Consider the following 72,089-nt stretch of genomic DNA (forward strand, 5'->3'; position numbering starts at 1 on the left):
TGCTCTCATTTACATCCTCAAAATAACATACCTTCTTTGCTGATTGGCCAGGAAGTGCAGTTAAATCAGACCCTCCCCAGAGGTGATTGCTGGTCATTACAGAATATTTGGAGCTTAATTCTAAATTGTTTACAACAACGAGTAATGCTGGATCCAGTCGTTTAGCAGCCTAAGGCATTCGGTGATGAATGAAAATGTGCTGATGCTGGAAGAAGAATTCCTGCCTTGCTGGATAATAATTATGTCACTTATGTTAATCTTGTAGTATTTATGCTTGAAGTGATTGCAGCTTTTTTGTGGCACTGCTCTGCTGTTGTCTTATAGGTGCTGCTTTTGAGCATCACAGCAATGCTTTTCCTGCCATTTTCTGCCAGGACGGGCCATGGTGGAGTGAGAGGGTGCTCATGGTTCCAGGCATTGTTTATATGCCGTATTTTGACTAGGCTCCAGCAGTGCACTTAAGTACATGCTTAACTTTAAACCTATGAGCAGTCCTGTTGAATCCTATTTTAGCCTCAGTGCTTAAGGAGTTTGCTGCTCCATTCCCTAAACTAGTCACTAACAGCACCAGATGAGATGCTGTACTCTGTGTCTGCTCAAGCCCAAGTTCCAGATGACTGAAGTCCTGCTCAGTTAGTGCATTTGACTGGGTTTGTAACTCACTGTCCTGATCCAGTTTGGCAAATGCTGTGTTCCTAACGCAGCATGCTGGTAGAGCGCACTTGTTACTTACTGGGTGTAATGCAAACTCTTTTTTCTTTCCATCTAGTCTCTTGAGATGAGCCAGGAAGCTTGGTCTGGGGAGGCAGTTTGCTCCACTGCAGCAGGTACTGTGACCTTGCGCAAATACACCTGATTTTATAAAACAAATGGCAGCCATGGAGGAGCAGACGTTTATTCCTGCAGAAATAGATCAATTTCCATGTTATCAATGAGTCAGGTCTAGGTCAAAGGTGCCTCTCCCATCCAAGCAAAAGGCTTCTTGCTCATTTCTATCACACTGATATCATCTTCACTTCTCTCCCCCTTCCTCACTCTTTGGCCAGGCAGGTAATAAAAACTTGTCTGTAAATATGAGACACACAACTCTGATTAAGGTGGCAGGCTAATATCACACAGGCCTTCAAAAGCTGCTGAGAATAGGTGCGTTTGAACACTATTTTATTGAGGCTTGCCTGACTGGAAGCAGCAAACTAACTTTTCAACTGAATGTTTCCCATTCTTACCTGAATTCTTGGTTGTTTGCTGTAGCATGTATTCCTTGTCATAAATGTAAAGGCCTTCTTCTAAGAGAGCTAAAGAAAGCTCCTTCCTCTAAGTTTGAGCATAATAAAGGCAGAGCAAACCCAGTGTAATTAAGCAACCAGAGTGAGATTGATATAAATTATTGGCCTGACTGATCCTTCACTGAGGATCTGACCCTGGAATAGGTGAAGCAGGATTAAGAGGACAAATGCCACCAACATCAAATTGAAGAGAAATGGGCAAACATTGAAAAACCTTCACTGCGGAAAGTGAATGCCATGAGGGGGTCCGTAACTGTCCCCAATAAGAAGGTCTTTCTGCTGCAGGTGAGTGTACCAGCAACAGCCTAGAGGTGCTGGTGAAATGACTGGTTCTTCATTAAATAGGAATGGGTAATCACAGGGACGTGGCAGAATGGTGAACAATATTGCAGTCAAACAGTGGCAGGGAATGGACAAGGAATCTACCGATCTCTTGATGCCTTCATGGGAGGTACGCTTTAGTCCAGCACAAGTTAGTAGACTCAATTCAGGGATAATCGTGTGATGATGCTACACATGGCCTACGATATATAGGAGTTGGGGTTAGATATCTCTGGGAGTTTACTTTACTTCTGAGAGATGGATGGAATCCAGAGGCAACTTGCAGGGCTGTATGTGACTGTTCTTCATTTCAGGACCAGGCCAATTGTGTTAAGTGAGAGGTCAAAGCAGCAGATGAGAGGAGAGGTCACAGGAGAGAGGGAAAATATGCTGTATTTTTGACCCTCCTTTACATCTCTGAGGTCCCAGTGCTCTGAGGAGCAAATAAAAAAAAAAAAACCCACAAGAGGTGGCACAGGTGAAATTATAGCCTGGAGGTGACTTAGGACTGCTGCCCACAGTCTCTGAATCCAGCCATTTTTCTTCTTTTCCAAAGGACGTGTTGCACACCAAAGATCTGAGGTTTGGTTGAGATAAATAGAGCTGGTCAGGAACTTTTCAACAAAATGTTTCTTGGACAAAGCATGGCCAGTTCATCTAAACACAGTGGGTGCAGGAAGAAGTGGGTTTTGGTGGATTTCCTTACTTGAAAAAATGTTGGCAAGCTAAGTTTAGACTTTGTCAAAAGTCCATTTCAACTTTTTTAAAAAGAAAAGCTTCATTGTTTTGTATCAACTCAACTTTTGGCTTTAAAATTTAACTTAATTTGCATGAAAAAGATCAAAACAAACAAAACGTATGAACATTATTGAAATAATAAAACATTTTGATTTGACCTAAACTGAAATTATTTGGTTTGTTGACTTGCAGAAATTTTCAGGATTTAAACTTTTATCTCAGTTTTGGAAGGGAGAATTTTTTCAAAATGTGAAATTCTCTTGCGACGGGGAAACTGCTTCCTGCCCAGCCCTAGTAAAAAGGAACTTGATTTTTTCCCCCGCAGCATCCTATAAACTGCACAACCCAGCATTTCCAATCAGTCGCTGCCAACCCCTTGCTTCAAAGAATGTTGGGAGGGAGCTAGACAAGGGAATTAGTCTTCAATCCCCTCCCATGGCTAGTTTCACATTTCCCAGTTGGCTCCTTCATGTGTCCCAAAGTTTTTGAAGATCCTCTTGTCTGTAGCTTTGGCAGCGTTGATAGTGGGCTGTGCCTGGCCCTTCTGAGAGAGTACCAGGGCTGCCAGACTCCACCTGACAGGATGTCGCTTCATAGTTTGCAGCACTGGGAGGGGCCACTATGCCCATGTAGTCTGAACCTCCCCCCCACATCCCGCGTACAGCATGGGCCAGAAAACTCTCTCCCCACCCGCCCCCCAAACGATTCCTGGAGCAGATCTGTTAGAAAAACATTCAAGCTTTATTTTAAAATTGTCCATGGTGGAGATTCACCATGACCCTTGGTAAATTGTTCCAATGGTTGATGAAACTCTGTGTTAAAATACATGATTTATTTCTACTCATTGTTTCCAATATAATGTTTAAAACCTCCTTCATATATCTGCAGCTCTGCTGGCCGTAGATTGCTCCTTGTCCCTTCAGCTTCCCTTATTGGTTTTCTGCAATTCCTAACTTCTGATTTACGTTTGTTACTATCAGTGTTCCCTGTTCTTCCATTGTGTGTACAGTTATATAGTGTGTGTATATTTGTTTAAACTTTTATGTTTATAGCTTCCTTTACTTGTTCTATAAAGCAGATGGTAATGGTGATGAAGATGGTGGTGGTTTTAACCTGTGCAGCCTTATTCCTCTAATGTGACATTGTGGCTGTTTGGATGTGTAGTGAGGTATTCTAAGACGATTCCCAATTATTATTCACACTTCTCCGATTAAATTGTTTCTCACAACTGACTTGGCTCAGAATTGTTTTCCACTCTGTGAAACTGTCCTATTAGAGCACTGAGAGCATGTGTGGATAAATGCAATGGAGTCAGGATCAGTTGTACCTAGTCTACCATTAATTTTTAGTTCTGTGATCAGTTCCTCTTTATGTGTTAGGACAAGACCTAATAAAGAATACTTTTTGAGATAGGAAAGTTGTCCTCTCTCAGGTTTAAAACATCACTGGAATTTCTAGTATTGTCATGTGAGACCTCCTACAGATGTCTCTCAAATTGAAATCCCTCTCCCCTCCATCCCCTGGGTAATATGATGTTTTTTTCTCTACATACTAGAAATAGTTCTAAAAGGTTATGGTCAGTAGCTGACATTCCCCCATCTCTTGGGACGTTGATCTGTAAGAGCTCTGGATCATTTTCTTCCAAGTTGCCATTGGAAACAGGCAATGACATTTTTGACTTTCCAGGCATGTGAATCATCTCACCAGGCTTCAGCAATACCAACAAGACTGAATTTGTGCTCCTCAATGAGCTATTCTAATTCTTCTTGTATGTTCCATGAGCTCCTCAAAGTGGTGTATAGGCAATTCTGAGGACACAAACAGGAGAAATACTTTGGTCCTTAATTCAGTTTGTTCTCCACATCTCAATTTTGATTTTGAATTGAGCGCTCATCTCGGCCCTCAATTTGCCCTCCCTTTCTGCTATGGGCTTAACACCTTCCACACTACTCTAGCCAATGCCGCTGCAAAGAGATGGTCCCGATGGTCCCTCTTCTACCGAGGTGGAAGCCGTCCAAGTTACACAGCTTTCTTCCCCTGCAGAAGGAGGGTGAATGTTCCACAAAACCAAGCCCTCGATATCTTCCCTAGCCAGGATCAGGTCTGTTATCATCAGTTCTTTTAGTATCCATATGTAAGGAATGTGGCAGCAGGAACACAACGCGGCTGAAGGCTGGGAGGAATGTGTCTCCCAGAGGTCATCTGCATGAGAATGCAAAGGGCTGCATGTGTGATACTGAGGCTGGGAGGAAAGTGTCTCCCAGAGATCATTTGCATGAGAATGCGAAGGTGTGCATGTGTGATACCTTTCAGGCAAAGCCTAATAGGTAGCACGTAAGCCATGAGATTCGGTCCATTGTAAACACGTTGTTGTAAAATCACAATTTAAGCTGACACTCAGTGTGGGAGTTGTGGGATCTCACCAATGCTGTGGGTTGTTGTGGGGGACAGGGCAGTCGCCATGGCTGCATGGGACATGGATTACACAGGGCTCCCTGGTTTGAAGCATTGAAGAGCAGGAGGGGTGCGGTGCGGTGCGGTGCGGTGCGGTGCGGTGCGGTGCGGTGCGGTGCGGGTTGAGCCAGCTTGCTGAGTGACTTGGCCCGGCCTATGCCTCAGCCATATAGCTATAAGCCTGGCTTGACTAGCCCTCCCCACCTGTTGAAAGGTAGAGCTGGATACTAGGGTGCTCATGAAGCCCCACACTGGAGATATTAAGAGCTGAAATCACAGAGTGGCAGCTGGGGCCCTGCAGAGCTGAAATCACAGGGTTCTTCCTCAGGGTGATCCCCAGCAGTGTGATTGGTAAGGGAGTGATGACGCCGACCGGCAGGCGGCCGGTAGGAGTAGCTGTGGGTGAGTGGCGGGCAGCCGGTAGGAAGAGCGGCAGACGACAGTGACAGGCGGGCAGCTGGTAGGAGGAGCCCCGGCGGGTGAGTGGCGGGCGGCCGGTAGGTGCAGTGGCAGCTGACAGTGACTGGCAGGTGGTCGGTAGGAGAAGCGGCGGATGATGGCAACTGGTGGGCAGCCGATAGGCTCAGCGGCAGACGACGGCGACCAGCAGGCGGCCGGTGGGAGGAGTAGCCAGCGGCCAGCAGGTGGCAGCAAGGGGATGCTGCAGACAAGTGGACAGCTAGTACTGCCCTGGTGATGTATCTGTGGGCACTGGGTTCGGGACTGTACCGTGGGAGGTACACCCTGTAGCTGTGTGTGGGGTAAAGGGCCAAGAGCCCCAGCAAGAGACTTGGTTCTATAACATATGGGGCTGGGATCTTGTTAAAGGGTTTTGTCTCTCCTTTGCTTAGATACACTGCATCTGTCACTATAAACTTGGGGTAGGTTATGGTCATTAAATAAGCTGTTTCTATCTTAGACTCTGTGCTTGCGAGGGGGGGAGAACTGCCTTACAGGCACCCAGCAAGTGGGGTGAAATTGTCGCACGCCACTGGGTGGGGGCTCGAGCTGGTTGGTTGTACCCTTGACAGGAACCCCCCCAGGGGTTGAACCCAGCCCTTCTGACAGGCACCTGGCATTAATAGAAGGGTTACACATACATAATTCCTTGTGCGGGGGTACAAGGCCACATGGTTACTGGCATCCACACTAAGTCTATTCTTAGACCATCTCCAGTAGTTTTGAATCCACTAGAAACCATAATAGGACGTGAGCTAAACACTACAGACCAGTAAGCGTTCAAAATGAAATCCCTTTTTACTTATGAGCAGATCTGCTTTAAGCAAGTGAGAACAGCTCTTCACCCCACTGCTAGCAGGAGTCAGCCTCTTTCACCTTGCTACTTGTGACTTCTGCTCCAGAAAAACAGACCATAATTGTTTTATTTCCATGGAAGTGCCGTCAGCCCAGAGCACACAGGATATGAACTCAGTCTGAACTGGGTACTTGGGCCTGGACTGATTTTTTTTTTTAAACAGCTGTGCTAGGCTAAGAACTGCTTTTCATCAACAGCATTTAAGCTAAACAAGTAAGCCGGCAGACTCACACGCCTGCTCTATCTGAGAGCAGCTTCAATGAGTTCAGATCAAAGGCAGTTATTAGATTTGCTTTTGGTGCTGCAAGCACCTTCACCAGCTCAGTTCAGGTGTGGCTAGTCCTGTCTGGCTTTCCAGCTAACTAGCCCAAGAGGAGCAAGTCCCTGAGCTACCATGCATTATTGATTTCATTATTTGGAAAGGAGATTGTTAAATGTAACATATCAAAGTCAGACCAGATGGAGAAGAGAGAGAGGAAAAGCAAAATGAGGGCGAACTAGCAGAAGAGAAGAAGGGGGCCATAGGAGAAGTGAGGGGGAAGAGAAGGAAGAAGAACTGACCTTTGCTGCCCTGTCCAGCTGTTCAGAAATCGTTTCCAAAGCATATCACTCTTTCCCATTAGTTTCCAAAGAGATTTCATCCTATAAAAATATTGACTGTGTAGGAGGAGCAGGGGTGGTTCCTGAATTCTGATGGCCCCCAAGCTCCTGAGAGAAACTGACAAAGTCCCCAAATGTGAAAATAAGTTGCTGTCTTTCAGGTCTAATCACATTGGAATGGCAGCCTGCTTAGCATCACAGAGCTCTTCTCACAGTAAGAACTGGCACGTTGTACGGAAGCTGAAAGTGAGCTGGTGCACCCCGGTGAGGTGTACTGGTACAAAAGTGGCCAGCGGGGCGGTGGGGCACTGATCCATCTGCCTTACCCTGTCCTTCCCCTCGCCCTGGCTGAGGCGGGTGGCTGAGCCCCTGGTGCACAGGGCCAGCGGCTGAGACTCCAGGCAATGGGCCAGGAGCCTGGGGTTGCTACACCACCTGCCGTGCTCCTTGTTCCCTTCCCGTGCCTCCGGGCCCCTTTCACCCCTGCGTTGCAATGAAACAAGGTTTGTAGCATCGTAGCTGATCTTTGTGTGCAGCTGTCACTACGTCGATCCGTAGCAAGTGGTGTAATCTCCATTGTGAATTCAGTGCCCGGAGGGAAGTGTTGACCATTACCAGGGCTTCCTGTGTACCCCACACTTCCATGGGCCTCGTTACCTTAGTGCCTGAGCACCCAGGGTTCCTGCGTGGTAGGGAGGTGCTGCTATCCCTCTTTGGGCTGGGAACTGAAGCACAGAGGGTTGGGTACATCTACACGGTGACTAGGGGCGCGTCGGCAGCAGGGCTGTGGACACACACACTAGCTTTACTCTCACCAAAACAGCCACAGCAATGTCGCAGCACAGATCCTGGCCTGACTGAGGAACACGTACCCAGGCAGGCCTGCCGACAAAGGGGAGAAAGGGAGCAATTGCCTTGGGGCCTGTGCTTTCAACAGTGCCCCTGGCTGCTGTCACTGCTACTGCAGCAGCCACAGCTTCGGGAGCCTCAGGCCCTTTAAATCACCACTACAGCACTGAGTGCTCCATGTGGCTCAGGCGGGGGTGGAGGGGAGCACGCGATTGCTTTGTCTTCACAGGTGGCCTATGTATCTCTGCTTCCCTTCTCTCTGTCTTTGCCCTTTAAACCTGGGCTTGATGGCTCCATTCCTTTTATAGGCACCAGCACCTGATCCTGGGCCCTCTCCCAATAGCTGGAATAAAACCTTTCCTCCATGGGAACGTCTAGAATAAGTTCCATGCTCTTCTGGCCTAGAACCTGGACGCAGCACAGAATAGGGGGTGATCCAAAGGCTAGATGTTGAAGCTAGGCAAAGTGAGACTGGAAATAAGGCACCATTTTTTAAAAGGGAGAGTGATAAGCTATTGAAACAATTTACCAGGGTCATGGTGGAGTTCACTTCACTGGTCATTTTAAATCACGATGAGATGTTCTTCTACAAGATCTGTGCAAGGAATCATTTCAGGACAAGTATCGGGGGTAGTCATGTTAGTCTGTATCCACAAAAACAACAAGGAGTCCTGTGGCACCTTACAGATTAACAGATATTTTGACACATCAGTGGGTCTTTGCCCATGAAAGCGTATGCTCCAAAATCTCTGTATGTCTGGAAGGTGCCACAGGACTGCTTGCTGTTATTTCAGGACAGTTCTCTGGCCTGTGCCATACAGGAGATCAGGCTACATGACCACCCTTGTTCCTTCTGGCTGTACAGCTGAGGAGTCTATTCTACATCTCTAATAGTTCATGGTAAGAACATCTTGCAAATTCCTCCATTTTGGCTGGGCTTGAAAAAGTAACAGGCTCAAGATTTCTCTAAATTGCCAACATTGTGGGCAGGACCTTCTTTGCTGTGATGCTCTTATCTTGGGTGATCTTCCTCTCTTCGCTGCCGTGTGTGATGGCTTATTCCCTGGAGCATCTTGCAACTTGGCTACCCCCAAAATGCATTCCCCTGTAAAATAAATCACAGTGGTTTAATCACTCAGATAAATTACCCACAGACAACTATTGTGTCACCTTAATAGCCTTTCCTCTGAAGAAGCAGTGCGTTAGAAGGATGCTTGAAACTCCCCTCCTATAAGTGATGGTGTTTCATGACTTAGCTATTAGGTTACAGAGGAGCGAGGGATGGAGCTGTAATATTTTCTTATTATGCTTGGCCCCTGATAATACCCCATTTCCCTGGAGGCTCCATTTTTTAACCCATTACAAGTGTTTGGAAGATGGTGTTAGTTGCCCTTCCCAGCCCATAGATTTGCCCACACTTTACTTCCTGTGCGCACCCCTTGTGTGGCATTGCACTGCCGGAAGTGCCCTGTCCTATGGGGCAAGGCCATTTACATAATTGAAGGCCCATATTTGGTTTGGTTTGGTTTCCAGAGGAGAAGTCAGGGCAGAGTGCAGCAAAAAGATGCCCTGGGAAGGGAGGAAAGTGGAGAGGCTGTGGGGGATTAGAAAGAAATAGGGCTGGAGCCAGAGCTTCAGAACCAGCGCACTAGAACTTCACCAGACAGGGAAAATTGAACTCCGGAAGATTGACGGCCAGCACGCTGATCTTGCAGTAAATACAGACAAGCCCTAAGGTCCTTACCCTTCACAGGATTATAGAAATGTAGGGCTGTAAGGGACCTCAGGAGGCTGTCAAATCCATCCTCTTGTGCTGAGACAGGACCAAGTAACCCTTGACCATACCTAACAGGGCTTTGTCCAACTTGTCCTTAAAAATGGCCAGTGATGGGATTCTAGAACCACCCAGTGTTCAATTATAGTTAACTATGGCCTGGTTCTGAGGTCCTCCTTCACCAACCTTCGTACCTTCAGCTCTCCTTTGGGTTGTTGGGAGTTGAACGCTCTTATAATTTCCTATCAGTTAAAAAAATAATGTGAAGTGTCTGTGTTAAAATGTACTTCCCGTACACCATGGGAAGATGGAGAATGAAGCCGCCTTAAAAGTTGCTGCAGGAAGCCAACAGTTAACCTAGCAGCCTGGATTTATTTATTTTTTATCCTGGATAAAACATGTTAATGTAGCTTAATTCTGCCACAGGCAGTCCAATGGCTTCCAAGAGAAGAGTCCTGTCATCTGAGCTTTTTGATACTTGTGTTCCTGAGACAGCTGTGTTCAAAATGTGACTTCAGATGGTGGTTTTGTTTGTTTGTTTGTTTGTTTGTGTCAATATAATCCACAGACATCTCAGTTCAGAACCTACAGGGGAAATTCCCTGGATGATTGTGCTGTAATTTGAGGAATTCAGATTCTTCCTAGTGATTTTATTGCCCTTTCAAAACTTCTGCTAAATAGTTTTTGAAGGTGACAGGCCTACAATGGCAAAGCCATCGTGGTATTCCAGGTCCATTGTGTGGAGGTGGGCGTCAGCCAGAAGCACTTCCTTTTACGCAGCTAACTATCCCAGAAGCAGCCATCAGCTCAAGACAAACCCAGCAGCCTCATTATAACTTTTATTATTGTTGTTGTTTATACCGACTGCTCAGGAGCCATGAGAGGTTGGGACCCTGCACCTTATTCTTAGATCTGCCACTGGTTTGCTGTGGAGCCTTGACTCGATGCCTCAGTTTCTCATGTGTTAAAGGAAGATAATGAGACTGAGCGCCTTTGCAAAGTGCTTTGAGATAGATTGATAAAATGTGCTATAGCAGAGTACTGTTAATAATATTTCCAAACCCGAGCATTCAGAAATCATGTGTCAGGTTCCCCCAAAGTCATGAGACTAGGATAAAAATCATGAGTTGTGTTTCAAAATATATTTTGGGTTCTTTTTGTTTACTTTCTGGTTTCCAAGCCTTTAGTGGGCACTCAGTCACGTTTTCAAGCTTTCTCCTGCAACCACAAAGGCTGGAAGCTTACTTTCACTATTGCAGGAAACCTGAGATTCTGACACCAGTTGCCAGGTATTTAAGAAAAGAGGCAAATGCGGTAAAATTCCACTTTGCCCTGGTCTACAATTGGACCTGTATCTGCAGATGTTTCTGCCTGCACAGAGAAATCATCAAGGTTTCAGTGACTGCTGTCAAGCTGCAGGCCCACATCTTAGCACAACACAAACACCGGCGGTGTAGCTGGTGCCTGAAAAGTAGAAATACATCTCAGGTGCAGAGATGACTAGAAAATGTGGGGATCCCACAGAAAATTTGTATCTGTTGTTGAAAAACTTTTTCGGGTGCACAATTTTGGAGTTTCAGGGTTTTGACCAAAAGGCCACATTTTCTCCAGAAAGCACAAATTCTGCCAAAACACTCATTTTGTCAAAACCCCAGTTTCTCTTCAAAACCTAGTTTTGATGGGCCATATTCCAGTCTTTGGGGCATGGGTATTTGGTCCACAAACCTGTCCATGAGAGGTGATATGACTGCAAGAGCCAGGAGGGCCACGTAGGTTATGATCCATAGCCCAGTGAAGTAACTTGCCTGATTTTTGGCCAGGCCCCTAATCCACTTCTCTGTGCTACAGCAAGGACTTCCTGTTTAGGAATGTATGCTGTCCAGGGTTCCCCTGATATGTGCAGGGTCTGAAGGTATTAGAGCCCTAAATCTTCTGTCTAGTCTACTTCTGACTCCATCGTCCCATTTCTCAGCTGTGTCTTTTCTGTTGCCTAGTTGTGACCAGCTCTGTAGCTGTCTCTGATGCTTGATGAGGGGCAAATGTGAGCTTGACTGGTCAGACCCCTCACCCTTCCCAGGGCACACTCTCTCAAGCTGTCAACATCTTTGTGAGTCAGTACAAGTTACCCTCCTCATCAACTGCATCAGGAATTGCAGACTAAACGCCTGGGCAGTATAGTCCAGCCTCCTGTCTCTGATAGCTGCTTGCACCAGATGCTTCAGAGGAAGGTATAAGAACCCGGGAGTAGGAAATGTGGGATAATCTTTCTCTCAAGGAGGAGTCATTCTGATTCCCTCAGTTGCTTGGACCTTGAGGCAAGAGGTTTAGTGTTACTTCCAAACGTTTGTTATCATTTATGACAATGATGAGTCCTCCTGATACTCATATGAACGTCTGAGCTCTTTCTGAATCTTGTTAAGATCTTGGTCTCCATATCTTCCTGTGGCAATGAGTTCCTACTTTAATCACCACATACGAAAAAGTATTTCCTGTGATTGGCTTTGAACTCTTGCTGAATTTCAAGAGGATCCAGTGCCTAAAACCCTGATCCCTTAAAGCAGAGATGAGCAAACTTTTTACACCAGGCCCCATTTTTCATACCTGCAATTAGTAGCCCCCCCACCCCCCTCAAGCTGTCTAATGTCATCCAAACCAATGGAAATTTCAGTTATGTTCATATGGGAAAAAACCCTTTCAGCACATGTAAGAAAATAAGTCTGTAGAATGTAAAAACTTTATTAATCGATATAGAAATGTGAACACACAGACATTAAAACGGTAACACGTTTCAAGACCTTTAATGAGATGAATGAGCTTGAGGCCCAGAAGCTGATCGCACTGCACACGCCCCTTATGAAATTCCACACCCTGCCCCCTAAAATATGGCACCCAGAACTGGATACAACATTCCAGCTGGGGCTAATCAGTTCAGAGTAGAGTAGAAATATTCCTTCTCATGCCTTTCTTACTGCACTCCAGCTAATACATCCCAAAATTATCTATTTTAATGGTTGCCACCAAAGCAAACAATATTGAAACTCACAGCAAAACAATGATTATCAAGAAATTGTATGCTATATTTTGCATGGCAGACATAACATTTTTACATAAAAATAATATCAATAGAAACAAGGGGCAACACAGAGAGAGAATATAGTTCCATCAGTAGTAAGGCTTTTGCAAAGTTCTGAACGATTTTTGAGGTTACCAAAAGAAGACACCTCTTTAGTAGAATTGGTGAGGTGTTTGGTTGTTGTTTTTTTTTTTGTTTTTGTTTTTTGGGGGATTTTTTGTTTGTTTTTTTTTTGTTTTATGACAAACCAGAAGCTGAAACTTTAAAGGCCCTGAGTGTGATCTCCTATCGCCAAAGGTTAAATTGTAGAGCTGATCAAAAATGCCAGTCAGCCCATCCTATGATGTGCTTTGTGGGCAGATACAACGTTATCTAGATTTCTAAATGAAAAGCCTAGTATCTGAACACTTCATAATCTTCAATACAGCATCTTTGTGATGTACAATTCAGAGAATTACAGTGCTGAGAGATTAGGGGCTTTGCTCAAGGTTACAAAGTGAAGCTGTATCAGAGACAGGAGATGAACACTTCCTGAATTCTAGTATAATGTCTTAATTGCATGACTATCCTTTGTTCTGGTTAGTTTGGCCTCTTGTATTCTGTACCTAAATGAGGTTCAGTTAATTTGTATCCTCACAAAAGTAGACTGAAGCCACCTACATGAAAACATCTAATTCTGTAACTCAGGTTAACAACACCAAAGTTGTTAACAACATGATCCTCTTGGTGTTTGTCATTTGCATGTATCAGTAGCTAAGCTCAAGAAGGATCCAAGGCAACCACAAGCTGGACTGTATGATTTTCAGAGGGAAAAGTTATGTGAATTTGTTGCATAAAATATTAGATTGCAAAAGGTGAGACTGACTCATAAGGACAAGAATAGTGAAAAACTCTGAAAAGTTGGAATGCCAACTGAAACAGAAATGGCAACGTCTACTTCACGTATTGAAATGATGCTAACACTTATTCACAGTGACATCTATGGCAAAAATGCAATAATTGGGAGTTTTCAAGCTCACTTTGGCTCATTGGAATCCACAGCACATGTTAAAAATCCATCATCTATTTTACAAAAAGCAGTGATTTAATAAGCAAGGAATTTCAGGACAAGAACATCACATCTTTCATTCTGCTGGAGCTTCTTTCCATTAATTAATTTTAGTCAGCTTTTGTGTAAAAATGCAGATGAATTGGTATTTTTGAGGGGGTGTTGCGGTGTGTTTAATTATGTGACATTCCTTCTTGCTCATTCACTACAATGGAAAAATGTGGAGAAAGTGAGGGGGTGTAAGGACCCACACAAGTTCAGTTGTATGAATTAGCAATGTTAATTCAAAATAGCCTGTTATTTTGTGCATTAGACCAATACTTGATAGGGAAAACAAATTATCAATAACAGAGAAGCCTACTGTAACCACAGTCATCAGTGGCCTAAATCACTTGCTAAAGTTCAGGGGAGTCAGTCAGGGCTAATATTTTTTTCACCCATGAGTGGAATAATTTTGTTATGTGCACTGAGGCATATGCAGACATGCACCAGCAGTAGACTCTCATGCTGCTGGCTGTGGGTGCTGGGATGCTCTGCTAATCAGCTGGGTGGCATTTAAATGTCTCCTGGGCAGCTACCCAAGCACTCAGCTTACAGGGAAGACTGGTCAGGGCCCCACTTGTACTAAAAATTTAGTGTGGCTGCTGAAGGCATCCCTGACTGAGAAAATGCAGAGCCGCACATGTGTCCTCATAGGATGCAAATGCTATCCCTGGGCAATGGTTCCATCCACTCCAGCTCACATATAGATGAAGAGCAATTGCAGCATGATCGAGATGACCATTTTTCTCAGCTAGAGGAACCAGCACATGCACTGACAATCCCAACAGCTGCCATAAGACCGATTCAGCAAAGAAAGCTGGGGGAGTTTTGATAGTAATAGGTTCCAAGCTTCCAGCTTTTTGCCCTATGGTTAAGACGAGATGGAGAAATTTGTACGTCTGACCTGTCCAACCCCAGAGAACAACTGGAGACTCCTATAAATCGTTGCTGAGAAAATGTCCATCTGGAAGTGCACTATACTGGTAAATCACTATTTACAGATTTCAGTATTGTTTCAGGTAACAGATGAGAAAGACAACAATTTCTAAGCTGTTAAAAATCAAGTTGATGCTATGAATATGTCCCCTTCACACAAACAAGAATATATCCCATTAAAATTCATTGTAACTCATTAAAATTCATTTAACACACCATAATTTTAATTTGCAGTAGAAAGGATTTCAGTTTAGAAGCATGTTCTCTTATGACTTTTCTGGATTTTCAGTCATTTTCAGAAGCAACATTCTTCAGCTGCGTTTTTCTTAGTCTGTGGAAAACTACAATGACATCTTGCTGCTTTATCACAGCCTCGTAATGACTCTCCAAGTTTTGAACACTAAAAGCAGGGCCATCTAGGAGCTGTTCTGATTTTCCACTGGAACTTTGGAAGAAGAAGCTGCCCCAAGAGATGAACGAAACGTTGGCCGTCTTGTTCCTTTTAAAATAACAAAACAAATATACCAAGAGGACAAATTAATAAGAGAGACCAGAGAGGGATACAAAACGAAATGTTAAATTTCAGGGAATGTGGGGTAATTAAAAACAGCAATGTACTGTAAAACCTAATCTTGCTGTGTTGTCATCTTTGAAAACCTCATCAAAGATTTCACTTGCTATTAGGAACTGGAGGAAATTACGCCTACTCAAAGCAACGTAGAAGCACTGGCAAGCTGTTCAATTAAAACCCGAACTCTCATGAACTTCTCGGTCTCAGGAGAAACCGAACTAAATATGAGCTCTAATAACAGCCTCTTCAACATGCAAGCTAGATGTCTTAATTATTAGGTCTATTTTGGCATAGAAGAGCACTGTGCAATACCTCTGATGTAGACAATTTAGTCTGATGTCGTAAACAACTTTTGCTGTGTCAATCATATAGAATAGTTTGTGCTTATAAAAATGACTCTACTAATATTTCTATATATAAAAGCATTGGGTTGGATTAACAGTCATTCCTGGGCTCATGTTGTTGTGCTAAGGAATGGGTGTTTGTAAAAATGTTTATTAATTGTGAAATTTTCAGAACTCAGTGTGAGTGATCTCTTTCACACCAGAAGCTCACTAGTCATCATTCACCTGCTTCACATGGTTCCATCATCCAGCCAGGTACCAGAAACACTACTATGTGACTGACGTAAGCCACCACACAACACAAGAAACACACAGGGAATGTCCAAAGTGATCAGTGCACAAACAACACATAGTCCAAAAACATTTTGCATAAACTCTTCTGTGACTATTCTGAGAAAGAGCAGTTTAAAAGGGCTTAGGCCTTTTCTACGTACATACTTTGTACTGTTTTGAATCTGCAAGTGGAATTAAAGTAGTAACCCGCTAGTGGAGATGTCATTAGTTGTTATAAAATGTGCTCATACCAGCATGGCTTATTCCCAGACAGGTAGCAAAATAAAATATGCTGGTATGAGGTACCTTCATACCAGTATAATGGTATCTGCCACAGCGTAATGGTAATAGTAAAAAAAAATCCACCCCCTTAACCAACATAATCATAGTGGTACAAAACCTTGTGTAGGCCAAGCATTCGCGTACACAAGAGACATGTCCCTAAAGAACAGTTCAATACAGATTTTTAGCTCTTCAAGTCATGGATCATCACCTGCTACTACGCTGTACAGCACCCAGCACATCAGGAACTCCATTAACCAAGGATTAAACAGAGACTGGGGGTGGCTCACCCCTTATAAAAGGAGCTTCTCTGCCCTGAGTGTTAATATCTCCCCCTTAGACTCTGACAATGGGTCATATCCCCTCTGTCTTATCGGACTTGTTTTTAACTCTTTTGATACATACTACTGATCATGAGCCTTTTCCACCCTGACGAAAGAGACCTTGTCAGCTTTGGCCCTCCCTTTTACTGGGACCCCACTCTTTAAATACCCCTCTGAAGCCAACCCCCCCACATTCATGCATCTGATGAAGTGAGTCTTTGCCCACGAAAGCTTATGTTCCAAAATATCTGTTAGTTTATAGGGTGCCACAGGACTTCTTGTTGTTCTTGAAGATACAGACTAACACGGCTACCTCTCTGATACATAATAAACATGGTTATTCATAAGAATAACATGTACAACTATGGGTGAATTTGCTTCTCATGGCATTGAGTTCCAAACGTTGTCTATAGCTTGGTGACTATGATGCAAGCTTCCACCAAACATATCTAGTTCAACCTCCAAATCTTCAGCTGTTATAACCCCTGTGCCCTTTTTGATACAGTCCTGCTAACCATGCAGTAGTTTTGTGCTACATGAAACACCTCCAACCGACCTGAGGCTTTGACTCCTACCAACGAGAAGCTAGTGCACTATATTGTGTGCCATCTATATTCTCTGTGCATCATGCAATTTCATGGAATCACAAAAGACCAGGGCTGGAAGAGACATCAGCAGGTCATCTAGTCCAACCTCCAGCTCAGAGCAGGACCAACCCCAACTAAATCATCCCAGCCAGGGCTTTGCCAAGCCTGGCTTAAAAACTCCTAAAAATGGAGATTTCTACCACCTCCCTATTCAATCTATTCCAGTGCTTTACCACCATCCTAGTCAAATAGCTATTCCTTATATATCCTGCCTAGACTGTCCAGTCCCCCACTGCAACTTGAGACAGTCGTCCCTTCATTTGTCATCTGTCAAAATGTCATTTTGGACCAAAGACCTAATGCAAACCTTAGGTTTGATTCTGATTCCAGCAGTGGAAACACACTTTCTTGGAGAGGTTCTTGCCTTTCATTCCTGATTTCCTTTGTGACCTTGGGCAAATCACTCAGTTTCTCAGTGCCTCAACTAGGCTTCCATGTAGCATTTTATTCTCTTACCCATACTCTCTCTTGTCTATTTAGACTGTAAGCTCTTGGCTTTTACAATGTGTATTTCTGCAGCTTGCACTGAGAGGCTATAATGTTGGAGAGGGCCTCCATGTGCCACTGCAAAGGATAATAATAAATAATTGACTTCAGGGAATTATCTCCTGGTTTACACTGGGATAAGAGTCATCAGAGTCAGATCCTTGGCTAGTAACAAAGAGATAGCCATGCTAGTCTATATACTATCAAAACAAAAAAGCAGTCCAGTAGCACTTAAAGACTAACAGAATAATTTATTAGGTGATGAGCTTTTGTGGGACAGACCCACTTCTTCAGACCATAGCCATACCAGAACAGACTCAATATTTAAGCCACAGAGAACCAAAAATAGTAATCAAGGTGGCCAAATCAGAAAAATATAATCAAGGTGAGCAAATCAGAGAGCAGAGGGGCAGAAGGGGGCACAAGGGCTGGGGAGTCAAGAATTAGATAAAGCCAAGTATGCAAAAGAGCCACTATAATGAGCTAGAAAATTCCCATCCCGGTTCAAACCATGTGTTAATGTGTCGAATTTGAATATAAAAGAGAGTTCAGCAGCCTCTTTTTCCAAATGGCTATGAAAATTCCTCTTCAGTAAAAAGCAAACTTTCAGAATGGCCCACTCCGTTAAAGTGCTGGCTGACTGGTTTGTGGATCAGGAGTGTTTTTATGTCTGTTTTATGCCCATTAATTCTTTGTCTAAGAGAGTTTGAAGTCTGTCCAATATACAAAGCATCTGGGCATTGTTGGCACATGATGGCACATATTGGCTACGTCTACACGTGCCCCAAACTTCGAAATGGCCATGCAAATGGCCATTTCGAAGTTTACTAATGAAGCGCTGAAATGCATATTCAGCGCTTCATTAGCATGCGGGCGGCAGCGGCGCTTCGAAATTGACGAGCCTTGCCGCCGCGCGGCGCGTCCAGACGGGGCTCCTTTTCGAAAGGACGCCACCTTCTTCGAAGTCCCCTTATTCCCATGAGCTCACGGGAATAAGGGGACTTCGAACTAGGTGGCGTGCTTTCGAAAAGGAGCCCCGTCTGGACGTGCCGCGCGGCGGCAAGGCTCGTCAATTTCGAAGCGCCGCTGCTGCCCGCATGCTAATGAAGCGCTGAATATGCATTTCAGCGCTTCATTAGTAAACTTCGAAATGGCCATTTGCATGGCCATTTCGAAGTTTGGGGCACGTGTAGACACAGCCATGATGTTAGTTGAGGAACATGAGAATGTGCCCGTGATTATGTGAATAACCTGGTTAGCTCCAGTGATGGTATCTCCAGAATAGATATGTGGACAAAGTTGGCAACGGGGCTTGTTGCAAGGAAAAGTTCCAGGATTGGCATTCCTGTGGTATAGACTGTGGTGAGAATCCTCATGAGGTTGGGATTCTCACCAACAACCATAGTGGGCTTCTGAACCAATAAGTCCATTATTCACTTAGCCTTGAACAGGAATGCCTCCTTTGGAGCCTGGATTTCAGACCCTGTCCTGTTTCCTGGGTAGGCAACTCTGGTATGATCTGGAATGAGTTGGAATGCTAGCTGGGAATGGAGCTTAAATCCACGCCTCTGAGAGGCATGCTCTTTGAAATACGAAACAGTCTGAACAAAGTTCAGGGTGTCTCATCAGATGGATATCAGGGCAAAAGTAACAGGAAAAGGTGGAGTTATTAGATAACTGCCACAGTGTGTCATTCTTCCAGGCCTGGAAGCAAAGACCTCAGCCACTAGTGGCAATGGAGACTGGTGCATTAAAACTGTTCCTGTGGAACTGGGCATAGATCTGAGCAGTTGCCTTTTGTGTACAAACAAAAAAAAAAAAAGAGCCAGTACTCAGCCAGGTCACAGCCCTCTCCCACACCTCCCACCTGCCAATCCCATGGCTGGGGCTGCCACGGTGCCAGTACCGGCACAAAAAAAGCACTGGCTCTGACTGACTTCCAAGCAGGCATGGACAGTGTGAGGTAGAATAAGTAGCTTCTTTCAGGCTCGTCTCTCTCCCCTCTTTCACCAGATGGTACACAAGAATGAAAGGAGCTTTGAACTACATCTAAATGGATGCAAATCAGCCAGCCTGCAGTTTTTTCGTGAGTTTGATTATTTGCTTTCGGCTATGTCCCCTTGTTTTGTGAATATGCACGAAATCAGCCCAGGACAAACGGAAATGAGAGCAAAACATCAATAATAGTAATAAGAATAAAAATAAGAAGGATCCTTGGCATTTATTTCACATAACAGTTGCCCGATCCTCTTCTTCCTGCTGCAGGTGTAGAGCAAGTGTAACTACTTGACTGTGTGGAGCTGCTATGACATTGTAAAACTGAAAGGTGAATTAAGGGCCATGTGTTAGACATACAGTTCACTCACTAACTAATTACCCACTGAGTCCTCCCGACCTGAAGGGTGAGTAAAGGTTTGCAGGCCTGGTTCTCTGTGGGTGAGGGATTATTACCCCCATTACAGAGGTAGGGAAACCAAGGAAGGGAGATGAAGTGATTTCTTCCAAGGTCATACACATTTATTATTGTTACATAGTAACAGAGAGAAAGCCGTGCTAGTCTATATACTATCAAAACAAAAAAGCAGCCAAGTAGCACTTTAAAGACTAGCAAAATAGTTTGTTAGGTGAGCTTTCGTGGGACAGACCCACTTCTTCAGACCATAGCCAGACCAGAACAGATTCACTATTTAAGGCACAGAGAACCAAAAATAGTAATCAAGTAGGACAAATCAGAAAAAAAAAATGATCAAGGTGAGCAAATCAGAGAGTAGATTCAAATTCAACACATTAACATGTGGTTTGAACCGAGATTGGAATTTTCTGGGTCACTACAGGGGCTCGTTTGCATACTTGGCTTAATCTAATTCTTGGCTTCTCCCCCTGCTTCTGCCCCTCTACTCTCTGATTTGCTCACCTTGATCATTTTTTTTTCTGATTTGTCCACCCTGATTACTGTTTTTGGTTCTCTGTGCCTTAAATATTGAGTCTGTTCTGGTCTGGCTATGGTCTGAAGAAGTAGGTCTGTCCCATGAAAGCTCACCTAATAGATTATTTTGTTAGCCTTTAAGGTGCTACTTGACTGCTTTTTTGTTTTGTTATTCTTGTTGGATGTGTTATGGTTAGAGGCCAGGGTCCCATTGTACTAAGCGTCATGCAAAAATGTAACAGAGACAGTCTCTAGCTGGAGAACAAAGATTAGAGCTCAGAAGTGCCTGAGGCCCAGCTTTCTACTCATTCCTTTAGGCCATGCTACTTCCAACAGCCCCCTCTGTCATGCTCTTTCGTGGCACCACAGAAACACTTGCTAAGAAGATGCTCCAGGAAGACACAGAGAAACTAGAAGATGTCAATGCCACATTAATTATTATGAAGGATACAGTTCTGTCATGGAGGTCATAGCTTCTGTGACTTTCTGGAACCTCCATGACTTCTGGGACAGGGCTGGAGTAGCTGTTTGCCCTTTAGCTGCCAGAGCAGCAGCTGCTGGAACAGCTGACTGGTGGCCAGCCCCAGAACCCCCAAACAGCTGACTGGCAAACAGCCCTGGGCTGCTGGAGCTGCGACTGGGGTTGAGTTAGTCCCCTGGGGCTGGAGCAGCAACAGGCCGGAGCAGCTGCAAGCCCCTGACAGAGCTCTGTTCATCCTCCCTCCGCAGGGTATTTTCAGTAAAAGTCAGGGACAGACTGCAAGTTAGTGTGGATTTCTGTTTATTGCCCATGACCTGTCCCTCATTTTTACCAAAAATGCTTGTGACAGACTTAATCTTAAATATTATTGACTGCATTTTTAAAGAAGCTTCAATTCAGTATCTAAATTTGCACTTGAAAATTTGCATGCATAAAATATGTGCACTTCGGCTTAGGATTTCTCTGCATGCATGAGGCTGTTGATTATCTCACTCTTATTTTCTCCCATAAATGGTGTTTAGGCAGATCCATTCTAGTTCCATGCACAAATGACTATGCCTGGAAAACATAGGGCACAGATTTAGAGGCTGCATTTGAAATTCAGCCTGCTTGAATTACAGCATTCTGGTGAGGGGAGGAGCTGGCAAGTAGGCAGGGATGTTACCTCTTGGTCCAAAGTGCTGCAGGTAGCAGTGATTGCAGTACGGTTTGTCATCATACTGTGAAAGAAGAACAACAGAAGGTTTAGGAACAACTAAGGGCTAGTCCCAGGAACTAGGTTCTTTCTTCCCACAGTGCACCTCTGAAGTACCCCTTGTGAAAGTGTAGCGTATAGTGCTCCGGGGGCTCGCTGAGCATGGAACATCAGTGTGGATTTGTACAGCCCTTCGTGGTTTGGCTCTATTCTGTGAAACCATCTGTCGTTCCTTGTTTCACTTCCTATCACAGATCTGGTCAGACTCTCCTCTTAGCCACCAACTAGTTTAAGAACATAGGAACAGGCTTAGTGGGGCAGACCAAGGGCTCATCTAGCCCAGTATCCTGTCTTCTGACAGTGGCCAGTGCCAGGTGCATGAGAAGGAATGAACAGAACAGGCAATCAGCAAGTGATCCGCACCTGTCACCCCTTCCCAGCTTCTGGCAAGCAGTCGGCTGTGAGGAATCCAGCTCGTGGAGCCCTAGATGTTTTATGGTTCCCTGGGCCTCCCTTGGTCTTCCTTGCAAATTTGTTGGAGGCTGACTGTCAGCCGCTTACCTCGTTATGGAAATGGCGACTCTCGGTCCACCTGCCCTAGGCCTCAAGATCCAGCATTGACCCCAAGGCATCCATGTAGCTTAATCACCTCCTCTCCCAGAACTGCACCCAAAGGCGTGAGCCAGCTGTGCTACCGGTTAACTCCCTCAGCCAGGAGGTATGAGGTAGGTGGTGCACACAGACGCCCTGTGTGGAATTCCACCACACTATTGCTCGTTAGTTAATCATATAAACTGACAGGTCCATGTAAAAATAATAAACCTGCTGTACATCCTTCCCCTGGGAGTCCTAGGTGGGAGGGGGTACCTGGGTTCTGGTAGGTGGGTAGTTGGCCAGCTTTCCCCATTCCACCTTGCCCACCTCATCTGAGTCCTGCTGCAGGTTCGCCCATCTCTAGCTAGTGACAAATGCCAGCCACAGCGTGAACAGAACAGCTTATCCCCTTTATACCGTCCTTTGTTTCCTCTATCAGGTGACTCCCTGACAGGCCCACCAACAGCAATTCTGGGCCCCAGGGCAGAAATCAATGGACCCCTTGCCCACTCCCCACCCCACCCACACCTGGCGAAGCCTCCTAGGGCAGGTCTGCATGGAGCTGTTCTCCTGACAGCTCCATGATAATAAGCAGTCTCACAATTGCAAATGGCTGCTCATTAGCATACTCATGCAGCTAATTAGCATAGCCACACAAGATCTCGCTGCCAACAGAGGCTGCTTCTGGCAGTAAACTAGCCGTGTGGGTGTACCTTTTGCTGGCAAAAACCCTCTCTGTCGCCAGCCCCTTATGCCTGAATCAGGTCGCTGGGCAATTACTCCCAGTTGCCCCATCCTCCCCCACCATCAGTGGGCCTACTCCTTGGTCACCCTCAACAGGTAACCCCAGAGTCCTGAAAGGCATTCTGTTTACAGAGCTATTCTATTTCAGTGGTTGTGCACTCAAGCCAACCACCATCTCCTGGTACCTCTTGGCCTCCAGCCTGTGGAATTCTAGTGCCACATGGAGGTAACAGGACAGCCGAGAAGATAAAGTCCCACATCCAACATAAAGCCGGCAACCTAGCAGAGAGAGTTCATACAGCGAGCTGGTGGTGTCAGATGTTGGTTGTGTATCCAGGTATTCTCTCTGTGTGCTGCCCCAGCTCTACACAGACAGCAGGCACAGCAGACCTCAGTTGAACTGCCCAGTAAAACCACAGGTCCTTTTCAGTAGCAAAGGCGCTCAGCCAGGTTTGTTGCTGGTGAAGCACAGTCCTAGCTCCCAGAATCAATGTCATGTGTGCCTGTGACAATGGACCAGCTCAGACAGTGCCAGGACTTTCCACTTCCCTTAGGCTGGCCAGAGACAGTTTCTCTGAGATCACTCTTTCTACAGCAGTACAAACAGGATATGCATTGTTCCTCAGCCATGGGTACTTACTGCCCCGATGTGGTTTGTTACTACACATTATCTTGTACGTGATGGTTTGATCAAAACATCTCTATCATATCGTCACCCTGACTTTATCACTAGGAGGGGGTCAGCATACCCTTCTATTCTTTGGGGAATGTGTTTGTATCATACGTAGGACTGGTGTGTTCTCATACCACCCTTCTGGAATGTGGCCATGTGAGTGCCCTGTACCTAGCATGTCTCAGGAATAATGTGGGTGTTTTTGCAATACCAGCCCTATTGCCAGATTCTGAGCTCCTGCTGACTCCAGACTTTGCTTTCTATTAGCAGGGATTGAACGCTTCTCTAGTTCAGGCCTCAGGCCCCATACCAGGACTGTGATACAAGGCTTCATGTCTCACTCGCTCTTCCTTGGGTCAGAGACCTTACAACCCTGCTGTTTATCTGGACCTTCTTAGCAGAGATAGACTGAGGGGGAAGGCATGATTATTTGTGTCTGAGGAAGGATCTCAATGGGGGGAGCATCTACTTGAGGTTCTTTATGACTTTATTGAAATGTAATAGTAAAATATACCTAGCGACTATGAAGGGAAAAGGAGCACGACCTGGTCCTTGCTAACAAATACTAGTTTGTTTTTTCCTTCCTTTCCAAGAGTGTTCAGGGGAGGATAAGGAGGCCAGGCTCAAGACTGCAGGCTACTCAGCTATTCTTGTAACATGGTAGGATGATCCACGTGGTGAGAATTGTAACATCACCAGAAACACCTTCTTTAGGTAGGACTGGGTGGGTGGCAAAGAATGGAGGTGGCATGCTACGTCAAAGATACCTGCTTTAGAGCTACCATCAGTTCAAAACACAGGACCTAGAGTGCTTATGGATCAATGTTCTCACTGATGAGCCACAAGGAGGGATGCAGGTCGGAGTTTGTTTCAGACACTGAAATATCTGTTTACAGTGTGTAGCAAGAATAATTATGTTGTCATTGAGGATTTCATTGGGAGTGGGGATATATGCCAGAGCTACCGCTTTGAAGGTAGCACTACTTAAATCTCCTAGAAAATTAGATGATAATTTTCTAACACTAGGGCTGAGTCTACACTAGCAAGTTCTTTTGAAAGATTTTTCAAAAGAAGGGGGCTCTCTCGAAAGATTCCATGGAGCATCTACACACAAAAAGCGTTCTTTTGAAAGTAAATCGAAAGAACGTGGCGCTCCGTTTGAACTCGCTTTTCCATTTCCATTTCAGGAAGAGCGCCCCCTTTTGAAAGCCTCTTGCAAAAGCAAACGTGTAGATGCTCCACAGGCCCTTTTTTTTGAAAGAGCAGTCCTCATGGGGCATGATTTTTCGATCCCTGGCCTGCTCTTTCAACAGGTTGTGTGGACGCTGTCTTTTGAAAGAGCAGATCACTATTTTGATCTGCCTTTTTTGTGTGTGGATGCAGTCCTTCGAAAGAAGTTTTTTCTGAAAAGATCTTCCAGAAGGGCTTCTTTTGAATGGTCTCTGTAGCGTAGACATAACCTAAGTATACAGCTTGGGATATTTCTGTCTCAGACGTTATTCCAATGGCTCAAGAAAAATGGCTCACTGAGCTAAAAATTAGCAGTTGCCTAAGATCAAGTACTCATGACCTAATTACTTTTCTTATGTTCAAAGAGAATGTGGCCCTGACCATTAATGTATATTCTTGGCATTTTAAAAGGGATGGTTTTGTGATGCTGGAAACAATGGCTAACAAAATTGATCAGAAGAAAAAAAATAAAATGGAAGAATACTGGGAGTGTTTAAGAAAGCTTTACTAAATATCTAAGTAAGCCACAATCTTGCAATCAGGGAAGAAATTTTCTTCACGTAATATACATGTCTTGGTTAAGGAAGGAAGGTAAATCAGCCATAAAAAATGAACTACAATATGTAACAAATTGAAAAAGAGGGAAGTTGATTGTAATGACAATAAACTAGCAGTTATGAAATTCAGATAATTGATAATGGAAGCAAAAACTATCAGTGAAAAATGTGTGGACCTACACCAAGAACAAAGGCATTCCTAGAAATATGAGCAGTTCTTTACTAGACAGATATGATAAACTTGTCAATAATTCCGCAGAAAAGGCCAAACTATTGAACAATTTTTTTTGTCATTGTGCATTTGGAAAGGAGTTGGATGATGTAGGAACATATTAGAGGGATAATAAAATATATTTTATTCCAACAGTAAGTAGGCAAATTGTTACAGATTAATTCCTAAAGTAAAACATTCTTAAAGCTGCAGCAACAGATAGCTCGTACCCCCGACTTCTTAAAAGAACTGGGTGACAAACTCTCTGACCCACTGATGTTGCTTTTAAAAATATCTTGGAATACTGGGGAAAAATAATGTTGAACCACTGTTTTAAAACAATAACGAGGATGAGCTGTGTAACTAAGGGCCAGGTAGCTTGACATTGATCCTGGACAAAAGCATGGAATTTGGACTCCTGGACTAGCTCAGACTGGAAATCAAATATAATTTTTAACAATGAGAGTAATTTGCTACTGATACAATTTACCACAGGTCATGGTGGATTCTTCATTGTTGATTTAAAATCAAGAGTGACTTTTTTTTCTTAGAAGACCTGCTCTAGGAACTATCTTGGGGAAGTTCTATGACCTGTGTCACGAAGGAAGTCAAGTTAGATGATAGCACTGGTTCCTTCTGGCCTTGGAATCTATGAATGCATGCAAAGGCTGATATGAGATGCAATTGGTAAAGAAATAGAAGATAGTAGCGTAATTAACGCTAGCAAACTTGGCTTTTGAGACTATAAATCTTCTCAAACAATGCTATTTTTATGAGATTACAAATTGACAAAAGCTACTACTACTACTACTACTAACTTGACATAATATACTTAAACCTCTCTGAAACATTTGACTTACTAGCACACAACATTCTGATTAGAAGATTACTATTTTCTACTACTCCTTAACCCTTGTACGCCGAGGGGAGCATAGGTCATCTACAAGTCTCCTCCACTTCACTCTGTCTCGGGACAAAACTTCTAGCTGGCTCCAGCAGTGCCCCAGTTGTTGTTAGAATATTAGCACAATACAAAATGAATGCCGCACACAGAGTTTAGGGATTAAAAGATAACTCACTGATGTATCTCAAAAATATTTATAAAAAACCTATATTAACGATCCAGTTTCTATTGGCGTCTCACAGGGATTTGTTCTTTCACTAGTTTTCTGGAAGCAAATATTAAGTCATTGCTTATAGAATTTGTAGATGACATATAATTAGACCTGCCTCTGGAAACTCCACTACCTGCATCTGACGAAGTGGGTCTTTGCCCATGAAACCTTATGCTCATACATTTCTGTTAGTCTATAAGGTGCCACAGGCCCCATTGTTGCTTTTATCAAAATTGTAGAGCATTAAGTAATAATCAGTCAGAGTGATCTCTGTCTCATGACTTTCATATTCACTCTGATGATAAGCAGGGTACAAAAGTCTATATAGAATAGAATAAGCTTTAATACGCCTAAATCCAAGAACATAGGTCGCATAAATACAATGGGGAACTGCATGTTGGAAATGTGTGACTCAGAAGTATGAGCTAGCAATTTAATAGGATGGCTACAAGAACAAACCCAGCCTTTGCATGCTTAGGCACAGGAAGATTAAGTAATAAGGGAGGATATATTTCCACTGTTTGTGGAATTAATGAAGCCATTATCAGATTCTGGGCCAAGTTCTGGTGTCCACTCTAAAAACCTGGGAACACTAAGGACATTCCAGAAGACTGGAAGAAAGCTGATGTTGTACCTAGTTTTAAAAATGGTAAATAGGATGACCCAAGATTTGACTAATAAAGAATTCAAGTAATTTAATTCATGCCAATCAACATGTGTTAGTGGAAAGGAGACCTTGTTAAATTATCATATCTTTTTGATGAGATTCCAAATTTGATTACAGACAAGAGTGTTGGTATAATAGACTTTTGCGAGGTGTTCAATTTGGCAGAACATGGCATTTTGATTAAGAACAGAAGAACAGCCATACTGGGCCAGACCAAAGGTTCATCCAGCCCAGTATTCTGTGTCCCAACTGCAACCAATGCCAGATGCTTCACAGGAAATAAATAGAACAGGGCAGTTATCAAGTGATCATCCTGTCAGCCAGTCCCAGCATCTGACAGTCAGGGACTGGGGACACCCAGAACATAGAGTTACATTGCTGACCCTCTTGGCTAGTAGCCATTGACGGACTTGTCCTCCATGCTAGTTCTTTAAAATCCAGCTTTAGTTTTGTCTTTCACCACATCTTTGAGCAGTATATTCCACAGACTGAGTATTATGTGAGAAAATATTTCCCTTTGTTTCCTGGGAGCTTGTTACCTATTAATTTCATTGGATGGTCCCTGCTTCTTCTGTTATGTGAAGGCATAAATAACTCTTCCTTACTCACTTCTTTTACACCAGTGATGATTTTATAAACTATTATATCCTCTGTGATGGGATATATTGGACCCATTGTGGCCCCCTACTAGAATTCTTCTGATTCCACTACCTGCTCCAAAAAAAAAAAAAAAAAAAAAAGCAGTGAAGCTGGGTCCGCTAGGCTTGCCTAAAAAGGCTGCAGAGAAGCAGCCAATCAGAGCCCAGTATGTTCAGTAAAAGAGAGTTGCGAGGCCTGAGCAGATCAGTTTCTGGCTTGGACCAGAGGGATGGAGCCCAGGCGAGAAGCAGAAGATGGATTTTGGTGGCATTGGCGTGTGGTGAGAACTTCATCCCTGAAATAAGAGTGAAGAGGAAGGGAAAATGTGACATGCAGCAGCAGCAACTATTCAAGAAGGCAGCTATAAGTAGGGCCGCTGGGTTCTGCTCTTGGGTGCAGGCTGAGTATTTAATCATTTGAACAACTTACCAAGGATTATGATGGAGCTTTCCTCACAGGCAATTTTAAAATCAAGACTGGATATTTGTCTACAAGATCTGCTCTTGGAGTTATTTTGGGGTGGTTCTATGATTCTAGATTTGATTAGAGGATCACAATGGTCCTTTCTTGATTTGAAATTTGTGACTCTATGGAAAAGAAGGCATCCACAAATTGGAAAGGGTTTAGAGAAGAACTACAAGAAAGATTTGATGTCTGGGAAACCTCTCATACATTGAGTAACCAAGGAAGCTCAGTCTATTCAATTTATCCTAGATAAGTATAAGATCTACAAATATCTAAATGGGAAAGACATTTCTAACTACATGTGTCTCTTTAATTTAGGGGGAAAAGTTAATATCATGAGTAGAAGCTCAAGCTAGAAATAAGATACAGATTTTAAACAGTGAATAGATTAACCATTGAAACAGCACTCCTAAGGATGTAGTGGATTCTCTATCACTTTGTTAAATCAAAATGGGATGTCCTTTTGAACTTGAAGTTGTGCAACCAGCAATCGAGCCTTGCAGGAGATCAGACTTGATTATTACTAATGGACCCATTTGTTCATAAAAGTTCCAAATTTTGGAAAGACTGCTATTTCTCCCTCTCTGACTGCCTGCTCAAACTTTCTGCCTGCTTACAGAGAGAGTTAACTCAATATAAACATGCAATTATCCGTGTCTTCCAGCTTTCGTTCATGTTTTCCATACAAGTCATATGAAAGTAAGTTTCACTTTATCCATGGAGAAATTGCAGGCACCTTGCAGTGTGCTGTGTCAAGTCTCAGAGAAAACAGTATCAGTCAGAACCATTCAGGACAGAAAATGAAAACTAGCTTATCCAACCAAAACTGCAGAGGGAATCTGAGTAGCTGGAATGTAATTTCCCATCTTTAAATTTGGGTTTAACATCAGAATTAATTTTTCTACTCCTGTTTTAAAGTCCTATGGCAACCTTAGATCAGTGGGTCACATATCCCTACCACTGGGGTAGGCAGAGCTTTTCCAGAGGGTACATTAACTCAGTGTTTCTCACCCTTTTTCATTAATTAAAAAAGGACTTATTTTACGATAATCTAATTTTTTATTTATCCTTTTTGCACAGTCATAAGTATGATGGCAAGTTTATTGCCTATAAATAATTTCTTCCAGACAGCCAGGTATGAGGAAGTTGTTTAAAAAAATGTGTTGCACTGGTAGAAAAAAATATTTGTGCGGCTGAAAATTGTACGTACTGAGGGGACTTACCATTTTTAAAGGGCCACTTTAAGAAAGTTGAGAAACACTGACTTAGATTACCGGAATTGGTGCCAATCCTGTTCTTAAATCTCATTGGAAAGACAGCACCTCCACTGGGGCAATAGTTCAGTGTTCCCACTGATAACACTTCTGACAACACCTAGCTGGTCGAACCAAGGCTTGCACTGGCCCCAATCTACTTAGCTGTTGGATGTGAGAGGTTTACAGCACCAGGTTGTCTACGAGCAAGTATTTCTCCACTGGCTGAGCAATATACAGCAGGCCAGCTGGGGCAGGTTAGTACTAATGGGGACAAAGCAGTACTTTGCATGATTGTATTGAAACTTGGACTGAGAGCCAGCATCACTTAGAGCAGGGAAGACATTAAGAATCACACAAGTTGCACTTTAACAGCTAGACACAAAGGCTGTATATGTGTTACCAAAGTTTATGTTATTCAAAGGACGTTCTCACTGTGAATCTATTTACATTTCTCTGCAGTCTGTGAAACTCATCTCTTCTCTAAAGAGAGACAAAGTGGGTGAGGTGATACCTTCGACTCGACCAACTTCACAGCTTTTTCTTCAGGTCTGGGAAAGGTACTCAGCATCCCAGCTCAATACAAGGTGGAACAGATTGTTAAGGACAAGGAGTTAACACGTTGCAAAAAACTATTCTAAATGAAATGGGCAAATGCTGCAGTCAGAGGATAATAGGGCAACTTTTCATGGACCACTTCAAGAATTTCTAACAGAACAGCCTTTTTATCATTTTCCATCAGAACCTAACTATTGGGCCTAAACCTCCTGCTCATAGAACATTTAATGTATGAGCTGAGCATGCACAACTAATTCATGCTAACGCCATAGGAGAGACACCGATCATTTCCTTATATTAAAGATTTTTCAGTTTAAATCCGCCTCCCAAAAGCTGCACTGCGTCCAATACAGTTCAGTGGGGGCTAAAAGCATGTCATTATTCCTCCCCCAAACGTTCCCACTAAAGGTATTTAAGTGCAGGTTTGGATGTGGGTGTACTCAGAGTAAAATACAGCGTTGCTACAGGCAAGCTTGGGGTGAAAGAAGATAGACTGAAGTACTGGGAAGGGGAGTGTCATTGAGGGTGCTCAGCAAGAGGCTATGACCTGTCTTTTTAAAGGAAGGCAAGCAAAGTTTAACATTTAATAACAAGTATCATGGACATTGCTTGGGGTCTCATTTCAGCTCAATATTAGCTCCTTTGTGACAGAGCTGATCATAGTGGTGTTAGCTGACATCCTGACTTCTGCAAAGCCAGCCTAACTTTCCTTGATCAATGTGGCTTTCTACTTTGGGAGAGGCAAAAAACTCACCAACCCCCATGGAATTGCAGTGGTGAGGGTCTGATCCAAAGGGGATGGAAAGATTGAGTTTGAATCAGTCCCTTACTCAGGGCGAAATCCTATTTGTCTCACTTTCCATGTGTGTAATCCCATCGACTGCAATGGGCCCATTGCCATGACCAAGATATGGGGACTCAGCCCTTGAGAAATCAGCATTTAGTTCCTGTGGCAACATCTTCCTGAGATCCGGACCTCTTTGTGACTCACTCACCTGTATCCAAAATTTAATTCCTCACCTCCCATCTTTTGCACTTCTATCACATGAGCTTCTATCACTGTTGTGGTCACCCACCCACCCACATGCAGAACTCCCTATCATCAATGGTCATTCACACTGTCTTCTTCAATTATTCTCACGCGTCAAGCAGGAGCACCCTGGACCCAAGCAAAGACCAGAGCCGGGTGGTGTAAGAGTTGTATATGCACACTGTCCCTGCCCAAAAAAGCTTATATTCTAAACAGCCAAGGCAGCCAAAGGAAGTATTAGCATCTCCATTGCAGCAATGGGGAGCTGTGGCCCAGAGAGACTGACTGATTTGTCTGAGATCACACGGTTGAACTGTTCTCTTGGTACATAACCACCAGGCTGAAATCCAGGCTGCTAACTAGCACAGGGTACAGTTTATTACTGAGAGACAGCAACAAAGGAGTGGGCCTACGTGGTGATAGTACATCAAACCTGCAATCTGATTGGCTGAGCCAACTCCACTCCTGTTCAACAATAGATAGACATATCCGCAATAGAAAAGGGCAAGGATTGCCCTCCAGCTGCCACTCACACTGTGCCTCAGCAGCCTGTGGAGGTGGAACCCAGAGCAGAGAAGGCAAGTCCTGCTTAAAAGGGCTCAGGAATAATGCGTTCTCATTTCCAACAAGCGGTATCTAGATCTGTGTGAGCAGTGGTGTCTGGATGTGGACAATATGCTTTTAAAGCATGGACCATTTTGCATGCAGTTCAAAAGCAGGCTGGCCAATTGGAAGCAGCACCTAGGAATGAATTAGGGTTGGATGGAGCTTGCAAGTAACAGATCTTGTCATCAGATTGACATGATCCTTTTCATATTGCACACTTCTTAGCTGGTTAAAGTCACTGAGCCAGATCCTCATCTGGTGCAAATCATCATAGCTTTGTTATAATCAGTGGTGCTACACTGATGTACAGGATTTGATTCCAGTCCCTTGTGGTTCAGGCTTAAATTGTGGGACTGCCTTATTGGATTTGGGGAGACAAAGCGGGACAGTTTTTTATTTTCTGTGTTTGTGCGGTGCCTGGCACATTAGGGTCCTGGTCCATGGCTGGGGCCTAGATACTACCGCAGCACAGATAAGTGATAATAGTATAACAGTGTGGGTTGGGTTATACCTCATTTACATGGATGGGTACAGCTGCCACCCCTCATATAATATATTTGTACAAGACAGTTGAAGAGCTCCCGTCTAAAACAAAGGCCTGCCCAAGTCTGCCCAGGAAGTAGTACAGTAGAACTCTGCGGGCAGATGGCAATGCTGAGCGCTGTGCTGTGGCAAGGCTATGCGTGGGAGGGAAGAGCAGCACAGCAGAGCACAGCAGGAGGAGAAGCAGCCAGACAGCCAAGGAGACAGTCAGAAAAGGACACTATCACGATCCGGATGGACATGGAGCGGAGAGATGTTTGGGGGCAGAGTGCTGGCTGGAACAGAGAGCAGAGAAACTGTCTCCTGCTATTTAATTCCTGCTGTGTGCAGGAGAACAGAACTTGATGTATGATCTTGGTGCTAAACAAGATTGCATCAGAGACAACAACTGACTCTGTCATCCATTTCTCCTTTGAACTGGGACAGCCCATGGAACAGGAACAAAACCCAAGTGGGAGTGTTAATTTAGACATCACAACCTAATGTTTCTTTTCATCTCCCAGCAGTGAAGTGAAATTAAAACATGTGGCTCGATTTTCTTCTTGTCACCGCATATGGACACCTAATGAACATGGGGAAAAGAAACACACAGTGCATCAGGAAACTCCCTTAGCAAACAGTCCCCATGATCTTGTCCAACTTCTGCTTTTCAGGAAATTCACTCAGCATTGGAGAGTGCATAGGGAGTGATGGTTACATGATGAAATCAGATGAGCCAACTGGGAACATTTGCCAAGAACTAGTGACCATCAGGTCAAGCAGTCACTTTTAATCAATCCACTAGTAAAAAGGCATCCCACAGACACAGCGGAGATGGGATGCACATATTCAGTGAAGCAGCTCTGCTTCCAGAACAGGTGGGTGTCTGCGATTCCTGGTCTACCAGGCTTGACGGCTGTGAGGCTTAGTGAGCTAAACAGCTAGGCTGCCCTTCAGAGGTCTGGCTTCAGAGCTTACTTACAGCAAATCCAAGAATCAGAGCTTTCAGAAATGAAAAGGCCCTTTTCAGATTGCCAATTAAAGCTCCTGCTCCCAGATTAGAGACAGCTAGTGACTGTGCCATAGCTACAGAGAGGTAGCCATGTTAGTCTGCACTTCAACAAAGCAAAGCAGCAGAAATGTAGCACTTTAAAGACTAACAAAATGATTAATTTGATGATGAGCTTTCATGGGACAGACCCACTTCATCAGATCAGTTTCATTTCCAATACAGACTGACTTTTATAAGTACAGAGGAGCAAAAAAAATTGCAATAAAAATGGATAAAAGGAAGGGGGTGAGGGGTGGGGGGATGTTAATTGTCCTGTCTGAGATAATTCCAAGCATCAAAGGAAGGGAAGCAATCCTTGAAATGCATGAGGTAATTGATGTCTCTGTTCATGCTACGTGTTAATGTGTCGAATTTGAATATGTACGCTAACTCACAAATCTCTCACTCTAATCTGTTGTTAAGTTCTTTTTGTTCCCGGACACAAATTCTCAGGTCTTTAACAGAATGGCCCACTCCACTGAAGTGTTTTCTGACTAGCTTATGTGTATTGAGTTTCTCGATGTCTGCTCTGTGTCCATTTATTCTTTGGCGAAGGTTTTGCCTGGGCTGTCCAAGGTGCATAATGTCAGGGCATTGTTTGCACATAATAGCATATATAATGTTGCTGGAAGTGCCCGAGAATGTGCCTTTGATTTTGTTACTAGCATGGTTATGTCCAGTGATGGTATCTCCAGAATAAATCTGTGGACAAAGTTGGCCATGGGGTTTGTTGCAAGGAAAAGTTCCAAGATTCATATTACTTGTGATGTAGCCTGTGATTGCCTGAGAATCTTTCTTGGGTTAGGAGGTTGTCTATAGGAAAGGAGAGGCCTGTCACCTAGAGCCTTCTGGAGTGTAGCATCCTGATCCAGAATAGGCTGTAGATTTTTAATGATTCATTGCAGGGGTTTGAGTTGAAGGCTATAAGTGAAGGCAAGTGGTGTTCTGTTGTTGATCTTATTAGAGAGTTTCTTAATTCACTGGCTGACTGACCTTCACTTCAGTTAATTCAGCAATCTCCCTTTATGGTGGTTAAGCATCTCTGCCATTTCCACATTTCCTGTTATTGCTTTTCCCTTTAGCCACAAGAAACTCACGAGACAGACACAGAACAGGCTGCCACCAGCTTCCTCCTTCCGCCTGGTCAGCAAGCAGACTTTGGCTCTGGATGTGTGTTAAGGGAATGCACTGGCTCAGCCACCCAGGTTACTGTGTGTTAAAGACAACACCCTCTCTGTGGCTTAGCCAGATCATCAGCACTCTGAATAAGATCCTGAAAGATCTCTTGCCTTTCTGTTTTGTGAAACTGCACTAAGCAAAGGAGGGCTGTGCCCTTTGTAGGACAGAGTCTGGAAGGTATGCAGCAGTGTGTACCACTATCTTAGTTTGTCTCAGCGATTGGAGATTTGAAGAGTATGGCAAGAGGGCTAACAGGAGCATATAGCTGGCTACACTGTAGAATCGGAACCTGCATGCAGATACATGACAGCTCTCACGGGGTGCTAGTTATAAAATCAGATCCTAACTACACAACCTGTGATGGGAACACTTGTACAATCCAGGACTTCAGGCAACTAAATCGCAACTCCCGCTGGCTACCCTGAGAAATCAGCCCCTGCAGCTGAAGGCAGGGGTGTGCCTGCACAGGCAGGCAGTGCTGCATGCTCACATGAGCCTACTCCTGCATGCCCCTCTCTGTACGGGGATGTAGGAGCAGGGACACGTTAGGGTGGGGAGCTTGAGGCTCCAGCTCCTGGAATCATGAGACAACATCAGAGCCCTAGAATTAATAAAACAATTGTTTCCAGCCCTGATGATTAGGAAAAAGAGCTTGAAGCTACGGCCTGAGTTTGCAGAAAGCCTGAGACAATTACTCTGACAGAGGCAACTTCCCCAGTAATCTCACAGTATTATTTATTCTGAAATCCGCTGATCCCCCTCTACCAGAGAGTAGGGGGACTGGCTCCAGTTATCTTAGACCCTTTTGAAGAGGGACTTTGCTAACAGGAGGGAGTTTTGAGAGGAGCTCTCCTGGTGAAGGAGGGGGCAATTCACCGCACCTTGGGGAAAGTGGCTGTCTGGAGTGTGTGGGAGTTTGTTTGTTTCAGGGTTCGGGGCTGGAGTTTGTCTGTTTGTTTGGAGTTTTGAGTGCTGAGCTGTGTTTGTTTGTAAGGCCCTGTGCTCAGGCTGGCAGTTGGAAGCTGTGAGTCTTAATTAGGATTTGAGATCAAATACTCTCTGCTCATTGGTTGAGCCATATCCAGGGGGAGGGACTATCAGGAAGGCGAGAGCTTTATAAACCCTGCTAGTAAGCAACCAGTGAGCTTGCAAACAGGAGGGAGTTTTGAGAGGGGAGTTTAGCTGACCACCTGTGGATGTAAAACTTTATAAGGCTCTATCCCAAACATTTAAATAAAAGCCCCGTATATAATCAAATATATTCTTAGGAGAAAATACAGGCAGAAGCCCAGCAGCAGAGTGGGGGCTATCCTATTTATTGTGTCAAGTGTAACGTGTGATTACCTGCCCTGTGGGCAGGTGGTGCATGTGTGCACCCGGTGCAAGGAGCTCCTGACCTTCAGACTGAGTTCAGGCTGGCTGAACTGGAGGAGCTAAGGGAAGCAGAGAGATTTGCTGGTCAGGCTTTCCAGGACACTGTAGTCCTGTCCCATCTCCAGTCTGGCAGCTTCAGCAATGTCAAGGAAGGTGAAAGACTCAGGGGAAGAAAGCAGCTAATGGAAGCAGAGGGAAATCATCATGGTTGGGACCCTCCTTCCAGAGGATGTTATGGTATCCTCTCGCACTGAGGATACCTCTCTGTGAGAGGGAACACCAGTTGTTAGGAAGAGGCAGATGTTCATAGTGGATGATTCAATCATTAGAAACATAGATAGTTGGGTTTGTGATGACCAGGAGAACCATATGGTGACTTGCTTGTCTGGTGTGAAGGTTGCAGATCTTTTGAGGCATCTATTATGTGTAGTGCTGGGGAGGTGCTGATGGTTGTGGTACGTGTAGGTAACAATACACACATCACACACATCTCCTAGAACTGGAAGGGACCTCAGGAGGTCATCTAGTCCACTCCCCTGCCCTCTTGGCAGGACCAAGCACCATCCCTGACATCTATTTGCCCCAATCCCTAAATAGCCTCCTCAAGGATTGAACTCACAACCCTGAGTTTAGCAGGCCAAAGCTCAAACCACTAGGAGGGGTAGGAGAGATGCCCTGGAAGCCAAATTTAGGCTGCTAGGAAAGAGACTGAAATCCAGAACCTCTACAGTGGCATTCTGAGAAATGCTTCCTGTTCCATGCGCAGGGCCAGGTAGGCAGGCAGAACTTCAGAGTCTCAATGAGTGGATGATGTAGGGCAGACGGGTTTAGTTTTATTAGGAACTGGGGACACTTGTGATAGGGGGAGCTTCCCGGAAAGATGGGCTTCACCTAAACTAAGGTGGATCCAGACTGCTGGCACTAAACCTTAAAAAAGGTCGTAGAGCAGTTTTTAAACTAAGAGATGGGGGAAAGCCAATTGGTGAGGAGGAACACATGGATCAGAAGGAGACCTCTCTTAGATGAGACTCCATTGATAGAGATTCTCTAGGTTTTAGTCAGAAAGAGAGGAGGGGAGATGATGTAACATACACCAGATCAGATAAGAAACACATATAAAAGAATCTAATACATCAGGGAAGGGCAGACAAATAAACAGTGGCAATTTTTTAAAGTGCTTCTACACAAATGCTAGAAGTCTAACTAATAAGATGGGTGAACTAGAGTCCCTCATATTAAAGGAGGAGATTGACATAATAAGCATCACAGAAGCCTGGTGGAACTAGGACAATCAGTGGGACACAATCATACTGGGATATAAAATATATCAGAAGGACAGAATAGGTCATGCAGGTGATGGAGTGGCACTGTATGTGAAAGATAATGTACAATTAAATGAAGTAAAAATCTTAAATGAATCAAAATGTTCCATAGAATCACTATGGATAGTAATTCCATTCTCTAATAAGAATATAGCAGTAGGGATATATTATCGACCACCTGACCAGGACAGTGATAGTGACATTGAAATATTAATGGAGATTAGAGAGGTTATCAAAATAAAAAGCTCAATAATAATTGGGGATTTCAACTATCCCTACAGTGACTGGTGCATGTCACCTCAGGATGAGATGCAGAGAGAAAATTTCTCAATGGCTTAAATGACTGCTTCTTGAGCAGCTAGTACAGGAACCCACCAGCTGAGATGCACTTCTCAATTTAGTACTGGGTGGAGCACCAGGCTCTGGTTCAGGAGGTAACTATTACAGGACCGCTTGGGAATAGTGGTCATAATATAATAACATTTAACATTCCTGTGGTGGGAAGAACACCTCAGCAGTCCAACACTCTGGCATTTAATTTAAAAAAGGGGAATTACACAACAATGAGGAGGTTAGTTAAACAGAAATTAAAAGATACAGTGACTAGAGTAAAATCCCTGCAAGCTGCATGGAAAATTTTCAAGGACACCATAATAGAGGCCCAACTTAAATGTATACCCCAAATTAAAAAAACATAGTAAGAGACCGAAAAAAGAGCCACCATGGCTTGACAACCGTGTAAAAGAAGCAATGAGAGATAAAAAGGCATCTTTTAAAAAGTGGAAGTCCACTCCTAGTGAGGTAAATAGGAAGGAACATAAACACTACCAAATTAAGTGTAAAACTGTAATCAGAAAAGCCAAAACAGATTTTGAGGAACAGCGAGCCAAAAACTCAAAAAGTAATAGCAAAATGTTTTAAGTACAGTAGAAGCAGGAAGCCTGCTGAACAACCAGTGGGGCGCCTAGACGGTCAAGATACCAAAGGAGCAATCAAGGATGATAAAGCCATTGCAAAGAGACTAAATGATTTCTTTGCTTCAGTCTTCATGGCTGAGGATGTCAGGGAGATTCCCAAACCTGCACCATCCTTCATGAGTGATGAATCTGAGGAATTGTCCTGGATTGAAGTGTCATTAGAGGAGGTTTTGGAACAAACAGAAAAACTTAACAGCAACAAATCACCAGGACCAGATGCCATTCACCCAAAGGTTCTGAAAGAACTCAAATGTGAAGGAATTATTAACTGTGATTTGTAACCTATCCTTTAAATCAGCTTCTGTACCAAGGTCTGGAAGACAGCTAACATGACACCAATGTTTAAAAAGGGCTCAGGCGGCAACCCTGGCAATTACAGACCAGTAAGTCTAACGTTAAGCCATTAGTTGAAACAACAGTAAAGAATAAAATTGTCAGACATGTAGAAGAACATAATTTGTTGGGCAAAAGTCAACATGGTTTCTGTAAATGGAAATCATGTCTTATTAATCTATTAGAATTCTTTGAAGGGGTTAACAAACATGCAGACGAGGGGGATCCAGTAGATATAGTATACTTAGATTTTCAGAAAGCTTTTGACAAAATCCCTCACCAAAGGCTCTTGTGTAAATTAGGTTGTCATGGGATAAGAGGAAAGATGTTTTCATGGATTGAGAACTGGTTAAAAGACAGGAAACAAAGAGTTGGAATAAATATTACATTTTCTAAATGGAAAAGGGTAATGAGAGCTGTTCCCAAAGGGTCAGTCCTAGGACCAATCCTATTCAACTTATTCATAAATGATCTAGAGAAAGGGGTAAGTAGTGAGGTGGTAAAGCTTGCAGATGATACTAACCTGTTCAAAATAGCCAAGACGAAAGCAGACTGTGAAGAACTTCAGAAAGATCTCACCAAACTGAGTGATTGGGCAACAACATGGTAAATGAAATTTAATGTGAATAAATGTAAAGTAAAGCACATGGGAAAAAATAAGCCCAGCTATACATTCAATATGATGGGGGCTAATTTAGCGATAACTAATCAGGAAAGAGATTTTGGGGTTATCAAGGATAGTTCTCTGAAAATATCCACACCATGTGCAGCAGCAGTCAAAAAAGCAAATAGGATGTTAGGAACTGTTAAAAAAGGAATAGAAAATAAGACAATATTTACTGCCCCTTTATAAAACTATGGTACACCCACATCTTGGATACTGCATACAGATGTGGTGTCCTCACCTCAAAAAAGATATTTTGGCATTAGAAAAGGTTCAGAAAAGGGCAACTAAAATGATTAGGTGTTTGGAATGTGTCCCCTATGAGGAGAGGTTAAAGAGACTGGGACTTTTGAGTTTAGAAGAGAGGAGACTGAGGGGGGGGATATGATAGAGGTATATAAAACCATGAGTGGTGTGGAGAGGGTGAATAAAGAAAAGTTATTTACTTGTTCCCATAATATGAGAACTAGGGCACACCAAATGAAATTAATGGGTAGCAGGGTTAAAACTAATAAAAGAAAGTTCTTTTTCATGCAGCACACAGTCAACCCGTGGAACTCCTTGCCAGAGAAGGCTGTGAAGGCTAGAACTATAAGAGAGTTCAAAGAAGAGCTAGATAAATTAATGGAAGTTAAGTCCATAAAAGGCTATTAGCCAGGGGGTAGGAATGGTGTCCCTGGCCTCTGTTTGGCAGAGGCTGGAGATGGATGGCAGAAGACAAGTTGCTTGATCATCATCTTTGGTCCACCTGCTCTGGAACACCTGGCACTGGCCACTGTCAGCAGACAGGATGGTGGGCTAGATGGACCTTTGGTGTGACCCAGGTCATGGCCGTTCTTATGTTCTTACTTATGTGACCAGTTTCTCTAGTGGGGGTACTGAGTGCCATTGAACTTATGAAGTGGGTCCGACACATGAAAGCTGATGACCTAATAAATGAAATTGTTAGTCTTTGATGTGCTACAGGACTTCTTGTTTTTGGTGAAGCTACAGACTAATGTGGCTCCACATCTGAGACTATTGAACCAAACTGGAAACCCTGTTTGTAAAGGAAACCACTTCAAGCCTGGGGATGCTCCAACATCCCCCACACCCTTAGTTCCAGCACCTATGTTAGGCTCTGAAATCATTCAGTGGCTGGCTGCACTTGGCCAGCCAGTCAGGTACACAGAGTTCCTTTCCATTGCCCCCCTCATTTAAGGAACAGCTCAGACTTCTCCAAAAACCCACCCAATTGATTTGTAGCATCTCTGAAGAGTCATCGGTTTGGGGTTAGCCTGAGAAAGTCTTCCCAGGAGTACATGCCCTGAGTCTCAGAGGTAGTTTCCAAGAGCAGACCAGGGAGCTCTATCGCATGAGGTCTGTCAAACTCAGTTGTGCTGCCCTTGGTGGTACTTACAGGCTGTCCCTTCGGGCTGGAGCCTGTTTGATTTCCCCAGTGTACAGCTGGGCAGGAAATGGGTTTCCCATCCCAGGACAATTTTCATATTTTGCATTGTGATTAAAAGTTGGGTTCTCAATGACCAGCCATTGGTTGGTTGTTAATTCAGCCCATTTAAAACATTTCATTTTCATTTTAAATTTTGATTTTTCTAAATTGTTATTAGCATAAATTTCTAAGCAAAAAGTGGTTCTGAATCACAATTTTTCATTCTGAAAATGCCAACATGAATTGTCTGGACAATTTCAAAACCACTTTCCTCCAAACAGCTGTTCAGCAAGAACAAGGCATCCGCACTGGCTCGTGCCTATCGGTTTTGGTTTGTACAAACCTCGTATTTTCTAATGAAAAAACATTTTGCTGAAAGATTTCTGCTAAGCCCAGCTAGAGTGCACCATACCACGTGCAGCCTGTTTCCTGGTGCACTCTCAACACACTCCCCCCATCCACTCCATGCACTGGAGTATGACAGATGCACTATGGTTTGTCTTTATCACTGTGGCAAGATGGATATTTTTAGTAAACGATGGTGGTACCATGGTGTTGTAATAGCTCTAATCTGTCTGCTGCTCTCAGTGTACATCCACTTTCTATCAGCCTTTATCTCTCCAGCTATCATACTGAAAAAACTTCTAAGCATATTGCATGCAGCCTTCAGTTCATCCCAGTGCCATCTAGCCCTTTGAAATGGGATCAGGAGACAGATTATTGTGGACACGCAGTAACTCATCCAGGCAAGCAGATAAGAGACAGTTCATTTCCTACCTCTGCATGCTGGCCGGGGCTGAGCTGCCGTTTGCACTGGTAACACTTCAGACAAAGAGGATGGTAGTCTTTGCCTAGAGAACGCTTCCTTTCAGCTGTTAAGAGAAGAAGAAAGTACGAGTAATTATACTCCAAGTATCTCATTAATAGCGCAACAGACATGAAATGGGTCTTTGATCTGTGGAATGACTTGCCAGGGAAGAGAGGGGTTCTTTTTATCACATCAAACCCATGTTAGAATCTTTAATACTGGGACAGTGGGTTGTTTTTTTTCTATGAGTCAGTTTCATAAGTGCTGCTGTGGCTCTGCCTTTTTGAAGTTTACTCTTTCTAGATTTTACGTGTTGGAAATTTCATACCTATCCAGGACAAAAATGCCTTTCTTCTTCACTCAAGTGCAGGGTTTGGGAGGGCTTTTTCATCATTTGAACGATTTCTGTCCCAGGTCACACATTGTTTACTATAGCTGCTTTCTTGATTTGTGTTTACACTAGGAATAAAAAGGCATGCAGGGAGACACACTGTGCAGTCAACTTGGATACCTGGTCGTCTTATTAGTTTATAATTTTACTCTGAGGCAATTAAGCATTCAGTCTTGTATCAGAAAATTGCTAAAGGGAGAGGGCAGAACTTACCAGCTCATGGTGCAGAATATGGTCAAACTCAGAGATATCAGCTGAGAGCACCAGCTGAGGCTGAATGCACGGCTTGATGCAAACATTTTTGTGAGAGTGGATTGAGCAAAACAGGACAGCCCTACAGTTGTACAATGCATTTCCGGAAATGTACAAACGTTTCATTTGTCTTTGCTGTGGAGCTGTCAGAGAATTCTTGGGAATTTATTTCCCTCATATATTTTCCCCAGAGAGGGGCTTTGCTCTTAGTCATATATATAAGGCCACAAGAAACACCAACCAATAATAATAATAATAATAATAATAATAATAATAATAAATAATAATTAATATCTTACATTTGTCAGGCTCCTATCACTGCAGATTTCACTGGACTAGGTAAACTGTGTTTCTCCCCATCAAAACAAAAAGCAGTCAAGTAGCTTTACTGATCACAGGCAGCGAGGGTTTCCATTAAAGAAAGGAGTGAAGAACTCATTAGTCTTTTTTGGGAAGTGGTCTCAGCAGTGTTTATTCCAGTCATTCCGGCTCTCGCTAATATTTTTGCATCCCCAAAGCACTGGCAGTGAGGATGGCTGTAACAGGTGCAAGAAGCCTCTCTCTTCCAATGTGGGGACAGAAGATTTGCCCTTGACAATCCCATGGTCAGTAGCACATATAGCAGTTCTGGAACACTTCTGACTTCCTGTGTAATCATAACCCCACGGTCACCGTCAGCCTTTCCTGTAAACTGAGTGCTGGGTCAGCCGCCCAGGAGAGAGTCAGGTGATGCCCAGCGGATTAGCAGAACACCCGCAGCCGGCAGTATGTGCTTCTACTGGTGGTGCACACTCACATATGCCTGGGTGTGCATAACAAAATTTATTCCTCCCATGGATGGAAAAAAATTAGAGGGAACCCTGGTCGCTGTTGTAATACCCTGCAATCACTGTACCTATAATACCATCATTAATAAAGTGTCCTGGGTCACAAACTGCACTCTAACTGCTTCTCCTGGAAACAGAAGCTACAGGATTCTGCATGTTCAAATTGCTTTGTGCATAAATTAGGAGCTGCTCTTAAGAACGGATTATCCACTGAGAGTCATTGCAAGCCAACAGAGACACTTTATCAGCAGTGGCTGTCTTTGCAGATGGATGAAGTGGTGCCTGCCTGTTTGTATTAGTATACTACCAAGAACAGGAGGCTGTGTTGGCTAGGGCATAGTATGCTGGAGTGGGACTCAGCAGAGCTGGTTTCTATTCCAGGTTCTGCTGCTCGACAACCTTGGACAAGTTGTGTCATGCCCCCGTGCCTCAGTTTCCCCACCAGTATCATGAGGATCATGACACGGAGCTCTTTTGTAAAGCGCTTTGAGATCCAGTGATGAAAAGTGATGTAAAGATCTTGGCAAGAATAGTATTGATGAGCACGCAGCGCTCTGAAAACAGGAAAATTCTGAGCAACAGTTGGTAGCCAAGTAGAAATGCACAGGTGACTGAGGGGAAAGGAAAGGATCCCCTTCCTGTTTCAGGTTGTGCAGGCTGAAGCAGTTCTCATAAATCTGATCCTACATCCTAGACTGGTTGGCAGAAGAGATCCTTAAGCAGGAATTTTAGGTGAATCTCACTGGGGAAGACAAGACAACCCTTCAGACTTCTCTTTATTTTAAACATTCATATTATGGCTAATGCAGGTTATCCCTTCAGCCACTGAATCCCATTTACTGGCATGAATTCTGCATTTGCTGACTTTGCTTTCATGTTGGACTTTTTCAGAGCAGTGGAACAGAATCCTGTCACTTTGCAGCACAAGGACGAACTGCTGCAAGGCAAAGGCTTGTCTTGCACAAACCCCCGGGAGGGAAGCGCTGCATGCATTATGCCACGATAACATGCTCAACAAACCTCAACCAAGCCTAACGCCCTCAATTGGTGTCTCTGCTGCTATTGCCTGCCAAAGAGGCTGGAGAGTATTTGTCCAGACAGGAAATAAGCAGATGTTTCTTGACAAAACCTTTAAAAATTAATCAGGCTTTCAGTGGGATGGCCATTAAAGCCACACTGTCATGGAGATTAAAGGGTCCAAAATTACAGCCCTAACTTCCCCTGCTCATTCCTTTGAGCTATGCAGTGGAATTTCAGCAGCTCTTTTCATTCCATGTTCCTGCACTTCCCTCATATAACGTGTGTACAATTTTGCCACAAAGCACAAGGAAGAATTCAAGCCCTCCTATCAAAAGTCAGTTAACTTCACAAAGGCATCTCCTCCAGGGCAGCCACTGAAGTGTCCCTAATGACATCAGGCAAAAGTGGTAACCTGGCAAATCTCACAGAGGCATTTATTTTACGTTGCATTGTGCACAGCTGTGATTATGTGACTGTTCTTGAGTACTCACATTGGAACAATGGGTGTAAGCTATGGAAGCATAAGTTTTTACTACAATGGATCAGGTCATTGGTGGAATGGTGAACTGAGAGGAGGAATGGTCCCCAGGTTAGTATGCTAATCTAGGAGTTGATAGTCCTAGGTTCACTGCTCTGACACAGCCTTCCTGGGTAAGCTTGTGCAAGTCACTTAGCCTGTGTGTGATTTGTTTCTCAGGTGTAAAAGCAGGATAATAACATTTCTCTCCCACAGTGGGGTGGTGGGACAATATATGCATTAAAATTGTGAAGAGCTTTGAGATCTACTGATGAAAAATGCTATATAAAAGCTAGGTATTATTATTATTATTAAGTCTAATATAATGAGTAGAGAATACGTGATGCATCAGAGAAAGGGGGGAGCAGCCGGAAGCATCCTAATGCTCTGTGCTGCCTCACAGGGCATTGTGAGAAGAAATACACTAAATGCTTGTGCTCTGCAATGATGGAAGCTGTGACAGATGATTGGCCAGAGAGCCTGAGCCAGAGCTGGGTCTCAGCAGCCCTGCCCAAAGAGGGTTATAGGAGCCAGTTGAGCAAACCCAGGCCTGATGGCTGGCAGCTGTGAGCCCTAAAGCAGAGGGCTTATAAAAGGCAGCTGGGACTGTAGGAAAGGGGAAAGATGGAGGTGGGGGACCAGAGTGTGGAAGGTGCTGTGCCCTCTGTAGCTGTGTAACCAGAAGGGTTTCTGAGAGTGACTGTACAGGGGAGGTGATGGGACTTTCACACATAATAAAAGTGCAGGTGCCTGGAACTGGAGTGGCATCTACTGAACTTATGGGCAGAATGGGGGCCTGGGGTCCAGAACTGTGAGAAGCCCTGGGAGAGCTTAGATCATAATAATGCACCAGTCCCTCAGCTGAAGTCAATGGTACTATTCTGATTCACACCAGCTGTGGGTGAGTTGTGGTCAGGTAGAATCACTGCTGACCAGAGCATAATTTGAAGCAGTAGTGACCAAGCAGGGGAGAGCTATGCATTTTATGATCAGTCACTGTGACTCCCTATGTTTTCCTTTTTTGTGGTTATGGCTGATTGATAAAGGAGGTGCTGAATGCTCACAGCAAAAATCCATCCAGGGCTCTGTCCTAGCCCCTTGCTTCCCATACAATGCAATGGGGCTTATTAAATGCTCTGTGCATCACGTATCGCAGGGTAGAGGGGGAAGGAAGGTACATCTTCCCTTTGTTGGCTCCACTGCAAGGCATGCAGCAGCCGTGCTCAGCACAGAATGTTCCCCTTGCCCCTGGGGAGAGGCAGCACAGAACAAGCTGAGGCTTTGGGTGCCCTTGGTGAGGTGAAGCATTTGTATGGCAGCACAGCACTTTGCAGGAGCTCATTTGCATGAGGCCTCTGTTGTGGGCTCTTCTTCCCATGCAGTGAAATCTGGCAGCAAGTGTAATGTGCTGAAACTTAATAGCCTGAAAAGTTGTGCTTCCTGCTCTGACTCGAGTGTTCTCCGCAGACAGGCCTCACTCATGGGGTGTGACCCCAGAGGTGCTCATTCACTCACGCTCCCTGCTGCGGGAGAAAGAACAGGCAAGGACTGGCCAGCAAAGAGTTTCAGTGAGCACAACCTAGCCAGACACAGGTCACGTATACGGTCCAAGGGCATTGCTCCTGGCAGTGCTAACGGCAGCTGTGATTGGTGGGAAGGCCTGCTCCATGCATAGATACACTGTGATGACTGTCAGGTGCTTTTTTTTGGTCTTGGCTTTAGCCCAGAGGGGCTAGATTCTGGTCCCCGTACCTCTGTCAACAGCACGGTGATGCACTTCTCTGGAATCAACTGGACTGGCATCCGGCTCTAGGAATGCGATCCCCAGCTTGCAGCTGCAGTGTGTGGTGTGTTAAGAATAACATAGTCACAGGTCTTATTCCCAGCCAAGCTGCTCTGGTGTCTTGGCCAGCCTCTTTGCCAGGATGCAGGATGCTTCCACTTGTAACGTGATTATCCATCTGGGGCAAAGCAATCCTTTACATTTCTAATGTTCTCTTCTGTTGCTGCTCTCTCCTCTCTCTGCCATGTAAATCAGCATGGATTCTGTTCAACAGCTTCCCTGTCACACCCGGCAGACCTACTGCAACTAGGAATGCCAGCTGTAAGGCCTAATTCCCCCTGCTTAGCTCAGGCAGTTACACCCTGTGCAAAGCATATATCAAACCCTACCAGCTCAGATTGGTGAGTTTTAACACCTACTCTGCACAGACCTAAATAACTGCCCGAGCGGGCAGGCAGGGTGGGCAGAGCAGGAGAGGGTGAGTATTTTACATCCCATGTAACCAGCGCATAAATTATCAAGAGTGGCAGGAAAAGCTACATCAAAAACTTGCTGCTGCTCTAGAGTACACCTCCTTTTTACCCTGCAACAGCTGTCACTCTTCATGAACACAACAGCCCCTGAGTTGCAGGTGAGCACATCAGAAAATGCATGGCTGTTGGACATCCCTTCTCCACAAAGGAGAGCGCTGCAGCCTCTACAGCTGTTCCAGGCACTGCACACTAGGAGCAGTGCAGAGATAGAGGACCTCAGCACAGACAGAGTAGGCAGCTGACTCATCCGGAGCTGGGCATCCTTCATTAGGCAGGAGACCAAGACCTGAAGGTAGAGTTTCTTGCCAAAATCCCTGTCAGGCTCTGTGGCTGATCTGCCTCAGCCCTCTAGAGAGTGACCAGGCAAAGGGGTTGCAGAGCCTGTCTTTGAGGGCTGTGCAGAGGTTTTAGCAGTGAGTGCCTCTCCGCCAATGAAGCAGGGCTGGGCTATCATCCCCATTGTACAGCTGGGGAACTGAGGTACAGAGAAGCCAAGTAACTTAACCAAGGCCATACAGAAAATCTTTAACAGAACAAAGAACTGAGTTCCAGACTAGCACCCTAACCAGGTGGCCAGCCGGCCATCCTCCTCCTCCTTTCGCTTGCACTTTAACTTGCGCTTCTCAGCTGGTGTTAGCTATTTTTTTGTAAATCAGTTGCAGGGGCCAAGCTCCCAGATAGGTCTTTCACTATGCTGTTGTTTGCTGTGTGCTTAGAGATGAAAAGCGTCCTGGACTAAGCTGATTCATGGTAAGAAGGCTGGGGTTAGAACATGTCCTGGAAATCTTTTAGGGAACCAAGTGCTCCTCAGAATTCTGGAGCCTTCTCAAGCGCTTTGACAATTAACCAAGTACAAAATTGTATCTGATTCTTTGTATTTCTTAACCACATTTATACTAGTAGGAATACATGTAGTTTGTTCCTTGAGCATTACTCACTCCTGTTGCTTATTCCACACCATAAGCCATAGCAGTTCTTTGAAATGACATCATTGGCTGCTATGGAAATGGCTGTGATGTCACAAACAGAAGACACAGACCAAGTAAGAAATAAGATGCTGATGTTTATGCTCTGACAGCGAGGTCCGCAGCGCAGCTGGCTCGGCTGTGTTTAGGGGTAGCCCTGCTCTCGCTTTCTCATGAGACCAGCTTGTTCAAACAAAGCAGGTGTCCCATGTTCATTTCCACCCCCTCTGTCCTATGCACGGAGATGACTATTAGACATGCAGCCAAGTGAATCAACCTACTGTCTCAAAACACTGGCTGTATCTTGATGTGTGCTGAGCTGCATGATGGCCAGTGGTTGATGAGACAGTACTACAGGTTGCACGTCCCTTGTCCGGCACGGTCGGGACCTAACAGGTCCCAAACAAGAGACTTTGCCAGACCAGGAAGGTCCAGGGCTTCTGACAGCCTCCCTTCCCTGGCACTCTGGCCCCAGCCCAGGCGCCCCAGGACTGCCACAGGACTCCAGCCCCTGCCCCCAGCTGCTGCAGGGAAGCCAGGAGATTCCACCTCTGTCTCCTGACTCCACAGGGCTGTCGGAGGATTCTGGCCAGCCCCACACTGCTGCAGGGCAGATGGGGACCCCAGCTCTGTCTCCTGGCTCCACGAGGCAGGCAACGGGTTCCTGCTTGTTTCCACCTGCTGCAGGGGAGGCGGGGGCCTCTGGCTCCCACCCCACATGGCTGAGGGGCAGGCAGGTGCTCCAGTTCCAGTTCCTAGGCTACCACAGGATAGTGGGGAGCTCCATCCCTGCCTCTGTGGGGCAGGCAGGACTACTGCACCAGGACCAGTCCCAGCCTGGTACTCTCTCGTCCAGCAACAGTGGAACCAGACGCCTGTGTAGTGTCATTTACATGTCTGCAACATTTGGTTGTTCAGGCTAGTCAAGTGCTGGTGTGAGCAGCTACAGAGGGACTCAGCCAGGCTAGGAGAATGGGCGACACAATAGTAGGTGAAATTCAGTTTGTCACCTCTCAAGGCCCAGGCTGGACAGGATTTATGGGATTCACTTCAGCACAGAGCCAATTAGGGATAATTGTACTGTATTAAGCTAATCTACTCCAAGTTACTGCAAACTATTCACAAAGTACACATTAATAAGCCAAGTACACCAGGAGTGCGTAGGTCTGGACAAGAGGCTATTCGGTGTGCTTACATCCCTTCTGCCACAGGGAGTCCTGGTCCTGAAGTGCCTCACCTCAGGGCCACAACAGACCTTGCTCCAGCTGCGGGAAAGCGCAGGGCATTCCTGAGGCTGCGAGTCCCCGGTCAAAACTCAGCAAGGCCTGGGACCTCACAGTGATTCTATCCCTTAACTAACTGTTTATTGGGTGTGCGCATACTGGCTCAACACCACTTTGAGTGTTCTCATGGGGCTGAAGCCAAAGTTGCCCTAGTTACTAGATCTTCTAGGTTCCCACATCCAAACGCAGGTGTGAGGGGCTGTTATGGCTAGCTAGTGCTTATGTTTGTAGGGTCCCAGGCTGTAACATAGGGATGGGAGCTTGGTTGTGCTACAGGAATGGAAGTTCCCACCCTTGCTCTCTGAGGCCTGCTGGCTGCTCTTGAAGGCCTTTAGGCCTGCAGACTGGTCTGTTGGTGTGTTACATGACACAGTGCTCATGGAAAGTAAAGTGCACTGGAAGCAAAAAGTTAAATGACTCACCCACCTTCCAAGATTCTAAATTAATTATCTACTCAAGAAAGGGACCTGGCCCTCTTTGTAGACAGCTCAGGGGAGACCTCTGGTCAAAGGTCAGAAAAGCAAACGATGTTAGGATGCATAAGGAATGGGGTTGAGACTTCTCTGGCTACATACTAATGTCTTTATATCAATCAATAAATGGTGCAACCTCATCTGGATACTGTGGGCAAGGCTGGTCACCTCTGCAACCTGGAACAAGTCACTTCGTCTCTGGGCTGCACAACCCCCACTGTAACATGAAACAATAGTCCTTCCATTCTCACACCTTTCATCCATGCTGCTCTTTTATGCCTCAGCTATTCTGGGATTTCCGTAAGGGTTTGTATTCAATGGATCAGTGTCCTGAAGCATGCTGGACAATGACTTGTGAATCACAATCAGGGAGCTGAGACCCAGGACAGGCTGTGAGGCAGTGGAATTTACTACAAAAACTGGAGTCTGCCCACTCAGCAGCTCGTCAAGAGCAAAAAACAGCTGCTAGTGAGGAATCTGGAAGCTGACTGCACTCAGGCCTGTAAGTACAAAACTGTGTTCTTAGTGTATCGTATGATGTGAAAGAGTCTCACAAGAACTCCAGTTGCCCATCCACTGCAGCTCTGGTTCTAGGGAGGTAAGGGGAGAGGGACGCAAGAGGCTCTGATGATGCTTTATCATCTGAGGAGCCCTGTAGAGAGGGGGTTTCGCTGTGATGGAGCAGCACAGACCTACGCAAGGAGGACCTGGCCCCTAATGTTCTAGCCAGATGACCAAACTGCTCATTAGTCATCCAGTCCTGCCAGCTGATTGGCTGGTGGGACACTACATGCACCACATCTGGAATCAAATGCTCAGCTCTTAGTCTTGTTTTAAAGCTAGTTATTCAAAGCGCAGGGGTTGTGTGGGAGGGGAGAAGAGGGTCTGGCAGGAGGAGAGCTCAGTAAAACCTGTTGGGTGTACTCTTGTCACTTTCAGAGCATATGCATGGCTGCTACTGCCCCAGAAGTCCTGCAGCTTCTTCTCGGGGTCATGCTGGCTGCTCCTCCGTCTGTCCGTCTGTCTGCCCCCATCACACATGACACACAGCCCATCTCCTCGCTCCTGCGTTACCCCTCAGTTCTGCTGCAGCCTGTGCCTGGGGCAGACCTTTAGCAGCTGCTTTGACTACAGAAGGGGGTGGGATTGCTCCTTCTCGTAAGCCGGAAAGAGGGCTCTATACCCATTGGTTTTCACCAGGGCTGGGATTGCTGGCAGTTCTCAGTACCTTTCCAACCGAGCCAGCAGGGGCATTGGCTCCACAGACCTGGGGAAACCTGTAGGACGTGGCCTAAGAAAAGTGGGTCTAGGCAGTTTTCTATTACATTTAAATTTGTGTCAAGTCATGCTTGCAGGCATGGGTTTGGTCTGCGGCTCTTGTGTGTGCTTGTGCTTGAGTGAGCTGCTCCATCTTGTCATGCACTCTTACTGGTATTTCCTGCCTTGGCAGAAAGGCTGCTCTTTGACAGCTCTTCTCTTTTTTTTTCTTTCTGTGCCCCACCCTGCATCTCAGATTTCATCAGCCTTTCCACACGGGGATTTGCTAAAGAGTGCAATAACCCTGACGCAAGTGCAGAATCAACTTAGTGCAGATCCGTTTCACCTCCATCACTCACTGCCACAATCCCGCCCCGCCTCCTTCTGACGCACAGACCCAAGAGTGGAAGTATCCTCCGTAAAGGGGCGGTTACCAAAACAATTGCTCAGGAAGAAGACAAAAGGATAGTCCGGGAGGGCGCAGCTTGAAAAGGCCGAGGAATGAAAGAATCTATTCAGAGCTGCCCATTAACAAAGGACTGTTGGCCCTGCGTGACTTCCTCCCTTATCAGGCTAATGTGACCTAAATAAGGGTTTGGTGATGCAAATGTTCCCCTGACTTGGGTGTGTTAGGCCCAGATCTTGTACTCATGCCAACAGTAAAATACCCTTTGAAATCAGAACGAGTGACAAGGCAGATTGGCTATGCGTGCATAGCGGTTATCAACATTCTGTTCTGGGATCCCAACATGCACCCCACCCTCACCGAGCTGCTGTGACTGGCAGGGCTGTTTACATCAATGATGATGATATTCATGTCCTCTTACTGTGCATAGGTAATGCTGATATCTCCTGTGCTCTAACCAGGCTGGCACTGCCTGAGGTTGAAATCCAAACAAAGGTCATATGGAAAAGGTCTCCTCCAGTCATGGAGAAGACATCAAGTAGGAGCTTAATGAACAGTTTTATTGGCCCAGACCAGAACTTGGGAGCACCAGGGCTATTCATTTAGTCCTGTATTCAGGCAGGAACTTGAACACATGCCTAACTCCGGGACTGCTCCCAGACATGGTGACTAGCAGTGGGCCTGGTCGTGTACTTACAGTTAATCATGTGCTAAAGTGTTTTGCTCAGCCTGTGAGCTAGAAAGCCAGGGGAGCTGCCAGGTATTTCTGTAGCCAGTAGCCTGAACAAAGCAAGCGTCTGGTTCTCACTATAGGCAAGTCCTGTTTCTTCTTTACAGGAGGAACATTACACAGAAGCATTTTGAGTCATGACACCTGATCCACTAACCTGATTTGCATAGGAAATGTAGATCACAAGAATGGCAAATCCAGAAGCCAAATAAGCAGTTGGCCAGAGCACAATGGCAAACCTCACGTGAGCAGCATTCTGGAGGGATGGCTGCTGGGGCTCATACGTTGTGCTGTTAAATTCAGAAGCCCTGTAATGTGAAGCCTGCCACAGCTGACCCACAGCTCTGCAGCAGGGAGGCATTCAGATGACCCTCCCTCCAGTGCCCCACAAAAGCATTGATGGTCAGTTTGGTTTATTAGTCAAGGCTCCAGCTGACTTTGTGGGCACCAGGATTTCATCCCCAATCTTCATCCCAGCACAGGGCTCCAGGAAACTTAGGGCTTGTCTTCACTGCTGAGTTAACTCTGGCTCTGACACAGGCATTGACCAAACCCCTCTTGCCATCCACACACAAGCTGCATCTGGTGGCACTTCCAGCTGGAATCAGCTGCCTCTCCTGGAGCCACAAACTAATGCTCAGGGAGGCTTCCAGACAGGTGGGTGACCATCCACTTCACTGGCTAAATTAATTGAGTGCTTATAACCCTCCAATGCCATCCTACAGCTCCCTGCTGGGCCCCAAAGGACACACAGGCTCTCAAACAATTCTCAGGGGAAGGCTCACAGGGCAGATCCAGCTACCACAGCGCACAGAGCCAGGGGAGATGCCCCCAGAAATCCTGGTGACTCACACAGTTGTGTGCAGCGCCAGTGAAAACACAGTGACTAGGGCCTGCACTAGGTTTGCCCAGGTGCTCACAGCTGGGTGACAATCAGCTGAGTTAACTCTCCAGGGAAGAAAGGACCCCTTGGCTTGATTGTCTTTGCGCTTCCAATGGGGTGAGTCGGGCGAGAGAGGGAGTGAAAGTGAGATCAGGGCCTGGCCCCAGATGCCAACCTTCGCCCCACTCCTGGCCTGGCTCTACCGCTGGCTGCGTCCCCAGTCTTGTCAGCCCTACTCCTGTCCCTGTCCACCATTCTTGGAGCTGCTGCCCCATTCCCGGCCCCATCTCTGGGAAGGGGCAGGACAGAGGTAAGTGGGAAAAAAGCTTGGGGACCATTGGTTTAAATAAATCATTTTAGAACTTCTTTAAGTTAAACTGGTGCGATTTGTACGTGCAGACTGTCTAATTTCTGCTAAAACAAAAGCATAGTAAAAATGCTATATGAGCTCCAGTTTTTCAAAAATAAATATTACAAACAGCCATTTCAAAATATCAAATGGTGTCAGCTCACAAATAGGACTGTACAAAATTTATATTCACAACCCCTTTTTGGCTGCAAGTTATATTCCCTGAAAATATTTAGTGAAAATAATTTCTTTAAAACACCATAATTTGTCCAATTTGCATCACATTTATAACAAAAAAAAAAATCAAGACTAGCAGTCTCTCTGTAAAGCATAAGCCTGATGAGATTGTAAATGATTGAGTTATAAACCCATGAAACTCAGGGATTCCAGTGAATATAGGGGCTGAACCACACTGTTAAGTAAGGCTATAATGAAGCACGCGCTATTGTAACCACTTAAGCAGACACATTAGCTGCTAACAAAGAAGAGCTTCTAAAAAATCGTGCGGTTCCTGTGCGCTAAACCCTGACATTTTAAATAATCCCTCAAAACATTTTTAAAAAGGAAAATAATTAAGCTGTTGAAATAAGACTTGCTCTGTGTAGCAAGTTACGTTTCCAATAATACAGTGAGTGACACATTCTTAAGCAACTAACAAAGGAATTAATTTGCCATAATGAAAATGTTCCATTTCCTAAGGGGGCTTGTGTAAATTTTGCAAAATGTTTGGAAGACATATATCCCCTCATAATAAACTTCCTTCACTTCAAATCAATTAGCCCAAGGTCACTTCCTATTCAGGTGAATACTAAAAAACAAAGAAATCACGAGTTATGGCATTTACCTCCCCGGTAACCTTTCTCCACATGTCTTGCCTCCCAAATGTGGTAGTTCCCAAATGCACTCCTGTGCACAGCAAAAACCTTCATCCAGTGTTCCCTGTAAGCGGAGCACTTCTGCAGTCACCAAGGAGAGATTCAGCTGCCGCCCAGCTGATTAGTGAAGTGCCAGCAAACACACTGCTGTGTTTCTACTGGGGGTGCACATCCACACATGCCTTAGTGCACATAACAAAATTTGTTCTACACAGGGACGGGAAAAATGAGGGAACACTACTAATATCCACAACAAACACCCTCTTATTTCCACTGCACAACTCCCATCATTACACACTATAGTCAACTTTATTTCTGGCAGGGGCAGAGTTAAAGTTGTTTGGTGCCTGAATTGTGCTTTCTCATGCTTTAAAATGTTAGGTTCCTCTTTTATTTAACCTTAACCCTGAATTTCCCTGTTTTCGAATAACTCCTTTAAATATGATTTATAACATGCTTGTAAGATTTTTCCCCTGAAATCACTGAGCTGTTCTCCCACCTTTAACTGCAGTTCCTGAAGTACAGAGCATGTATGTATGTATACATAGTATCAGATATGTGCACATGTGATGTCTTCATGGTTAATATGAATCTCAGGAAAGTACCTTTTTCTCGACAAACTTTTCACGATGCGTCTCCATGAAGAAATGATGAAACAACAGCAATGGACCATATTGGCCACTGCCTGGATTTCCCCGCTCTGACACACACACACACACACACACGGGATTTGTCCCCCCGACCAACAGCTGCAAAACTGACAGGGGGACTTGAGCCAAGGAACCCACAGTGCACACAGGTAATGTGGCTTAGGGGACAGAATTACCCTGAGGTCACGCATGACACCTGCTGGCTATGGATCAGAATGCTTATGAGACCCAGGAATGAGGCCCTCACTCTCCTCTGCAGATCTTCACTGGGCAGCTTGAGTAATGTTAACCGCAGGAAACAGAAGTGGGAACAGTGGGGGACAAAAGACAACTGAAAGAAGCTGCGGCTGAATTTTACTGGACTGCCCTAAAATGGAACAAGATGCACATTTCTGAATTCCACCCTCTTCCCACCAAGCGGATCTATCTCAAAACCCCCCACTTCTTTCCAGTGCCATCTCATGTCCCATAAGTACGGATTTATGAACAACGCATCAAGATACGCCCCTATTGTGCACCCCTTTCAAGGACTGAGCTTCTGATAAACAGTTCTGTGTCTAGACAGATTTCATGACAGTGTCTCAGGACAGCTGGTGATTTAAAAATTAAGAGCCCAAGTTCAACCTATAAATCCCTTGAAACAACTGTTAGCTTAAAAAGAGAGCAAACCTTTTCGCTGTCCTAATTCATGTGAAGCCGAGAGCTTTTAAAAGGGCCTTTGAACCTCTGACTTTACTAGCTCCAGTTCAGACAAAGAATGTTGTGCTATGCCCAAGCCCAAATGTTCAAAAATCAGGAGTCAGGTCCCCCCAAACCCTGAGATTTGACAAAATAATAAATGGGGGGGTCTTTAAATTTATTGCCTGGTTTTTGAGCCTTCAGAGATCACATTTTAACGTATTTTCTGCAGTCTTGAGGGCTAGAAACTTAGGGTGGAGGGAGCTTAGATCTCCATTATCACAGGACTCCAGGAGCTAAGGTTTCAAGAAAAACACTAAATCCTGAGAAACACAAAATAAAACAAGGAACTGACAACACTGTGTGTGCAACAGTTTTGCCAACTGTTCTTAAAATATTCCCCTGTATTGGGGTGTATTGTTCTTACTAAGCCTCACAGGATAACAAAAAAAGACCCTCACTCACACTGTCAAAATGTCTCTCTCAAACCGGGTTGGAAAGCGGTCAGATGCCACCCCACCTAATTTGTAAGAGTATAAAGATAGAATTAGAATTAGAATTAGAATTAGAATTAGAATTACCCTGCCATCCTTGCATGCTCACAGTGCCCGATAGACTTAGCTGGCAGCTGTGGGTGAACCAGGACTGTGCCATCAGGTACCTAGTAGGCCTCTGGCAACTTGCTGATTTGTTTGCAAGAACTTTTCTGCATAGAGAACCAAGAAGCTTAGTGGCTGATTCACTTCTTACAGATTGTTGAAATGAAAAAAAGAAAAAAAAATAGCAAGTATTGCACCAGTGCAAGTATGATCTGAAAAACTATAAACCATTCTTAGGCTCCAAAACCTATTTTGTAGCTTTATGTTTTCCATTAATACATGCAGTTAATGCATTTTATAGCACTTTTTGGAAACCGGTTGAGAGCTTTTCCTGTCCACCTTCAAAATATTTCACAGCAAATTTGGAAGAAAATTCATATTAATCCTGTTTAATTCTGGAGGACTGAACTTAAGGTTTTCGATCCAGACACCTGCATCATTCGGAACTGATTATATTTAAACACAAAGAAATGAGATGGGTAAGGTAACATGTTTTATCACATCAGCCTCTGTTGGTCAAAGAGCAGCTTTTGAGTTTTATGGAGCATTAACTTAAAAACCACACTTCTGCCTGAAAACGCCTCACCTTCCATTATTAAAAGTATCATCCAAGATTACCGTGACTGAAAGAGATTAGAGACAAAGTGTCTCTATTTTCATTCCCTTTATTCAGTTTCCGTAATCGACAGCATTTGGCATCGTGCTGCTGCCGTGGGAGAGCCAGAGCGTTAGTCAGCTTCTCCAGTTTGTGGGGGGGTCTCTCACACAACAAAAGGGGGAGAACAGCAGTTTAAAATGTAGGAAAATGTGATTAAGAAAAAGTGTGAGGATAGGGAATCAGAAGCAGGTGCAATCACTGAGCCTTCTTCTAACTGGACATTCGAGATGGGTTAGCTCCCCAGCTGACAGCATCCCACTAAGTGCTTTTATAAATGGAAGGGTCATTAATGGCAAATGTAAAAGTAGAGCACAAAGTGCCTGACTTCACTTGCCAGCTAAAGATACATAAGAAAAAAGGCTATTGCTTCCAATGGCAGCAACTTACCGAAGTAAACCGGCTTTCCACATATGGGACAATACGAAATCATCTTCAGGGCTCCTCTGCACGGAACACAGCATTGAACAGCGTTTGTATAAACAGCCTTCTTGTTTGCTAAAGCAAGAGGAAAACCATGGCCAACAGCAAGATCATGACGTGTTCTGCTTTTGATTCCGGATGTTGTGGTTGTAGGTAAATGAGAGCACTGCAGTGGAGAAAGCTGAGTTCAGGGGCTTTATTACTTCAGGAATGAATTTATCTTTTTGAACCAAAGCCACGGACTTTAAAAGGCACTTCTTCCCTATCACCAGAGGAGAAAGGCTGGAACCTGGTTTGCACCACGCTGGGCACATTACTCACAATATCTGCTGTAGGTGCTGTTTGTACAAATCTGTTTGGTAGGAGAACCAAAAGTGCCTTCTCTGCTTCCTTTACACTCTTTCCCCCAAGTTTCAGAGCCTGAGCTCCGGAGCACGTGGGAATGTCTGTTTTTAACCCCATACCATGAGCCCAAGTCAGTTGACCCAGGTTTTAAGACTCGCTGCCATTTTTTTTTTTTTTTTTTGTTATGTAGACATGCCCTCATTGGCAGAGATGAAACTCCCGCCTACCAATCCAACATTCGTCTCTCTGAAGTGAGAGGCATGTCTTCCTCCTGCAGCTTCAACACTCACAAGTGCAGATTACACACACACCCTCAAGTGGGTTTGTACCTATCTGAATGTAAAACTCTCTGCCTGGTGCCTGTGTGACCTCCTAACGCACCGCAAAAACACTATCAATGCAAATTGAAACAGCAGCCCTGAAACAGACAAGACTGCGTTTCCAGCCAGCACCCACCAGAGACCGAATTCACTAATGACCATCAAGTTCAGCCCCCCGCCCCTCACCAACGTGCACTGGCAGCCCTGCTACCAACAAAGATGTATTTGTGTGGTGTGGCAAGCCAGCTGAGAAATCTGGGCCATGTGGGGCACATTGCTCCAGCTTTGCTGGGCTCCTATGGAGAATGCCCTGGCAGTGGCCCACTCTCTCTGTAGCTGGAATATTCCACTGAATATCATCTTCAGACCCTGACATTTTGCCATAAAATTGTTTAGTCTCCAGAAGCCTGTAATGTGTCAGTCTGATGCAAGTTATTGGGCTCAGTGCAGGGATGACTGGGTGGAGTTTGGTGGCTTATAGTATATCGAGAGTCAGACTAGATGAACTGGTCATCTCTTCTGACCTTCTGTAGTATGGCTATATACAGAGGCAACTAGTGTGGGTACTGAAGTGGGGCACCAGCCAAGTGCCCCCGCTCCTCCCATGCCCCGCCCCTTCCATGCTCCTGCTCTGCCCCTGCCCACCTCTTCCCGTAGCAGTGCTGTGCCACTTCCGTTTGCTGCGGGGGCTCTCTCCTCTTCCTCTGGAGTGACACAGCCTAGAGCAGTGCTTTCAGGCTGCACCGCTGTGGGGGAAGGGAGCGGTTGTGCCCATCAGAGGTAGCATAGTGCAGCAGTTAGGGTGTTAGCCCAGGACTTGAGTTCAATCCTTGCTCTGCCACTGATTTCTGGTTTGACCTTGGGTAAGACATTGAGTCACTCCATGCCTTGGCTTCCCCTCAGTCTAATACAATAATAGCACTGCCCAGCTGTCACAGGGTGAGGGTGAATGTCAAAGGTTGTGAGGCCTCAGATATGATGGTATGAGGGTTAGAGAAGTATGTGAAAAGACAGAATCCATGTGAGATGAAGTTCAGGAAAATTTTAGCCAAGGAATTGTTTCCAGTTTACCCAGCTGTGATTTAAATTCCAAACCAGCATCTGTCGGCATCTCAACTTCAGGGTCCATGAAGTGTCTTAGGACAACATGGCAAAACTGCCTCTGTGTCTGTGAGACAGGAAGACATGACAGGAAGTGAGTGCTAACTCTGCTTCTTACCCTTGTTAGCTCACAGCTTAACTCTGACCGAGTCTGTAACATTTGCATGGTGGTTGTCACGAACCCTGAGCAGTACCTCACCCAGGCAGCACACACCAGCCAGCTGGTGGGGCCATCCTTTTCACATCCATTCCTCACAACTTTCAGACACAGAAACAAAATACAAAAAGGTGCATCCAGTAAGGCTCAGAGTGATAACAATGGTTACAAGTTTACCTCGCTCTTAGTGCTACTGACGCCTAGATTTGCCAGTGCCTTGAACCTCACATCTTCCTTCTACACAAACTCTGTTCCGGCGTAAATGCTACGTAGGGTGTCCACCTTGCATTGGCACAAATGACATTACTGCCCCAAGCCGAGAAACAATCCCAAAGCCTTGTACGATTGGTTAAAAATGAAACAAGGGCAGTAGTAAAAAGTTCAAATGTAAGCTGCAGCGATCTGTTTACCCTGCAGCTGCCGGTGAATCTCACCCTGTCTGACGGCCGCCCTGCCTGATGGCCATACAGAAGTGTGATTTTTAAAAGCGACTACCAGCTTTTTTAAAAAAAAAATACATTACATTCTGACTAGCAATGTAACGCCAATGATTATTGTCTTGGAACAAAGCAATCTCCATTTTGAATCCATTGCTGCACATTTGGCAGCATTCCGTCTACCGTTAGTTTCACCATCTCTGCTTTATGGTGAGTTTGTTCCTCTTTTTTGTTTGTGAGAGCATTTCTGACAGCAGCAGAGGAGGGAACAGCATTATTTCTTAAAACATGGAGGGGAAACCACCAAATGTGGCAAGGCAGTGAGAGGCAGGTACAATAGCTGAAACTACTTTAAACTCATTTGTTTAATGCTGACTAGATTTCAAGCTGCCTTTGTCTCCTTAAGCTGTCCCTTAAGGCCAAGTCTACGCTACAGGTTGGACCTCTCTAATCTGGGACTTTCTGGTCTGGCAGGACTGTGCCTCTTCCTGGACCAGAGAGTCCCAGTGGCTGGGAGTCTTGCAGGGGCTGGAAGTCCAGCCAAGTAGGCCGGTGTGGACCAGCGTCCAGGAAGCCAGCCAGGCCAGCAGCAGTGGGGCTGGTAACTGGGAGGGGAACCTGAAGCAGGGGCCAACATGGAGGGGCCCACAGGCCAAGAGGTGCCCACAGGACACAGGCCAAATTTTATCAGGACAGTGAAGTCCATCAGGATTGTCTGTTTGTTCACAACATTTTTGATTCGGACAAAAGCATCGCTCAATTGCATCTACATTAGAAGGGTCTGCAAGTATGGCTGGGTACTAGCCCTTTTCTAGGGTGAACACAAGCCCTTTCTCACGTCAGTCTTTAGCAATGCACATTTCTAGAACTGAGTCAACAACGAGGGACAAAATCTGTGAATAGTCATTAGAAATGCTAACGAGAATTTTGATCCAATCAACTGTTTAACCCTTTGTAATCACTTTCCATAAATACTCAAGTGCTCAAACCTAACTACCATGACTACTTGAGAAACCAGAATGTTTACCTCCAGTTCTTAAACATATTCTGGACATCCATTTTGAATTCTATATTTGGCTGCAATAACCTTATTTTGCTCTATATTACTAAATTACTGAAATCACTTGGTATTGTTTCTTTATTTTGTTTGGATGTCTTGAGTAACTCATCAGCACAGTACATTCTACCAGTGAAATGACTGAACATATAGTTCTAGTTTCTGGCTGTATCCATTTAATTACATAAATTACTGATAAATATGTCCCAGAAATTAATTACATACGTGATAGTGTAAATTGCACATTTGGTGGTAATCTTTGAAGCCTGAATAAACTATAGACTCAGATTTGTTCCCCAGTTTAGCATGTAGATGATTTCAAGAAACAACAAATGTGAGAATTTGAGTCTGTTCATGGAAAAGTTGTAAGCAAAAAAAATAATTGATTTCCAAGAAAAATATAAAATGGCTGATTCCGTACTGAAGATTTTGCTTTAAGAGGAACCATGCTTAATGAAATCTCTCAACAAAGTGAAGTAGAACAAGGTCCTTGTCTAGCACAAAATAAAATAAAATAAAATCTAATTTTAAAATGATTTAGTTAAACTGGTGCAAAACTCTGTGTGGGCACTCTAATTTCAATTTAAACATAGTTTATATGGGTTTTGGTTAAATCAATATGTTAGTTTATTTTAACTTGATGCCTTATTGAGTTCTGTTGTATTGATGTAATCCAGCTTTAAACTGAATTAAGAGAGTCTACCCAAGAGAGTTGACAAACTGATTTAGTTAAATAAAGTTTGAATTTGTGTTGGTTTATATTTAAAATAACTGGCCTGCTAAACGCAGGGTTGTGAGTTCAATCCTTGAGGGGGCCAGTTAGGGATCTAGGGCAAATAGATTAAAAAAGAGATGGTGTCCTCTCCTGTGAAGAGGGCAGGGGACTGGACCCAATGACCTCCTGAGGTCCCTTTCAGTTCTATGAGGGGGGAAGGGATGACTCAGTGATTTGTGCTTTGGCCTGCTAAACCCAGGGCTCTGAGTTCAATCCTTCAGGAGGCCATTTAGGGAGAAGGGCAAATAGATATCAGGGAGGGTGCTTGGTCCAGGTAAAGGACTGAACTAGATGATCTCCCAAGGTCCCTTCCAATGCTAGGAGATGTGTATCTCCAATTAAAAAACTTTTAATTGGATGAAAAAATAAATAGAAATGTGAGGAAATTTTTCTAAATCTTGAATTTATTTTCTTTCTGAAATGGCACAAACTGTTGAGAGCCTGAAAATTTAAAGGAAACAATTAAGTCAGAGTTCAAACTGTTTGGAAAAGGGATTTTCCATCCACTGATGAATTTTGAGAGTTTGAATATTTTTCATCCCCAATCTGAACAGAAAGCTACATTTTTTAAATTTTCACAGTATGAAATTCTGAAAAAAATCATTTTGGGTAAATTTTAAAGAATTTGGTCTGATAAATTCAAAATGTTTTGTTTGGTTTCTGACCATTTTACATATTTTATTTTTATATCAGAAAGTAAATTTCAAAATGAAAGTCCAAACTTTTTTGTTATGCAAGTGTCAATGCCACTGATGTTTCACCATTTCTAATTTTTTTCCAATTATTTAAATAGAATTTCTTTGAAACTGACCAGTTTTGTGGGAAAAAAGTTTTAGAAGAGGTAACAAACTCCAGTGGGAAATTGTTTTACCAAAAATTTTCGAAGCAGCTATATTAAAAAAGTTGATAGTCTCTCCTTAAAAAAATTCTTCTGTATTGCAGTCCAATCAAAACAGAAAATATTTTCTTTTCAATTTAAAATAATAACATTTCAAAATGGGCAAATATGAAATTTGCAATGGTTTTTAAAAAATGTTTTGTTTTGGTTGGAGAACTCCAATTTCTCATCACCTATCCCTCCACCACCCCCCGCCCTTTCTCCAGTGGTAGAAATTTTAAAAGTTACAGAACATTTTATTTGAGAGAAATTAGAATGTTTTCACAAAGCATTTCTTATTCCTCAAAGCCCAGTGCTTTAGTGAAATATGCTTTAGTGTTTGGATTCAGAGGATGACTTGACTATATAAGGAGGTGTCCATTGTCTGTGGTTTCCAGAGATTTCAATGAGAAGCACAAGGATAAAAATGGTGGCGAGAGGCAAAACTAAAGAGTTTTCCAGGAGAAAAGACATTAGTCTCCTGGTCACTTTCTAAACTTCACTAGTGAAAGAGTTCAGCTGAATTCTGACAGAAAGTAACTCATCCTTGGCCAGGCCTTTTTCCCTAACTAAACCCCAGATTTAGCCAAGTGATTGTTTCTAGTGGAGTGTTTTGATGACAAGGAGCATCCTTTCAGCCTGTCACAGCACTTGGGCTTTGCGGATGTAAGGGCCAGCAGAGCTCCCTTGAACCCTGAGCGCAGCTAGTCTGTGGCTGGCCAGTAAGAACAGAAATCCTCCTGAGTCCAGACCATTCCTAGCATTGCCTACAGAGAAGCAAAACCTTGGATGCTCAGGGCCCAGCTCAAAGAAGAAGATGACATTTTAACAGGTAAATATTTTGTTAGAAAAACTGCTGAATGTATTTTGGCAGCTCACAGCTCCTCCACTCCTGGGATGCTGGCTTGATTGATGTGTATAGCTGAGAGGAAAGGCTAACAGCCTATTGCTTTTGAGTATACAGGCTGTTGCCTGGAAACATCATCTTTGTTATTTCACCTTCCTGGCAGCCCTTAGCTCTAGGAATCCCAAGCCATTTACCTGACGCATGGCTCAGAGGAGAGCCTGTGGGCCTGTTAAGTGGTCCCCCACCCCCGTATCCTTAGCAGGCCACAGCTTCAGCACTCCCTGCTTCCTGAGCGACTATGTGGTAGAACAGACAAACTAATGGTCTGCTGAGCAGATTCTCCTTCCCAGAAACCCATGGCTCTGGTATCTACTGAGCTGCTAATGCCTAATGACATAATGGGCTTCTGAGAACCTGAGGTAATATGGAGGCAGAGGCTGGTCAGCCACAGCACTGACTCAGTCCATGGGGTCCGTACTACTGCGTGCCAAGACTTCTGCTCTTCCTTTTCTTATGCTGAAAAACAAGAATAACAAAAGTAATTCTAAACAATTATCATGTGCCAGGCCTCTTGTTCAAAGATTTCACAGGATGGGACAGACCCTTGGCAGATGTAAATCAGTGTAGCTCTGCTCATTTCAGTGGTGGTGTCCTGATTTGCAACAAACGGGAACCAGCCCTTTGTATTTCTATGCCTCACAATACCTATCTGAGAGAGCTCTGAAATACAGAACCAACAAAACCAACAGGACTCAGGCCCAGCACTTGCCCTTTCCAAGCAGTTCAGCTGCAGAAGCGACGCTATCCTTGAAAGGAGGGAAGCAGAACAACCTCACAGTAGCATAGAAATGGGGTCGTATCTCTTTAAGCAGTTGGTGAGCGCTGTTGTATTGCTTGCTGTGTTCTAGGCGCTGGAAGCTGGAGGAGCCAATCGGAGCCCTGTGTACGTGGCTTTTCATGTTTGTGTGTGTTTATCAAACACCATTATTTGGTACCCATCTGCACTTGTGTGCATTTGGCCACCTCGTGTTAGTTGTGTAAAGAGGAAAAGGCACCACACTGATGCACAAAGCCTAAAATCCAGAGCCTGGGACAGCGGCTGAGCCTGACCAAATGGGCTTTGCTTTCTGTGACTGTAGGATGGAGTCCTCAGCTCCTGCTGACCAGGCTACAGCTTCTAGCAGAAATCATTCCAGCCTGTTTCTCTTCATCAGCACCTGGGATTTTGGCTCCAGAGATGGGAGCAAACTCCTGGGGACACTGAGCAGAGATTCTTCTTGGAACAGTGAGTTTGCCCAGCTCCACCCAGTATGGATTTCTGAGGTTCCCTGAAATTGGGGAGGATGCCTCACAATTTGGTCCCTGTTATTGAAGCATGTGGGGCAAGGGGCGGGATCTATCAGTAGAGTGTTGAGTGTCTATGGTCACACCAGACCCTGAGTCCTTGGCTCTCCATAGCCAGCTGCAGTGTGGTAGTAAAAGAAGAGGAATTCATTCAAGCCAGGAGGTTCAAAAGTAGCCTCCTTTTAGTTGTCTGAATTCAGATACCAGTTATGATAGTCTGGAGATAGCTGTGTTAGTCTGTTTTCTGTGAAAACATAAAAGCAGTCAAGTAGCGCTTTAAAGACTAACAAAATAATTTATTAGGTGATGAACTTTCGCGGGACAGACCCACCCCTGAAGAAGTGGGTCTGTCCCATGAAAGTTCATCACCTAATAAATTATTTTGTTAGTCTTTAAAGTGCTACTTGACTACTTTTTTGTTTTGATAGCCTGAGTGAAGTCAGTGGAAGTTTCTCAGTAGACTTCAGAGGCCAGGAATTCACCTCTAGGGCATGATTCACAGAGCTACTGAGCAGATTTCCAAGACCAGCATCTGATGAAGTGAGTCTGTGCTCACGAAAGCTCATGCTCAAAACTTTTCTGTTAGTCTATAAGGTGCCACAGGACCCTTCGTTGCTGTTACAGATTCAGACTAACACGGCTACCCCTCCGACATTTGAAGTCTGTGCAGAGAGGGGGAGAAAATATGCAGATTAGTGTGCATATTAGCTGCCTTTTTCTGCAAGAGGTGAATTCCATGCCTCATGCTTCAGACGCAGACATGACATAATATTCCAGCTTCTTGCTAAGCAGTCTATTGCACTTTCTATCAGTCTGCTCTTCCAGACGTCAATGTGAGCAAACATGCTGGCAATAGTCACTTTCTCTTTCAAAATGAAAGAGCCTGCAGGCAAACAGAAAGCATTTCCCTTTTTAAAACAGAGTAAGGGAGGGTGGGGAGGCAAGACACAAGAGAAGGAAATCAAATAGCAAAAGCCAGCTAGACCCAAAAAAGCTTTCAAACCCCATGCTGGCCCATGAAGAATTTATGCCTCTTTTAAAATAACATTAATTTCAAACTGAACCCTGGCTAGCTACTAACAATCCTTTTTGAAATCCAAAGCCATGCTGGCACAATAAAAAATTCTGTACTAGGCCAAAAATTGCGCAGGCACCAGAATGACCTTTCTTGCGTTAAGGGGAAGTAAACGGCTTTCTTTCCAAAGGCAAGTTTCTGGGCTGAAAGAGTCAGAGATGATAACGCTTTGCAAAATCCAGCTGCAATTTGCAAACCTCAGTAGAGACCGTTAAGGTGGTTTAAAAACAGTTCAAAACCTTTGATTTTTGAAACATTTACAACTGTTTAAACAAGGGAAGATAAATACCCAAAAGAACCCCACGGCATTTAGATTGTAAGCTCTACAGCAGGGACCATCTTTTTGTTCCATGCCTGTACAGCGCCAACCATAGCAGGTCCATGACCAGGACTAATGCTGTAAGCTTCACTGTTTTAAAAGGGGCGGGGGGTAGTTAAAGTAATGCAAAACACTTTTTAATCTAGTTTCTGTACATCTCTGGCCCCCATCACCATCAGATCTGAGCACCTTGCTGTCTTTAATGTGTTTATGATTCCAACCCTCCTGTGATGGAGGGCCAGACTATTGCCCCCATTTTACAGATAAGGAACCAAGGCAAAGAGAGATTAAGTGAGTTGTCCATGGTTATCAGGTAATCTGTGGCAAACACTGGAACTGAGCCCATGTCCCCTAAATCCCAGGCTACTGCCCTATCCATTGCACCATCCTTTCTCTCTTGGCAAGGCTAGTTTGCTTAATTCAGCTTGAAAACTGATTTATGGTGACTAAGTGTCCACTAGGGTAAATGGATATAAAACAGTTATTTTCAATCAATTTAACTACATGAATTTAAAAGCTCCCTTTAGTCAAGCCAGAGCACCTGCCAGTATAGACAAGTCCTCTTCTTTTCCTTCTCATCGACTCATACCCATCTGACGATTGTTGCCTGGCTCCTCTGAATTATTGTCTCTGGCTACTGCACAGTTTTGGGAAAGCTGCTGGTGAGATAACAGGAGAGCTGAAAGGCCTCGTGCAGTCTTTGAAGGGCTCGTAAGGAGGTTCTGTGGGGCTCCCCAAATATTTCAGAGGACATTTTGTGCCAAACGATTAAAGATTCGAGACCAAAAATAAAAATTCTGTGCACAACATTGCAAAATTCTGCAAATTTTATTCGACAAATAAATCTGGAGACTCCAGCCTGGCACTGGGGAGCACAGGCCACTGGCTGCACAGAGGTGGGAGGTCACACTGCAGCTCCCACACACGGCACAGACTCAGCAGTGAAGGTGTACCCAAATCTGACACAGCACAGGAACTGGGCCTGCCCCAGAAATGCACCAGCGCCCTCCCCCTCCATGCCAGCTCCACCAGCTGCAGACAGACAGGCTCAGCAAGGCAGGATCCAAGTGAAGTAGTGGGGCTTGGGTATGGGCTGAGAGGGTTCTATGCGGGCCAGTATGGGTGCGAACAACACAGTGAGGGATCTGGATGCACAGTGCCTTGTTGAGGGGCTCTGAGTGCAACATAAATGGGACTGTCCAGGGAAGGGTCCAAGTGAAGGTGCTTGGGGTGTGGTGAGGTGGGGATTCAGGTGTGGATGGCTCACTGTGGTGGTCCAGGTGCAGAAGAAATGGGCCTCATTGGGGACTGGAGGATTCTGAATATGGAGGTGAGGCTCGGTGGGAGGATATAGCTATAAGGGGGTCAGGATGCACAGGGGTTGGACAGATGTGGGAGCTGGTCCTGGTATAGGAATCCCTCTCTCTGCAGCTGAGAAGTGGTGGGTGCAGAAGTCAACAACATTTGTGCCAGATAAAATAAACCATGTTGAGCATTTTTAAATATCTTAAACAATTTAGATGAAAATACAGCAGATATTGAAAGGAAGCTGTTGTGAATTGAAAACTCTTTATATTTTGTTTTGAATGGGGGAAAATATTTTTTTTTTCATTTTGGGGGATGTATTTTTAGGGTAGTTTTTTTAACCAAACCAATTTGGTTAAATGAACCTGAATTCACTAAGACTGCATCTACATGAGCCCCCTCCTTTCAGAAGGGGCATGTTAATGAGGGAGTTTGAAAGATGCTAATGAGGCACTGCCATGAATATGCAGTGCCTTATTAACATAATGGCAGCTGCGATGATTCGAAGGTGCTGCTTTCGAATCGCGCACTGCCCGTGTAGCTAGGGACCTTTCGAAACAACCCCCCCAGTCTTCGAAAGCCCCTTCTTCCCAAAACAAATGGGAAGAAGAGGCTTTTGAGGACCAGGGGGTTGTTTCGAAAGGTCCCCGGCTACATGGGCAGCGCACGATTCGAAAGCGGCACTTTCGAATCACCATTACGCTAATGGGGCACTGCATATTCATAGGGAAAGCAGTGGGGGTGTACTGAAATCCCCCACTTCCCAGTTCCTATGGAGACATTGCTGCTGTTCCCCTTCGTCAGGGAGCGAGGGGAAAGTGCAGTTTGCTGCATTCCTCACTGTGGATGGGGAACACAGGGAGCAGACGAACCTAGACCTGCCCCAGCCAGGGCACATGTACCCTCTTCCCCCACTCTGCTTCCTGGGATTGCAGTGGCCTTGAAGAGATGCTTTTACCTGGCCACAAGCTGCTTCAGTGAGAGAGGACTGGGGCAGTCCCTGCTCCTTGGGGCAGCCCACATACCAAACCCCTCATCCACAGCCCCACCCGAGCCTACACAAACATCCAGGTGCCTTTTGGGAGGGCAGGAGGGCTGAAGTTCCCCCCTCCCCTCCCAATTTGTACGGGGACCTTGCTGACCCAAGTAAGTCCAGGCAAATGTTCTAGTAATAAATATGAATAATTAAATCAGTCTTCCCTCCTTGCCCAGACACTTCCAGTACTGGCTCCGAGCAGAGTACAAGAACAGGCTGTTGATAGTGTGTGCTCAGAGTTACAGTGCTCCTGAGGAGTCTCCAGTGAGTTAGACTAACCATAAGAACTAAGATACACGTTAAGATACATGTTTATCTCACTTCTTAGTGGCCCTACAGTGATGTCTTGCAACGTTTTGCCTTTCCTAGAAGGTACTGTCCTGGCAAGCTGATACCAGCGCACTGAGGCTTGTTCTTCCTTTTCCATGTCAGCCATTCACAGATTACATTGCACGGCACAGGTCGCTGGAGACCAACATCCCTTAAAAACTAAAGCCTCTTCCATTCTTTCTTGTCACAAAACGTTTAGCTTCGGGGCTCCCACTTACCATATCTTATCTCAGAACTTGACTTGTGGGACATTTTTAAGTGACCCTTTAAACAAGTACTGCCGTCTCTTTATTTAGACTTCTGGCTAACTACAGGACCTGATTTCCTGCTAGCTGTTATGTCCTTGCAATACAGCAGTGTGCAATCCATTTAAGGACCAGTCAGCCTGGGAACAGCTAGTGCTGTTGAGAGGCAGAACTCCTTTAAGAGCAGGTGCCTAGGCCAAGGAGAGGAGGTAATCAGACCCCACTGGAAGGGGGTCAGGGGATTCCTAAAAAGACTGAGCTTAGCTGGGAGTGGGGAACTGAAGGAAGCAGTCTGGCTCCCAGGCAGAAGGCTTGGAAGGAGGACTGGGGATCAGCTTTAATTTGTGTTACTTTGTGAAGTGTTAGTTTAAATAATAAATTAATTGCTCAGGAAAAGGACCTGATCCAGCCTCTGGTGAAAGCATCAAGCCTTCCTGGGCTGCTGGCAGCCTACAGGCCAGCTCTCAGTTTCTTTTCTTTTCCCCTCAAGAGCATCCAGCTGCCACAGTTAGTATGGGCTTTCAGATGCCAATAAATATGATCAAATGTGGGTAAAGTATCCAAAAAGTTACTTGAGTAAAAGCACAGCTGCTTTCACTTCTGGATGCTTAAGTACAATCAAGCTGTGACGCACGCGCATGTGCGTGCGTGTGTGTGTGTGTACTTTTGCTCAAGTAGTTTTCCAGAGGGACACCAGTGACTTATACTTAATTACATTCCCCCAAAAGGAGCTGTGCTTTTACTCAAGTAACTTTTTGGATACTTTTTCCACCTCTGAATATGAGAACCAGTGTCCCATAACGACAAGGATGGTGGTGATAGTTGCCTGATGGCCTTATCAGTAGGTGGGAAGAATAAGGGGCTTACCATTGCAACTGGAGATCTTCAAGCGTGTTTCCTTTGACTTGTCACACTTGAGGAACACGCTGCTTCAGGAATCTGCTGGAAAGCAGCGTCCTCAATGGCCGCTCAAGCCCCCTTTCCTGGAACTCATTTCCAGAGCTGAGATTATAAGCGTCCAGTGTCCCCTCTCTGCCTCAGTTCCTCCCGCGCACCCAGAAAGCGCTGTGACCACAGAGCTTCATGAAAGAGGCGCAGGAAGAGCCTGCAGGGAGAACCTGCACACACGCTTAGTGATTCCCTTTTACAAGTAATGCAGGTAGACTCTGCAAGGTGACTTCTATGTACTCTACTTGTGGGACGCTAGGGTGCAAAAGGTGTGCTGAAGAATTCCAGTTAAACGCGGCCTGCGAAAATGCCTTCCCCGCGCAGCCATTGGCTCCAAAAGTCTGTCTGAGAGGCTAGCTCTCCTTAAAGGTGTGGCTGGAATGCCAGGTAGCTGCCAGGGCTGCAGGTTCCAAGGATGGGATTGTTATCTAGGCAGGCCATCTGAGCCACTGTAGGCCCTGGTGGAGTGCATCCTACACTCACCCTCGCTAGGCACAGTAGTTCTAATCGAATCCGTTTGCCTATGTGGTAACAGACAACATGAGAGCTGTGGAAGGCCTGAGGGGTGCTGACAGCCCTTTCTCTGTAGGATTGTCAAATGCACCCGTAATATTTCAGTTAGTCTCCACAATCCATCTTCAGCTTCTTTCTTTAGCACCAGATGGACCTCCAAGAAGACAGCCGGCGTTTTCCCAGTCTCCTCCTCTTCAGGTGCCGACATGATTCTGAATCAGATCAGTTCTTCTTCCTCCTCCTTTTCTCAGGTGGACCCAGGCTTAATAGGGGGCTTTGTCACCTGAAGTCACAAACCCAGCTAAGGGGAAAGCTTAGGAAGGGTTTATTGTGGGTAAGAATGCAGAGATTCTACTGCAGGGGAGTAAGGCCACTTTCCTTCTGAGCAAGTGTAGACATAGGCATGATGCATTTTAACTAATGAACTTCATATTCACACCATTAGTCAATTTGGCTCATTTTTCCTGAGTATCCCCATGGAGATAGGTGGTTACTGCTTGCGGGTGCTTTCATCTTGACATTCTCCTCTACCCTGTGGCCTTCTTTTATTACTTTCATTTAGCTGTTGCCTTCTCTTCCTGGTTAAACATGCTCTGTTGGGATGATGCTTGTCACCCTGTTCAGCACTGAGCTCATGTACTTTCTGTACTGTTGTATTGTGCAATGACACTACGGGACACTAACTGGGATCAGAAAGTCAGGTTCAGTTTCCTCCCCTATTCCAGTATGCTCTTGAGTCAAACACAAGTTATTGGGCTCAAGACAGGAACAACTGGGTGCACTCCTATGGCCTGGGTACTACACGAATTCCGAGTAGATAATCTAATGGTCCCCTCTGGGGTTGACAGCTGTGAATTAATGAGTTTTATTGTGTTCTTTAGTATGCATAACTACGTATAATATATGCAATATGATCTCATTTGTAGTTAACATATCACTACCTTCAATAGTTTGTCCTCTGCAATGGCAGTTCAAAAAATAAACAGGCTTTCTAATACACTTTAAAAATACAACATGTTTGCACCTGGGAAAAATATGAAATACGTCTCTGTTTTTCTTTAACCAAGTTCATTTCTGCTATAGCCAACAGAGCTGTAAATAAAAATAGACTTTCAGGAGACAATTTGCTCAAGGTGTATGAAAAGTTTTTACATACAGTATGAAACCAATGAATGGTCTTGTTGACAAAAGTATGTCAGCCCTGCTTGTCTGATTCAGTCCCCTTTGGTTTTTTTGACCATGGCGTCAAAAGCAGCAGCACTCAGCCTAAAAAAGTTCAAAGAAAGGTCTTTGCAATGGTGTCTCAGGAGGAAGAAAGGAAAAAATACACAAGTGGCTGTTTTGAAGCAGTGAAATAGCTTCAGTTGCCTACAGTGTCTATTTTACCTGGGTTTTCTTTAAAAGCTAGGGTCAGGTCCATGGCAGGTGTGAACTGGCATCATTTAGAACAAGTTTCTGATTTCATTTGCTCTGGCATTGTGATGGCATCTACATCAGTGGAGTTATCCCACATCCATCCGCAACCAGTGTTTCCTGTAATCTGTGTGCATGTGTGGCAGCTCATGAGAAATTCAAACACTGCCCATCAGATTAGCAGAGTGCTCACAGCTATTGGTGGAGCACATTCACTCGTCCATCAGTGCCTATAGAAAAGTGTATTCCAAGCCTGGAATGAAAAGATTTGAGGGAGCTTGTCTCTGACCCTGGTTTAAGTGAGGGCAGAGGGGGTCAATGAGGAATGTATGAGGGAAAGACTTTAAAAACGAACCTGGAAGAACTTCCTGATCCTGCTAAGATGACCATCAGGAGAAAAGAGGAGAAGCAAGCACATGCTTGGACTACACATTTCTACTCAGTGACTTCCTTTAGGCCCAGTTCGAGACTATTGTGACGTGTTTGAGCAACTGACAAACAGGAAATCCTTCCATCAGATAGATGAAAGGTGTTTACAAATAGTTCACCGACTTCCTGCAGTTCGTGCTGGTATTTATGCTATGGAATCAGCTCTCTTACATGTATACTTTCTATTTGACAACTCCTCTTTC

At 44.7% G+C, this 72,089-nt stretch overlaps 1 protein-coding gene across 1 annotated transcript; it reads right to left on the reverse strand.

The window, feature by feature from the left end:
- Window positions 1-12,070: 12,070 nt before the first annotated feature.
- Window positions 12,071-57,097, reverse strand: LOC142012981 (cysteine-rich protein 1-like). The gene is made up of 4 exons (XM_074994015.1): window positions 56,981-57,097; window positions 41,434-41,528; window positions 21,434-21,488; window positions 12,071-14,935 (listed from the first exon to the last, which is right to left on the reverse strand). Exons 1-4 carry the CDS (start codon window positions 57,021-57,023, stop codon window positions 14,853-14,855), a joined length of 276 nt encoding a protein of 91 aa, XP_074850116.1. The 5' UTR covers window positions 57,024-57,097; the 3' UTR covers window positions 12,071-14,852.
- Window positions 57,098-72,089: the final 14,992 nt, after the last annotated feature.

The sequence above is a fragment of the Carettochelys insculpta genome, chromosome 5 (genome assembly GCF_033958435.1).
Source record: "Carettochelys insculpta isolate YL-2023 chromosome 5, ASM3395843v1, whole genome shotgun sequence".
Classification (NCBI taxonomy): Eukaryota; Metazoa; Chordata; order Testudines; family Carettochelyidae; genus Carettochelys; species Carettochelys insculpta.

Excerpts from the sequence above, each read along its gene's own strand:
- LOC142012981 (XM_074994015.1), bottom strand. The coding sequence starts at position 57,023 with ATGATTTCGTATTGTCCCATATGTGGAAAGCCGGTTTACTTCG. Across the intron at positions 41,529-56,980 it reads TGGAAAGCCGGTTTACTTCG|CTGAAAGGAAGCGTTCTCTA; the intron begins GTAAGTTGCTGC and ends TTCTCTTAACAG. Across the intron at positions 14,936-21,433 it reads GCAGCACTTTGGACCAAGAG|GAACAAGACGGCCAACGTTT; the intron begins GTAACATCCCTG and ends TTATTTTAAAAG.